We start from the raw sequence: 72089 nt of genomic DNA on the forward strand, positions 1-72089 counted from the left end.
CCCAAGCGTGTCAAGATCCTACGGGGTAAAATGACCGCACCAGCCAGGAAGACACTGGCTGCAAAAAGCGCCTAGAGGCGATTCAGTTCCCATGTGTAGCGCTTTACAAGTCATTCATTTAACCGGCCCTTATAGCACAAAGCAAAAAATATTTATTTTTCCAAAAGTTTTCTTTTTTTTGTTTCTAGCACACAAAAAAACAAACAAAAAACGCAGAGGTGATCAAATTCCACCAAAAGAAAGCTCTATCTGTGGGGGGGGGGGGGGGTCATACGTTTTGTTTGGGTACAGAGTCTTGGGTACAATTGTTAGTTAAAATAACGCAGTGCCCTATCACAAAAAAATGGCCTGGTCATGAAGGGGGGGGGGGGATAAATCTTCCGGAGCTTATGGTGTTTAATGTCCGAAATAAAAAAAATGTGATTTACACCACATACAGTCCAGTGCGTTTTTTCCCCAAACGCATCGGAAAGTAGGTTATATGGTTTCCAATGACATCAGTCACACCAGTGCAGAGCACCGGGGCTTTCCAGTTCCAGAAAAAACAAATGCTGCATTTTTGCTGCACTTGAAGGCGATAAAACGCATAAAAAAAAAGCACTGAAATGCATCAAAAATGCATCGAACCCCAATACAGAGAAAAACTGAAAAGAATGCGTCAAACACACACCGGAACGTGCCAAAAACGCATTAAACTCATGCATGCAAAATGCATCCAGAGCGTGTTTTTGCGATGTGAAGTCGCCCTAAGTGTTCCTGACATCTCCTTACATGTCGCCGTTATTTCCACTTCCATTGTCTTCTCCATTGGAATAGAACATGAAATGTACCTGAAGAGTAAATAAAGGAACACACAAACATTTTGGCCCCTCCCACACGATCTGCCCGCTCTGATCTGATTTGTCCGTTTTTCAGGCGGATCTGAGCGGGCCTCCCATTGACTCCTATGAGGAGACGGATGTCAGCAGAGATGTGTCCCCCCGACACCGGCCTGCCATCCGATCCGCTAAAAACGGACGTGTGGCGACACGTTCAGCCAGCCGTCTGATTGGATGTCATCTATTGTAATCATTAGATGTGGTGGCTGTATTCCTTTTCTTTTGTAAGGCTTTTCCCCTTGGTAACCCGACCAGTATCAGACATCCTGTACTAGAGGGCCCACACTCTGGATGAAGGAGCACAGGGGGTACACCTTAGGACAGCAGCATTGGTGGTCTGGGGGGGGGGGGGGGGTATTAGATGTACTAGCAGATTTAGATACACTACCAAATTGAAGCCAATCTCCAGGTCACACTTTAGACTCACAAGCAGTTAGAGAAAGATATTTTGGGATAAAGGTTTTACATGAATGGATAAATAAAGGAGCCGATCGTTGCAATCACCTATCAGTGGCAAAAAATGGTTTGTCTCAACCCTCGAACTGCTACATCTGCATGACAGCTTGTTCTGCTGATAAAAAAAACAGACTCCTCCCAGGAGGATCACATGGAGGGGATAGAAATGTCAGCTGAACCCACAAAATTTCACACAGACAATTCAAATGTCACCAAAAGTAATACAGGAAATACTTATTGGGAATTGGTGGCGATCAGATTCAGGGGGGTAATAGACACGGGGGGGGGATGAGTAAATGGGGGGGGTGATGGGGGGGCAGATGAGTGAATAAGGGAGGTGATGGGGGGCAGATAAGTGAACGGGACAGTGAATTTGAGGGCAGATGAGTGAACGGGGGGGTGATGGGGGGACAGACGAGTGAACGGGGGGTAGATAAGTGAATGGGGGGTGATGGGGGCAGATGAGTGAACGGGGGGGTAGATAAGTGAATGGGGGGTGATGGGGGCAGATGAGTGAACGGGGGGGTAGATAAGTGAATGGGGGGGGGTGATGGGGGGCGGATAAGTGAACGGCACAGTGAATTTGAGGGCAGATGAGTGAATGGGGGGTGATGGGGGGACAGATGAGTGAACGGGGGGTAGATAAGTGAATGGGGGGGGCAGATGAGTGAAATGGGGGGGACAGATGAGTGAAACAGGGGGGATGATTGGGGGCAGATGAGTCAACAAAGGGGTGATGGGGGGAAAGATGAATGCACAGGGGGTGATGGGGGGACAGATGAGTGAACGGGGGTGATAATGGGGGGCAGATGAGTGAACAGGGGGGGTGATGGGGGGACAGATGAGTGAACAGGGGGTGGTAATGGGGGGCAGATGAGTGAATGCTGGGATGATGGGGGTAGATGAATGAACACAGAGGGGGGTGATTAGTGAACATGGAGGGGGTGATGGGAGGCAGATAAGTGAACACTGGGGGGGTGATGGGGGGCAGATGAGTGAATGTGGGGAGGGTGATGGGGGGTAGATGAATGAACACGGAGGGGGAGGGGGGGCAGATAAGTGAATACTGGGGGGTCGATTGGGGGTCTCCAGCTCTGTCCCCCCGAACGTTCCTTCTCACCACTCCCGCGGTCTCTCCTCCTCACCTGCACAGCTCTGCTCCCCCTGGCCGCCATTTCTGCCCCCCAGGACCATTCCTCTCAGCTCTCCCCCTCAGTAACAGTCTCTCCTTAGTAAGGATGAGCTCTGGCGTGTTCGCATAGAACATGTGCAGAGCCCGCCAGGAAGTGAGCACGGCGCTGCGCCAATCACAGCCAGGGAGACATTGTCCCGATGCTCGGCTGCAGGGATCGTGAAATGTCTCCCTGGCTGTTATAAGCGCAGCGCCGTGCACACTTCCTGGCGGGCTCTTCTATGTGAACACGCCAGATCTCATCCTTACTCTTTAGCATTCATAGAGATATCCAGTAATAAAAATGGCCGACGGCTGATGATGAAACCATAGAATCACAGCATTCGGGATAGGTGACATCGATGGCGGGGATCGGTATTACAGCCAGAGAAGACAGAGATTGCCATCTTGTGGCCAAATTCAATAATAATCATTAAAATCACCCAATACTCTTTAATTATAAGTAAAATCAATAAAATGATATAAAATTGATAAGGGTTTGTGTTATATGACTGTTGGTGTGAGGGGTATCAGGTTGTTTACTTCAGTGCGAGGCGCTATGATTGGTCACAGGTTGTTGATCACTTCAGTCTGAGGACCTCTCAGCTCACTTCTCCTTACTAAGTTGCCGGAGTGACATTCAGAGAGATAACTCCTGTATTTCACTGCGATTTTCAGCGACTTACGGCGAATAACCGCAATTTGTATCATTTTTATAGATATTTATCACTATTACTAACTCTTATAGTAATATTCTTATTAAAATTATATTTTTTTTGCCTTTTTCAGGTCTTCAACACCAACAAGATGCCTCGTCTGACATCCCGGCGACGACGCCCACGTCAGGACGGCGACGAATCACCAATCGCCCACCGGACGAGATCCAGAACCCTACGTCGGCAGAGACAACAGGAGGACCCACCCAGGAGACGTTCGCCAAGACAACGCGTCAGGCCCGCTGCACATCTCCCAGCACCGCCGCCGGCCATGGAGCCGCGTGGCGAGGTTCAGGTAAACTGTGTCATTTGTTTTGCAGGGATAGAGTTTGGAGAAGAAACGACCATTCTCACCTGCGCTCACAGATTTCACGCAGGATGCATTCAACAGTGGATAGAGGAAACGTCAACCTGTCCACTGTGCCGAGCTCCCATCCCCCAACAGGACCAGAGACTCCAGTTTAACATGGACGCCTTAACCGACAACAGGATTGAAAATCAGGATGACCAAGATGGTAATGTGTGGTTTGTTAGAGAGTTGATGATGTACAGGTTTGAGCTTCAGGGTGATGGACATGGTTATATGTGGTTCCTTAACCCTATAGAGATGCTCATGTACAGGTCTGCCATTCAGCGTGTTGGAAACGGCCCTCTGTGGTTCACTAACATCGCAGAGAGGAGAAGGTACAGGTTTAATGTGGATGAGGATGAAAATGGAATTTTTCGCTTCATTGACCTTGTAGAGTTGGTATAACTTTCAGGGTAACTATAGCTATATATCTTTATATATAGAGGTTTTGTTATTAGTTAAAAAAAAAAAAAAATTGTATAAAAAAAAAAAAAAAATCCCCTAAAAAAAAAAAAAAATGTTTATAACTTTATAAGTATAAGATAGGTATAGGTATAAGATAGTTTATTTTTAGATAGCATGCTTGTAAAGATAATTGTTTATGCTTTGCAAAAAAAAAAAATACATTTATTTATAAAAATTAAATGTAAAATATATAAAAGGACAGGGTCTTTCTACAGATCCTGCACCTTCTACCGAAAAGGGGTCGCTTGATCCTGATGGAGCTTCTAGTTCTCAGGTGAGAGCGCCCCAGACAATGCCTACCAAAAGGGGTCGCTTGATCCTGATGGAGCTTCTAGTTCTCAGGTGAGAGCGCCCCAGACAATGCCTACCAAAAGGGGTCGCTTGATCCTGATGGAGCTTCTAGTTCTCAGGTGAGAGCGCCCCAGACAATGCCTACCAAAAGGGGTCGCTTGATCCTAATGTGTGTGTATACATATATATATATATATATATTCTCCAGACAATTACCGTCAAAGGGGAGTCCCTTCACCCTGATGCAGCCTCTGGCACTCGGGTGAAGGCCCCCAGACCATCTAGCAAAAAAGGTGTGTGACTGGCCGGCTATTGGGGCTTTTGGTGGAGGCCGGATTTTTTTTTTTTTTCATGACATAAATATATATATATATATATGAAGGGCCAGATTCACAAAGAGTTACGCCGGCGTATCAGTAGATGCGCCGACGTAACTCCGAATCTAAGCCCGTCGTATGTCTAAATGTATTCTCAAACTGAGATACACTTAAACATGCCTAAGATACGACGGCCTGCGCCGTCGTATCCTAGGGTGCAATATTTACGTTGGCCGCTAGGTGGCGCGTCCATTGAGGTCGGCGTAGAATATGCTAATGAGTAGTTACGCCGATTCACAAACGAACGCTTGCTCATCGCAGTAAAGATACGCCGTTTCCGTAAGCGATACGCGGCGTAAAGATAAAAATGCCCCCTAGGTGGTGTATCCTATGTTAACCACTTGAGACCCGCGCTATTGACAAAAGATGTCAACAGCGCGGCTCTCAGGTGCCAACTGGACGTCTTTGGACGTCATTTCAAGTGCATTACCCGCGCGCGCCTCTGGGGGGCGCGCAGCGGGTAAACACTGTCCCGGCGGGTACACGCGATGTCCGCCGGGTACACGCGATCGTCGGTGACACAGCAGGGACGTGGAGCTCTGTGTGTAAACACAGAGCTCCACGTGCTGTCAGAGGAGAGGAGACCGATCTGTGTCCCTTGTACATAGAGACACAGCATCGGTCACCTCCCCCAGTCACCCCCCCTCCCCCCACACAGTTAGAACACACCCAGGCTACACAATTAACCCCTTCCTCACCCCCTATTGTTAACCCCTTCACTGCCAGTCACATTTATACAGTAATTCGTGCATTTTTATAGCACTGATCGCTGTATAAATGTGAATGGTCCCAAATTTGTGTCAAAAGTGTCCGATACGTCCGCCGCAATATCGCAGTCCCAATAAAAATCGCAGATCGCCGCCATTACTAGTAAAAAAAAAAATAATAAAAAAAATCATAATTCTGTCCCCAATTTTGTAGGCGGTATAACTTTTGCGCAAACCAGTCGCTTATTGCGACTTTTTTTTTTTTTTACAAAAATACGTCAAAAAATACGTATCGGCCTTAACTGAGAAAAAAAAATTAAAAAAAAAAAAAAAAAAAAAAATTAAAAAAAAAATTGGGATATTTATTATAGCAACAAGTAAAAAATATATATAAATTGTTTTAATTGTCGCTCTTTTTTTGTTTATAGCGCAAAAAATAAAAACCGCAGAGGTGATCAAATACCATCAAAATAAAGCTCTATTTGTGGGGAAAAAAGGACGTCAATTTTGTTTGGGAGCCACGTCGCACGACCGCGCAAATGTCAGTTAAAGCGACGCAGTGCCGGAAGCTGAAATTTCGCCTGGGCACGAAGTGGGTTTATGTGCCCAGTAAGCAAGTGGTTAAGTATGGCCGTCGTTCCCGCGTCGAAATTTTGAAATTTAACGACATTTGCGTAACTCGTCCGTGAATAGGGCTGGACGTCAATTACGTTCAGGTCGAAACCAATGACGTCCTTGCGACATCATTTAGCGCAATGCACGTCAGGAAATTTTAGGGACGGCGCATGCGCATTAGGTTCGGCGCGGGAACGCGCCTAATTTAAATGCTCTACGCCCCCTACCCGGCTGATTTGAATTACGCGGGCTTGCGCCGGGGGATTTACGCTACGCCGCCACAACTTTACAGGCAAGTGCTTTGTGAATCAAGCACTTGCCCGTAAAACGTATCTCATTTACGTTACGCAGCCGCAGATCTACGTGAATCTGGCCCATAATATTTTACATAATCCATACAGATCTACTACTCCATGTATCTGTAATTTATTTTTAATGAAATCATTTCCTTGTCCCGTCCTCTGTTAACTCCTGATCCTCTCCCTTTCTTCTCACTTCTGTTTGTTAAAAAAAATTAAATATGAAAATTATATTTTTTGGTTCATTAACCTTGAAGAGTTGTTATAACTTTCAGGGTAATGAAGATGGTAATAAATATGTGGTGATGATCACTATAGCGTAACATCTTTTTTCTTTATATATAGAGGTTTCTGTATTAGTTAGCGATTTGAAAAAGAAAATTGTATAAAAAAAACAAAAAAATACCCCATAAATTTTTTTTTTATTAGTTTATAGGTATAAATATATTAGATATTTTCTTTTTATATAGCATGCTTGTAATGATAATTGTTTATGCTTTGCAAAAAAAAAACAATATACGCTACGCAGCCTCTGGAGGTCTGGTGAAGGCTCCCAAATCATTACCACCGAAGGAGAGACCCTTCACCCTGATGCAGCTTCTATCGCTCGGGTGAAGGCTCCTAGACCAATGCTACCGAAGGGGAGTCTCTTCACCCTGATGTAGCCTCTGGCGCTCGGGTGAAGGCTCCCAGACCAATACCGCCAAATGGGAGTGCCTTTACCCTGATGCAGCCTTTGGAGGTCGGGTGAAGGCTCCCAGACCAATGCCGCCGAAGGGGAGTGCCTTCACCCTGATGCAGCATCTATCGCTCGGGTGAAACCTCCTAGACCAATGTCACCGAAGGGTAGTCCCTTCAACCTGATGCAGCCTCTGGAGGTCGGGTGAAGGCTCCCAGACCAATACTGCCAAATGGGACTCCCTTCACCCTGATGCAGCATCTATCGCTCAGGTGAAGCCTCCTAGACCAATGTCACCGAAGGGGAGTCCCTTCACCCTGATGCAGCCTCTATCTCTCGGGTGCAGGCTCCCAGACCATTACCATCGAAGGGGAGTCCCTTCACCCTGATGTAGCCTCTGGCGCTCGGGTGAAGGCTCCCAGATCATTGCCACAGAAGGGGAGTTCCTTCACCCTGATGCAGCCTCTATCGCTCGGGTGAAGGCTCCCAGACCAATACCGCCAAATGGGACTCCCTTCACCCTGATGCAGCCTCTATCGCTCGGGTGAAGGCTCCTAGACCAATGCCACCGAAGGGGAGTCCCTTCACCCTGATGTAGCCTCTGGCGCTCGGGTGAAGGCTCTCAGATCATTGCCACCGAAGGGGAGTTCCTTCACCCTGATGCAGCCTCTATCGCTCGGGTGAAGGCTCCCAGACCAATACCGCCAAATGGGAGTCCCTTCACCCTGATGCAGCCTCTATCGCTCGGGTGAAGGCTCCTAGACCAATGCCACCGAAGGGGAGTCCCTTCACCCTGATGCAGTATCTGGCGGTCGGGTGAAGGCTCCCAGACCAATCCTGCCAAAGGGGAGTCCCTTCACCCTGATGCAGCCTCTATCGCTCAGATGAAGGCTCCTAGACCAATGCCATCGAAAGGGGAGTCCCTTCACCCTGATGTAGCCTCTGGTGATGTGGATTCGGACAGGAATTGGATAGGATGGGTGTGAACACCAATTGTGATCCGATTCCAGTACGGGAAAAAAAAGTCCCTGCACCTTTTCTGTGCGAATCCAATGTGAGTTAAGCCATACAAACTGTATGGCTGAAATCGCAGTGCACAGAAGTGGGCGATTGTGGAGGGACCTCAATGCACAGGAGTCCCTTCATCCTGACACAGCCTCTAGCGCTGGGGGGGGGGAAGGCTCCCAGACCAATGATGCCGAAGGGAAGTCCCTTCACCCTGATGCAGCCTCTGGCGGTCGGGTGAAGGCTCCCAGACCAATGCCACCAAGGGGAGTCCCTTCACCCTGATGTAGCCTCTGGCGGTCGGGTGAAGGCTCCCAGACCAATGCCGCAAAACAGGAGTCCCTTCACCCTGATGCAGCCTCTATCGCTCGGGTGAAGGCTCCTAGACCAATGCCACCGAAGGGGAGTCCCTTCACCCTGATGCAGCCTCTGGCAGTCGGGTGAAGGCTCCCAGACCAATACCACCGAAGGGGAATCTCTTCACCCTGATGTAGCCTCTATCGCTCAGGTGTACGTGGACAATTATTACACGAGCGTGCCACTTTTTAGTCACCTTTTTGATTGTGGAATTGGCACATGTGGCACCGTGCGACCTAATCACCGGGGCTTCCCCTAACGGCTTGTAGAATCCTGTCTTAGTCGGGGGGGAGAGAGCCTGCTTGCAGTGTAATATTTTGTTAGCAGTGAAGTGGTGGGATTCATGGAATGTTTTCGTTCTGTCCTCGCTTCACGCCAGGGCCATCTTAATGCAAGGGCACTCCTGGGCTTTTCCCAGGGGCCCCAGGTACATGGGGGCCCCACAATAATCTTGCATTACATCATACTTGCCAACTGTCCCGGATTTGCTGGGACAGTCATGCTTTTTACTAAACTGTCCCGATATGGTCGTATCCCAGAACCTATACTGTGCCATCCTGATCCCAGTGTTGTGCCCTCCTGACCCCCCCCCCCCCCCTGTACTGTGCCCTTCTGCATTCCCCCCTGTACTGTGCCCTTTGTGTTGACTAGTCTTTGGATTATGGAATGTTTTCCTTTTGTAAAATGTATTTTATTTAAAGTACGGTACTAATGAATATATGTTTAATTCTATCAACTATTTATACTTTATTTCTTGAAAGTAGGTGTGTAGATTGGGGAAAGCTGGTGGGGCCCCAGTGCATTACTTTGCCCAGGGGCCCATGATGCTATTAAGACGGCCCTGCTTCACGCAGACACAGCAGTCCAAATTCCATACGGCGACTGGTTTTGTGGAGAAACCCCTCTGTATCCACGAATACAACCTTAACATTGGAGGGGTGAACCTCAATGACCAGTTGTTGGCGCCGTACCTAATTGCCCGTAAGGCCAGACGCTGGTACAAAAAAGTGTCTGTATATTTATTTCAATTGGCTTTGCTGAACGCTCATGTGCTATACAGAGCTTCAGTACGGACTGGATCCTTCCCTAAATTCTAGGAAGAGATTGTCAGAGCCCTTCTGTTTCCAGACTGTGCTCTTGCCCAACTTCCCAACGCAAATGCAGTGAGTCGGCTGCATGAGAGGCATTTTCCTTTTGTCCTCCCTGGTACCCCTACCCAAAGACACCCCCAAAAAGATGTCGTGTCGTGTCTGCAGCAAACGTGGATTTAGGCATGACACCCGCTTTTATTGCCCCTCCTGTCCTGACCAACCTGGTCTCTGCATTGGTGAATGTTTCAAACGCTATCACACACAGTCCTAGGCACACTAACACAGGGTCTCGGATGATGTGATGGCCATCACATTTTGAGAGACCCTATTCTGCAACGTTCAGTTTACAGTTTTTTTTTACAGTTTTTATAGAAGTGAAAAAAAAAAAACTCACACAAAAACACAAAAAATATATAAAATAAAAAATCCAAAAATAGTTGTGGTTTTATTTTTCTCCTCTCTCTCTATTGTTCTCTCTTATGTTCACTCTCTACTGTCCACTCACTATTGTTCTATATCTATTGTTCTCTCTATTTTTACTATGTTTTATTGTATTTGCTTTGCAGGTATGGTATGTTATACTGTAATGTTTGTTTTATTGTTAACCATCATTTGCTTAGCATGTACACCATTCAAATGTAGCACGGATTTATGTATCTTGACAGCAACAGCGTTTGCTCCCACGATACATAAAGCCGTGACTCCAGTGCTGTAAGAGGTGATTTTACCACCACAGTTAAAAAAAAAAGAGCATATATGCCGAAGCATGGGGGCAGCAGGGGCGGAGGAGCGATTTTGCTCCTAATGCCGCGTACATATGGTCGAAATTCCGACAGAGGCTTGCCTGTGGAAACGTTTGACCATGTGTACTCGGCATAACTTTTTTTGTGGGAGGATGTCCCCATGCTTCGGCATATATATATTTTAGGCACAAGTTGCGTTACATTTTTTTTTATTTTTGACTATGTTTTTTTTTGGTATTTGCTTTGCAGGTATGGTATGGTAGGGTCTTACTGTTAAAATGTAATGTTACTTTGTTTTAATGTTAACCTAATGTTTTACATAAGAGATCCTTCAGGAATGTATATCGATCCCTACGCCTGTTTGACTCATGAAATATATGTTTCTTTGAGTCCATGATTTCTGGTAAGCCTACATCTTCATTGGTGGTGGGTTGTTTTGCTGCACTTGAGAAGTCACTTCTAACAGATTTATGTTTCATCACTTCAACGTTTGAGTTTTAATCACAGTTGTGACACGTGGTGGATGTTTTGTCACATATAGTTTTTTATGGACATTTAACTATCTGGTTTGATTACCGCACACCAACTGCATCTTTTGTGCAATATTTACTGGACTATTTATATATAATTTTATTTGTTATATTATTATTTTCATTGTATCTGAATATAATTGTTTTATTATACATTATATTTCTTCAACACTAGTTGAGTTTTAGCATAGGGTACAGCACCACACAGTCCTAGGCACACTAACACAGGGTCTCGGATGATGTGATGGCCATCACATTTTGAGAGACCCTATTCTGCAACGTTCAGTTTACATTTTTTTTTTACAGTTTTTATAGAAGTGAAATTTTTTTTTAAAAACTCACACAAAAAATATATAAAATAAAGAATCCTAAAATAGTTGTGGTTTTATTTTTCTCCTCTCTCTCTATTGTTCTCTCTTATGTTCTCTCTTATGTTTACTCTCTACTGTCCACTCACTATTGTTCTATATCTATTTTTCTCTCTATTTTTACTATGTTTTATTGTATTTGCTTTGCAGGTATGGTATGTTATACTGTAATGTTTGTTTTATTGTTAACCATCATTTGCTTAGCATGTACACCATTTAACTGTAGCACGGATTTATGTATCTTGACTGCAACACCATACATAAAGCCATGACTCCAGTGCTGTAGGAGGTGATTTTACCACCACAGTTAAAAAAAAAAAAAGAGCATATATGCCAAAGCATGGGGGCAGCAGGGGCGGAGGAGCGATTTTTCTCCTAATGCCTTGTACATACGGTCAAAATTCCGACGGAGGCTTGCCCGTAGAAAAGTCTGACTGTGTGTACGCGGCATAACTTTTTTGCGGGAGGATGCCCCCATGCTTCGGCATATATATATTTTAGGCCCAGGTTGCGTTAAAAAAAAAAAAATTTTCTATGAGGTGGAATAACAATGTTAAAGTATGGCCGCCGTTCCCGCCGCGAGGTTCGAATTTTTTACGTCGTTTGCGTAAGTCGTCGGCGAATTCGGGAGTTACGTCGTTTACGTCCGCGTCAAAATCAATTGGCCCGTACGGCCTACTTAGCCGCAATGCGCACTGGGAAATGTAGTCGCCCGGCGCATGCGCAGTGTCAAAAAACTTAAAAAAACGTGAGGTCAAGCCTCATTTCCATACAACACGCCCCCCTCCAAGTCATTTGAATTAGGCGCCCTTACGCCCGCTCGTTTTAGGCTACGCCACCGTAGATTAGCAGGTAAGTAGATTGTGAATCACTGCTAGCCTAACTAATTTACGGCGGTGTAGCCTAAAAAGGCTAGGCTAGGCCGTCCTAAATTTAGGCCAATGTGTGTGAATCTACCTAATAGTGTCAGGAGTATACAGCTCAGCATCACAGCACAGAGTATATAGCCCCAGCATCACAAATCATGGTATATAGCGCAGCCTTACAGATCAGGGCAAACAAACTAAAAAATTACACTGTTAGTAATAAAGGACTCTAAATGGGCATGAGATTATCAGAGACTGTGGACATACTGCACAAGATTACCAGAGACTGCGGACATACTGCACAAGATTACCAGAGACTGCGGACATACTGCACAAGATTACCAGAGACTGCGGACATACTGCACGAAATGACCAGAGACTGCGGACATACTGCACAAGATTACCAGAGACTGCGGACATACTGCACGAGATTACCAGAGACTGTGGATATACTGCACAAGATTATCAGAGACTGGACATACTGCACGAGATTACCAGAGACTGCGGACACATACTGCACGAGATTACCATACTACACAAGATTACCAGAGACTGCGGACATACTGCACCAGATTACCAGAGACTGCAGACATACTGCACGAGATTACCAGAGACTGCGGATATACTGCACAAGATTACCAGAGACTGCGGACATACTGCACGAGATTACCAGAGACTGCAGACATACTGCACGAGACTACCAGATACTGCGGACATATTGCACGAGATTACCAGATACTGAGACACATACTGCACAAGATTACCAGAGACTGCAGACATACTGCATTGGGGGGGGATGCCTGCAGCTATTTTCGCCGAACATAAAATAAAAAAAACTGTTAATGAGCGGGGGGAGGGGTGGGGGTTGCCAAACAATTAAAAAAAATAAACAGTTAATATGAGTGGCGGGGGGGGGGGGGGTATTATGGTTGCCGGCCTCTATTTTCGCCGAACATAAAAATTTCCATGGGATTAATGGAGCCATTTACAATTGGATGGGTACGGACCTTAAAGAGGCCATTTCCCAGAATGAGACCCAGTGGCTATATATCGACTGTGCAGTATGCAGCCACATGGACTCAATATTGATTTGGATCTAAATAGTTTTTTAACCAATGAATAAATGTATCCAGTTGCTAATTAAGTAAAGGGCTACTTAGGGGTTGGTGGAATTGGTATCATATATATATATATAAACAATTAACTTTTCCCTTTACATATTAAATTTCCTTTGGAATGAGACACTGAGGGCTAGATTCTCAGAGGAGATACGACGACGTATCTCCAGATACGCCGTTGTATCTCTGAGTCCGGCCGGTCGTATCTATGCGCCTGATTCTTAGAATCAGTTACGCATAGATATCTATTAGATCCGACAGGCGTAAGTCTCTTATGCCGTCGGATCGTAACTGCATATTTACGCTGGCCGCTAGGGGCGTGTACGCTGATTTACGCGTCAAAATATGTAAATCAGCTAGATACGCGAAATCACGAACGTACACCCGGCCAACGCAGTACAGTTACGCCGTTTACGTTAGGCTTTTTCCGGCATATAGTTACCCCTGCTATATGGTGGCGTAAGTGCGGCGTACCAATGTTAAGTATGGCCGTCGTTCCCGTGTCGAAATTTGAAAAAGTTACGTTGTTTGCGTAAGTCGTCCGTGAATGGGGCTGGACGTCATTTACGTTCACGTCGAAACCAATGACGTCCTTGCGGCGTACTTTGGAGCAATGCACACTGGGAAATTCCACAGACGGCTCATGCCCTGTTCGGGAAAAACGTCAATCACGTCGGGTCAAGCCTGATTTACATAACACACGCCCACCTCTTCACAATTTGAATTAGGCGGGCTTACGCCGGCCTATTTACGCTACGCCACCGCAACTTTTTTTGGAGAATACGGCACTTGCCTGTAAAAGTTGCGGAGGCGTAATAGGATACGTTACGCCCGCACAAAGTTACGCCACTCTACGTGAATCTAGCCCTAAATCTGTAGTGTAGAGTGTAGAGCGCTGTAGTGTAGAGAGTAGTGCAGTGCACTGTAGTGTAGAGAGTAGAGCAGTGCACTGTAGGGTAGAAAGTAGAGCACTATAGTGTAGAGAGTAGAGCAGTGCACTGTAGTGTAGAAAGTAGAGCACTGTAGTTTAGAGAGTAGTGCAGTGTGCTAGTCTAGAGAGTAAAGCACTGTAATATAGAGAATAGAGCTCTGTAGTGTAGAGAATAGAGAGCTGGGGCCAGATTCTCAAAGGACTTACGACGGCGTATCTACTGATACGCCGTCGTATGTGCGAATGAGCGCCGTCGTATCTATGCGCCTGATTCTTAGAATTAGTTACGCTAGAATTCGGCCAAGATACGAGCGACGTAAGTCTCCTACGCCGTTGTATCTTGGGGTGCATATTTCCGCTGGCCGCGCTTTACGCGTCGAATATGCAAATGAGCTAGATACGCAGATTCACGAACGTACTTGCGCCTGCTACGCCGTTTACGTAAGGCTTACGTCTGGCGTAAAGTTACCCCCTCTATATGAGGCGCAGGTAATGCAAAGTATGGACGTCGGAACAAGTGTATCTTTTTACGTCGTTAACGTAAGTCGTACGTGAATGGGGCAGTGCGTAGGTTACGTTCACGTCACAGGCATTGAGCCGGCGTATCTTAGGGAGTAAATTCGACATGATACTGAGCATGCGCCGTTCGTTAGGTGCGTCATTTACGTGGAGTCACGATTCATTTCCATACAACACGCCCCCTACCAGCCTACTTTAACCACTTGAGATCCGCGCTATAGACGAAATACGTCCGCAGCGCGGCTCTCAAGTGCCAAGTGGCCGTTTAAACACGGCCTCTTATGTGCATTACCCGCGCGCGCCACTGGGTGGCGCGCGGCGGGTAAAAACTGTCCCGACGCATCGCCGAAGACCCGATGCGTGTACCGGGCGGCCGCGATGTCCGCCGGGTACACGCGATCGTCGGTGACACGGCGGTGACAGCAGGGACGTGGAGCTCTGTGTGTAAACACAGAGCTCCACGTCCTGTCAGGGAGAGAGGAGACCGATCTGTGTCTCTTGTACATAGAGACACAGCATCGGTCCCCTCCCCCAGTCACCCCCCTCCCCCCACAAAGTTATAACACACCCAGGCTACACAGTTAACCCCTTCCTCACCCCCTAGTGTTAACCCCTTCACTGCCAGTCACATTTATACAGTAATTCGTGCATTTTTATAGCACTGATCGCTGTATAAATGTGAATGGCGCCAAATTTGTGTCAAAAGTGTCCGATACGTCCGCCGCAATATCCCAGTCCCAATAAAAATCGCAGATCGCCGCCATTACTAGTAAAAAAAAAAATAATAAAAAAAATCATAATTCTGTTCCCCATTTTGTAGGCGCTATAACTTTTGCGCAAACCAGTCGTTTATTGCGATTTTTTTTTTTTTTTTACAAAAATACGTCGAAAAATACGTATCGGCCTTAACTGAGAAAAAAAATAGTTTTTTTAAAAAAAAATTGGGATATTTATTATAGCAACAAGTAAAAAAAATATATATTTTTTTTAAATTGTTGCTCTTTTTTTGTTTATAGCGCAAAAAATAAAAACCGCAGAGGTGATCAAATACCACCAAAAGAAAGCTCTATTTGTGGGGAAAAAAGGACGCCAATTTTGTTTGGGAGCCACGTCGCACGACCGCGCAATTGTCAGTTAAAGCGACGCAGTGCCGGACGCTGAGATTTCGCCTGGGAACGAAGGGGGTTTATGTGCCCAGTAAGCAAGTGGTTAAATTACGCAGGCTTACGGTGGCCCATTTATGCTACGCCGCCGCAATTTACGGAGCAAGTACTTTGTGAATACTGCACTTGCCTGTCTAAGTTGCAGCGGCGTAGTGTAAATAGGATACGCTACGCCCGCACAAAGATACACCCAGATACATTAATCTGGGCCCTGTAGTGTAGAGAGTAGTGTAGAGTTCTGTAGTGTAGAGAATAGAGCACTGTAGTGTAGAGAATAGAGCGCTGTAGTGTAGAGAGTAGAGCACTGTAAGATAGAGAATAGAGCGCTGTAGTGTAGAGAATAGAGCGCTGTAGTGTAGAGAATAGAGCGCTGTAGTGTAGAGAGTAAAGCGCTGTAGTGTAGGGCCTGGCCAGAAAGGGATTACTTTGACGCAGTTGGCCAGCTTAAACATATATTGCAATGCATGTTAACTAAAAATCCACGTTTTTATTCTGCGGTTATTAGAAAGCGTGTATATTGGTGTGTATTTATGGTGTAGGTCAGTGACAAGATCTGAACCTGTAGGTCTCCTACAACTTGTGTCTATTTGCCCCATATTGGCACTAAATTAACTGAATTACACTATAAGCAAATCAGTATTCTGCATTTTGTAGAGCAGATTACGGACTGGCCAGACAGGGATTACTGTGATACAATTGGCCAGCTTAAACATGCATTGCAATGTATGTAAACTAAAAATCCCTGTTTGTTATGCAAAGTTTGCTAGAAAGGGTGGGTGCAGGAGCGGCAGCCGACAACAGAAGCCCCATAGTAAATCTATGGGTGACGTCACTTCCCATTCATTTCACAGCCGTTGCTGGCTGTCTCCTCTGCAGAGCTTCCACCGCTGGAGACCGGAGCGGCTTCAGAAAAGGTATGTATATTGATTTCTTCTATACAGGACTAGTTAGGTTAGTCTTAGATCGTGAATACCTCGATGTAGAGTAAGAGTGGACTTACACTTTACTAATCATGAAAGTACACAAATGCAAAATATGGGAAAAGGGAATATTCAGTTAAAGATGTGAACGTCTGGATCTGTCAGGATATTGTTTGTAATGGTCAATAAATAAAAAAATGATATGGGCATCTGTAATTTCAATAGAAACATTAAAAAAGGAAAGTCACCAAATAACTGGTGTCAATAGAATAGTGGACCCATGAAAATGACAGCACCTCAAATCATTAATGTCAGTGGAAGAGAGGACCCCCAGGGAGAAAAGCCCCCAAACTGATGCTTTCATTGTAGTAGTGGCCCTCATGGAAGATTACCATTGATGTCAGTGGGATAGTGGCCCCAGAAAATAATATTTAGATCATTGCTGCAATTGGAATAATGTCCCCCAGGGAAAAATAGCCCCTTTACCCATTGGTGTCAGTAGGTAAGTGGCCCCAGGGGGAGAACAGCCCCCAAATTATTTGCATCACTGAACAGTGAGACCCAAGAGAAAATAGTCGCAAAAATCATTGAGGTTATTGTGATAGCGGCCCTGAGCATAGCCATAGCCACCAAATCACTGCTGTCAGTGGAATAGTTAACCCAAGAGGAGAATAGCACTCCATATTTTTGGGGACAATTGAATAATGGTTTCCAGGGGAGAATGTGAACCCCCAATCTTTGGTGACAGTAAGTTAGCACCCAAATCATTGAGATCAATGGGATAGTGGCCCCCAGGGGATAACAGCCCCCCAGATTGATGCTGTCAGTGGAATAGCGGCGCCTCAGGTCTAGTTCACACTATTGTGGGTGGGGGAATCGCACCTGTTACCGAACATAAAATTCACTGCTGCATAAAACTGCACTGGGCTGCCATTCTTTCTTAATGGCACCCCCACACATCTAAAAACGCAGTGCATTTGCAGGGACTGTGGGGAAAATCGCATGGTGCAAAATCATCATGTAATTTCCCGGTTGCTGCATTCTGAAAATGGCGCAGGAGCCTTTTACCTTCATGTAACGCAGGCACAGCAAACCCATTCAAACAGAAGACCTGCCATGCCCTCACAAACCCAGCCTGCAGACCCGTGATAACGTGAGCCAGGCCTTGCAGGATTAGCCCCTAAATCTTCAATGTCAGTGGAAATGAGGGCTCCAGAGCCTCCAAAAATCATTACTGTAAGTTGAATAGTGACCCCCAAAATCATTGGTGATAATGGCTCCTGGGAATAATAGTTCCTTGGGTCACTAGTGTCAGTAGAATAATGGCACCCAAGGGAGAATGATCCCTAAACTATTGGTGTCGGTGACCTCCATGTGAGAAGAGCACCCCCAAATTATTGAGGTCAGTGAAATAGTGGGCCCCAAGGGAGAATAGCCACCAAATCATTGAGGTCAGTCAGTGTAACGACACCCAAGGGATTCTGGGTTCCACGGGCCCTCCCGTCACAGTCAGTGGGACAGTGGCCCCGTGAGCATAGTCCGCTAAATCATTGTTGACAGTGGAATAGTGGCCCCAAGAGGTGAACAGGCTCCCAAATCTTCTGTCAGAAGAATAGTGGCCAGGCATGTGCCAAAGGAAAAAATTTGTTTCGTTTTAATTAGTTATTTAATTCATTTTGTTAGACTCGTTACGTGTTATGTGTTAAATTCGTTTTCGGAATTTGTTCGTTTTCGACCGAATTCGAAAAACCCGGTCGAATTCGACCGGATTCGATAATATTTCGACCGGATTCGATAATATTTCGATCGGATTCGAAAACAAATTCTATTCGAATCGAATTCGAAAACAATTCGATTCGAAAACAAATTCAAATGAAAATTTAAAGCAAATTTGAATCAAAATCTTAAAAAATATAAATCGATTTCTAAAAAAGAATACAATAAAATAGAATATAAAATAATAAAACAGAATGAAAATCAAAGAATAGTAAAGAACATAATGGAATTTAATAGAATGTAATCAAATACAATAGAATATGACCTGGCTGCTTCTATCTATCTTCTATCTATCTTCCATTTTCTGAAATTCGAAATTCATATAGAATGAATTCAAATTCGAATAGAAAAATATTAGAAGAGTAGAATAATAAAATGTATATATATATATATATATATATATATATATATATATATATATATATATATATATATATATATATAAAATTTCAGAAGATGGTTATATATATAAATTCACCATTGGACACCACACCAGTACCAATAATGTATCATTGTACCTTTTCCCTTCAGACACCTCCAACATGTTTCCGAGTTATCTCCATTTATTTTATGTAAAGTGACAGGGCTCCAATACATCTCATCATAATTTTATAATTTCTTTTTCAGATGTTTAGTCGCCATTGATAATTTGTGTATTAACTGAAATGCCTCCCAGAAGGGAGTAGAAGCTTACTGTATTTATCGGCGTATACCACGCACTTTTTTGCCCTGAAAATCAGGGCAAAAATGTGGGTGCGCGGTATACGCCGATACCCGCTTTCCCGTGCCGAGTTTGAATACTGCGCCGACATATACAGAGCGCAGTACACTCGGGTATAGTCGGGCAGTCTCGGCTCCTTCCGCGCTACAGGACGTCAGGACGTCAGCGCGAGAGTTGCCGAGCCTGCCCGACAATACACGAGTGTACTGCGCTCTGTATATGTCGGCGCAGTATTCAAACTCAGAGCGGGGAGGACGCCGCAGAAGGACGCTGGACCCGACGAAGAGGACACCTGAAGCCGCAGACGGATGCCGGACCCGACGAAGAGGACACCCGAAGCCGCAAAAGGACGCCGGACACGACGAGGCCGCCGATGGACGCCGCGCAAAACACCAAAACTGTAAATCGTCCGGCGTAAGCCCTCCTAATTCAAATTTGGATCCGGGGGGTGTGTTTTATGCAAAACTACTGTGACCCGACGTGATTGACGTTTTTGCGGAACGGCGTATGCAATTTCACATGGAATTTCCCAGTGTGCATTGCTCCAAAGTACGCCACAAGGACGTCATTGGTTTCGACGTGAACGTAAATGACGTCCAGCCCCATTCACGAACGACTTACGCAAACAACGTAACTTTTTCAAATTTCGACGCGGGAACGACAGCCATACTTAAAGAGGGAGTTCACCCCTTTAACATTGGCTGCGCCTCATATAGCAGGGGCAACTTTACGCCGGGAAAAGCCTAACGTAAACGTTGTAACTTTACTGCGTCGGGCGTGCGTACGTTTGCGTATCTAGCTAATTTGCATACTCGGCGCGGAATTCGACGGAAGCGCCACCTAGCGGTAAAAAAAAATGCAGTTAAGATCCGACGGCGTTAGAGACTTACGCCTGTCGGATCTAATGGATATCTATGCGTAACTGATTCTAAGAATCAGACTCATAGATACGACGGGTCAGATTAGGACTTATGACGGCGTACATGGCGCTGCGCCGTCGTAAGTCCTTTGAGAATCTGGGCCATAGTGTCCCACATCTTTAATGTTGATGTAACAAAAAGTGTTAGTTCTTTTTTCCCGGGTCGAAACTGGGCTTTAATCCATGGGAGTGACTTAAATTGCAGAGAAATAATATCTTCTTCTAAGGTTACCCATTGTTTATACTTTGCATTGTGAAATCAATTTATAATCCTAATTATATATCAGACAGGAGGCTTCATATCTTGCATTAATCTTTCTTTTTAATGCCCATAGCAGAAAACATAACATTTGTTTCTTTAAATTTAGAAAAAACTTCATAGAACTACAATACCCAGCTGCCCCATGGACCCCTCCCCCATGTCCTAGTCTCTATATAAGGGGCTGTCTGGGTCTCCTCCTCCTCTTTCTTTCTGCTCATGGCAAGAGATAAGTATATGCTGTTATAGAGATTTTATGATTTTGACTTATATTTAATAATTGTAATAATACTGTACTGTAATTGTCATATACTGTACTGTATGGTTATTTTTGTTATGTGAATCGGTTTGCAGGTACTGGAAGGGTGCGGTAATACCGCTATTCCGATCGGTGTACTAACCTGACTGTCCCTCAGGCTTGGTCAGGATCCATTAGTACACAGCTCCCTTCCCCCTCGCTTCTCCCTCACTCCCACCGCGCTTCGCGGGCTTTCTCCTGTACGGGGGCGTGGCCAAGCGACGCGCGTCGTAGCGGCACGCCTCTGCACCGTCAGGCGTCCTATCAGAATACTCCCGGCCGTAATCTCGCGAGATTACGGCCGAGGAGCTGCTATCAGCGCGCCGTCAGTCCTGACTCTCACTGTACGGTCGGAGAGCACAGGAGCGCGCTGGTGGACAGGACAGCCGGCAGTTTTCTCCCCAGTAATCCCTCGGTCAGGTACCTTAGTGATAACTTAGGGGGAATAGAACTCGCTCACTACCATCTGGCTATACCTAACCAGGACTAGAGTGAGCTCACCCCTCCCTGCCTATTACCAATTAGCCTAGAGAAGGGTCAGTGATTTATCCCTGACAATTCCAAAATAAGATATATACATATAATACACAGGCTGATTCAGAATGGCACATACTGAGGGATTGCTTAATGAGGTAGTGGATGTGGATGCTTCGCATCTGCTATCCACAGCCCAAATACAGGAATTGATTTCAAAATCGATTCAAGCAGCGCTGACTGCAAATGCAAATCTCCAAATTCCTGTGCCATCTACCTCGGGCTGCCCCCCTATAAAGGGTAAGGCGTCCCAAAAACAAAAGCACCTGTCAGTGCACCTCGACTCCCCGGCAGGGGAAGCTTATAATGTGCCCCAAGCAGGATCAGACCAGACCTGCCAGGCCTCACACAGGCCAGACCACATACGACCCTTGGGCCCCAAGGAGTTTTTAAAAGAGCAAAGATCCGCCAGACGCATCAAACCTAATTCATTTGACACGTCTGAGGACGAATCTGACATGTCTGGCAACGCCGAATCCTCTGATTCTGACATGAGTAATGATGATGAGGAGGCGGGGTTTACAGCAGAAACCAACACTGAGGTGACGCAAAATGCCGTCTTAGATGCCCAGGGTCAATCCCTGTTTAACCCGGACGAGATATCACATCCTCGTTCGGGGGACTGGACCCCACTACCTCATGTGGCCCAGTATCTAGAATTATGGACCAGACAGTCTCTGGATAGGGTAAACCGCAATAAATTGCGGGCAGAATGCCCCAGGCCTCATGTGGCAAGCAAGGTGGCTATCACCCCAGAGATTGACCCGGTATTGCTCAAGTATCTCACGAGATCCGGGAAATACGCTAAAAAAGGCATCGAGCGGTCATTTAAAGTTATCCAAGACCGCATATTGGACCTCCTTGGTCCACTCACAAAAATTCTAAACTTATCAGAACAGGCAGTGGCAACTGCCCAACCTGTTGACCTGACACAGCTTAGAGGCTGGGCTCAGCGTGCTATATGCTTACTGGGCACCGCCAACACAACATGCTCAGTGGAGCGCCGCCGCTCCATACTGATGAAGTTGGACCCCCAACTCAGCCATCTCGCTGAGAACGAACCGGGACCATCCGCCGATGGCCTTCTGTTCGGAGATGACCTAATAAAGAACATAAATAAATTTGTCAGCTTATTCTCAAGCCTAGACAAGGCACAGACCTCGCTACGGAAATCACAACCTGGCAAGGTTTTTGGCAAGGCCGGTAGAGGCAGAGGGCGATCTACCGGCCGCACCGCTCCGTACAGGCCCTACTCAAGACCAAACCAGCAGTATGCTCCTGCTCCACAACCGTACGCCATGCCTATGGCTCAACCACCACCCTTCTTCCCTCCCCGCGGACGCCCCTGGAGGGGACGCGGAGGCCGTGGATTCCCCAGGTCAAGACCACCGACCGGTGAGTTTATTTCTACATACGATTCCACACACTCAGGTGGGGGGAAGGCTAATGTATTTTTCCCACGTCTGGTCCACGATCTCGGCGGACGCATGGATACTCTCGACGGTAACGGGTCATCGCCCCGTCATAAACCTGAGAGAACTCAACCAACATGTGACCTACCGCCATTTCAAGATGGAAGGTATTCACCTGTTACGAGACCTCCTGTGGCCGGGAGACTGGCTAATAAAAATAGATCTAAAAGACGCATACCTTACGGTCCCTATGCACAAGGAATCTCAGTCTTTCCTAAGATTTCTGTGGCGGGACCGAATGTGGCAGTTCACCTGCCTTCCATTCGGATTGTCATCAGCCCCCTGGTGCTTCACCAAACTACTCAAACCAGTAGTAGCCGCTCTGAGGAGCAGGGGGGTACGCCTAATCATCTACCTGGACGACATGCTGATCATGGCACGTTCCAGAACACAAGCGGCCCTACACAGCCGATGGGCGGTGTCCTTGCTGAGGGAACTCGGGTTCCTTATCAACTACAAGAAATCCGTCCTAGTACCATCTCAGGAGATGGAATTCTTGGGGTTTCTGGTAGACACCAAACAGGCTTTACTCCTGTTACCGAAGGCGAAACTGGCTCTGATCCGCAAGGAAATCAGAGCCACGTTGCGCAAAGGGCAGGTATCCCTGCGGTTGATTGCTCGTATAGTAGGCCTTCTATCGGCCTCTATTCAGGCAATCTTCCCAGCACCCTTACACTATCGCGCTCTACAGCGACTAAAAGCACTCCATCTGCGCCAGGGGTTGCGATACGCAGACGAAGTCTCGTTAGACTCGGACGCAGTGGAGGAATTGCTGTGGTGGCTCCGCCACGCAGTGGAATGGAACGGCAGAACAATTTTCAATTCCTACCCAGATGTGATCATAGAATCCGATGCGAGTCGCCAAGGTTGGGCCGCTCGATGCGGACAAATTACCACCGGGGGGAAATGGTCAGTGGAGGAAACTCGTCTCCACATAAATGCCTTGGAACTTTTGGCAGCATTTTTTGCGATCAAAAGTTTTCTTCCACATACTTCCAACAGATGCGTACTCTTACGCATGGACAACATAGCAGCGGTTCAATATGTCAACCGCTTGGGGGGAACAAGATCCAAGATATTAGCGGACATCGCGTCAGAATTCTGGCAATTCTGTCTTTCAATAAATACCACCCCGGTAGCGGAATACCTCCCCGGGATTTCCAACACAGTCGCAGATTGGAACTCTCGTTATCTGACGGATTCCAGCGACTGGACACTGGATCGGTCAGTCTTCCTGACATTACAGACAATGTGGGGTCCCTTTCATACGGACCTTTTCGCTTCCCGCCTCAACAGACAACTATTCCGCTTTTACAGCTGGAGGCCGGATCCGGAAGCATTGGCAGTCGATGCATTCCGGCAAATATGGACGCGAGGGACGCAGTATGCATTCCCTCCGTTCAATATGATCACCAGAACCCTTCTACAGGTAGTGACTCAAGGGGCGACGGTGGTGTTGGTCACCCCCTGGTGGCCGACGCAACCGTGGTTTCCCCTTCTGCTGGGGATGTCAATCGATTACCCCCGATTGCTCCCCTTCTCACCTCATCTCCTATCGAACGCGTCCATGGGTTGCCATCCATTACTGCTGGAGGGCAACCTCCCACTGTTAGCATGGTTGGTATCGGGTTCGGAACCACTGACATCAACTTTTCACAATCGGCTAGAGATCTCCTCGCCCTGGCCTGGGCCCCCGGGACTAGGTCGGCGTACAGATCTGCCTGGACCCTGTGGGTTCGTTGGTGTGATCAACGGCAAATTGATGCCGTTCATGCACCTGTATCAGCGGTCGTGAACTACTTAGCAGACGCGTATGAGACAGGTAGATCCTACAGCTCTCTGAATGTCTACAGGTCTGCCATATCGGCCTATCACTGTCATGTTGACGCGGCACCGGTGGGTAAACACCCTCTGGTCTGTAGACTTCTACGGGGGGTGAGATTCAAACGACCTCCCCGACCTAGATATCAATCCACTTGGGATGTCTCTCGGGTTCTACAGCTCTTCACTTCGTGGGGGGACAATGAGGTCCTCTCTCTGAAGAAACTCTCGGTCAAACTTTCTACCCTTTTATGCCTTATTTCCATTAAGAGGGTCTCAGATGTTAGAGCTCTGGACATATCCCGGCGCCAATTCTCACCAGAAGGTGTTAGATTCTCTGTGGTTCGTCGGACGAAAACAGGAATACAGACAGTGTTCTACCCCTTTTTCACTGACCATCCACACATCTGCGTGGTTCGCTGTTTACAGCAATATGAACATCGGACCGCAACCCTGAGGTCACCCACTCTTACCCAATTACTGGTTTCTTATGTGAAACCCCACCTTCCAGTGTCTTCAGCATCATTGGCCAGATGGGTGAGAACGGCCATGGAAATGGCCGGGATCGACATCTCGCTCTTCGGAGCTCATTCCACCAGAGGGGCCATGGCTACTAAGGTGGTCACATCGGGCGGTTCTCTCTCAGACCTCCTACTAGCTGCGGACTGGTCTTCAGAAACGACTTTTCGACGTTATTATTTCCGACCTCAAAGTCATGTCTCCTCTTCAGTACTTTAACATTGTTGCATGTATCATACTACGTTTGTTAGCTTTAAACATGCAAGATATGAAGCCTCCTGTCTGATATATAATTCGGGATTTTCCTAGCTATCATGACGGAAAATCTGAGTTATATGATGACAGGAGGCGAATATCTTCCCGCCCTACCCACCCTATCACGATATCTTTTCTCGTTTCAGGTTATTGATGGGTGGAGTCTACGCCTATGCGGAAGATAAGAAAATGTTCTGGAGTTCCAGTATGACGGTTATTCTGTTTTTGTTCCAGTTGAGCACAATTCTGACCGTCGGAGCATCCTCCAGGTGTTACTGTCGACAGGGCCCGGTTGGCCTACTTCCAGCGTCGGAGAAAAATTCCCCGATCACAGTGGAACGTGTTGTCTACTACGGCAAGGTTACGTGAAGTTTTGGATTTGCCAGCATCGCACGAAGAAAGAGGAGGAGGAGACCCAGACAGCCCCTTATATAGAGACTAGGACATGGGGGAGGGGTCCATGGGGCAGCTGGGTATTGTAGTTCTATGAAGTTTTTTCTAAATTTAAAGAAACAAATGTTATGTTTTCTGCTATGGGCATTAAAAAGAAAGATTAATGCAAGATATTCGCCTCCTGTCATCATATAACTCAGATTTTCCGTCATGATAGCTAGGAAAATCCCGAATTATAATAACACTTCTCATCCTTGCTGCTAATCCAAATTGTGGTAGGAGGTCTGTCTCCCCCTCCTCCCTTTTCCCCTTAGCTTCATCCCTTTGTAGCTCTACCCATAAGGATTCCACCTCCTCCCTTATTGATGTCATCTCTCACATTCACTTGTACATTATTCTTGATATATAGGCAAAACCCTCCCCCCTTTTACCCTCTCTATCCCTGTGATAAGGGAAATACCCTTGAATGGTTGCCAGACATTCATGAGAGCTGTTGATGGAAGAAAATTATTTGAAATGAACAGCCATCTTTATTAATAGGGGCCCCTGTTGTAGAGGATTGTAGGAATCATAAAGAGCGGTAGTATTTATTATAGAGTAACTGAAGTTTTTATTGATGATAAAGAATGTCAACATGTTTCAAAGGATCACACCTGCTTCCTCAGGGCCTGTAGGCACTGACCAGATGTCCTACCTTCGTAAAAAATGAACTTACCTTTGATCAGCTGTTGGCAATACCACATGCATCTTTGCTTATTGTAGCAAATATACTGGCTTACCAGATAAAATATGCAGCGAGCGTCTTTTGACTGGACCAGTTGTCTTCGGCAGGCGGGGAAGGTTTTTGTTTTTTTTCTTCATGCAAGTTGGTGTTCATCGTGATTGCCACTAGATTGGGACTTGTCAAAAGTTGTGTTTGTTTTTATTTACTTTCAAACTTGTTTTGGTGAATGAGTAGAGGTACTATGTACACCATACTCATCCATGTGGAGTTGGCTGGGATCATGTTAGAGGGGGCTTCTAGATCCCAATAAGTCACCCCCCCTGCACCCCAACAACCACCAGGCCAGGGTTGTGGGAAAGCGCCCCTTGTACTCATCAACATGGGGGCAAGGTTCTTTGGAGGGGGTTCCCTCAAAGCACCTCTTTATGCTGAGAACGTGTAGTCTGGTATGGTTCAGAAGGTGAAGGGGCACTCGTCCACCCTAATCTGACCTGCAGGTCTGCATGCTCGGATAAGAGTCTGGTACAGATTTTGCGGTGACCCCACACCATTTTTTTTTACTTTGGCATGGGGTTCCCCTTAAAATCCATACCAAACCTAAGGGTCTTATAACTAATCATAACCAAAAAAAAAAACACACATGTCTACAATGGACAACTTCTATCTTCAATAAAGGCACCTTTGGCATGCAACTATAGTTTAAATCTGGCTATTCTTCCATTTCATGTCTGTGATGTTATATAGATCAGCTTTTCTCAACTGGGGTGCCATCTCTAGCCTTGTCAGGCATGCCAATATGCGTCCCATATTTTTGCATATTGCCATGCATTTCTATGTTGCTGATAGGTATTCAGGGCCTCCCCAGAATTCAGAACGGTACAGAAGTCTGCCTCCACCTACACCTGCTCTGCCCCCACTCACTGGCATGCCACCGCAGCTACACTATGATGAAGGTTGTGTGGTAGGACCCTGATGTGAAGGTGGGGGTTGAGGATGCTGATGTGTAAGTGGGAGGGTAGGCTGATGACTCTGATATGAAATTGAAAGGTGGAGATTTAAATGTGAAATGGGGTGGGATGCAGAGGACTCTGATGTGAAAGAGGGGAAAGCTTAAAATGAAAGGTGGGGGGCTAAAGTCTCTAATGTGATATGGACATTCTGATGTGAAGGAGGTACTCTGACGTTAAAGGGAGGGCTTTTGATGTGTCTGGGAAGCCCATTTTAGACTGAGGCGCCTTGAGATTCTGCTTACTTTAAGTAAGTGGCATGACCAAAAAACTTTTAGAAACACTGATCTAGATGCCCAGTATCCAATATTAATCCCATTGGTTACAAAAACCTACCCAGGAATAGTAAGTCATGCAGGCAGCATCTACAATCATCACTTTTATCTTCCTATCTCCATGCTAAGGTACCAGTACAACCCTCTCATCCCAAAATGTTCCTGTTTTTCTTGTATTGCCTCATTTGTTTTGTACATCTGTGCTGTGTCTGCATGAATAATTGACTTACACGAAAGTGCATTAGGGCTGGAGCTGAGCTATTATGTAATGAACTGCCTTATTCCATTTCAACTGCCATGTGATTTATTGGAATTCTTAACTAAGTATTTAATGTTCCGTGCAGTAGCATTTGGTGTTCTCTTTTTAGTTTATTTTGTAATACTGGATGAGACTGAAAGAAAGAGTATATCATTGGGGAAAGAGGAGACTGGGATTCCAAACCCAGATGGGTATGCATATTGAAAAGGTAGTGGACTTTAACTATATGATGTGGGCATTACACATACTGTATATGTGTACAGCTAATATCACTGTTTTGTGACCACACTGTCACCAATAACTCCTGGTCACTGTTAAAATCTGGAATTGGTACGATGGGCACTCGATCACATGATCACTGTGAAAGCCAATCACAGTGATCACATATTTGGGAAGCCCATGTTAGACCTCTGGTGTTGCAATCTCTTAAAGGGCTGGCTTCTGCCAGCTCTAATGCCAAGTACACACGGTCGGAAATTCCAACAAGAAATGTTCGATGTGAGCTCTTGGTTGGAAAATACCGACCGTGTGTATGCTTCATCGGACATTTTCTGTCAGAATTTCCGACAACAAAAATTTGAGAGCAGGTTCTCAAATTTTCCGACAAAAAAAGTTCTTGTCGGAAATTCCGATCATCTGTATGCAATTCCGACGCACAAAAATCCTACGCATGCTCGGAATCAATTTGAACTTCCTTTTTCTCGGCTCGTTGTAGTGTTGTACGTGACCGCATACTTGGCGATCGTAATTTCAGACAACATTTGTGTTACCGTGTGTATGCAAGACAAGTTTGAGCCAACATTCCGTCGGAAAAAAGAGCTGTGGTTGAGATTTCCAGAAAGGAGTACCCTTATATTTTTGAGAATCTGTGTCCTCTGAGACCTCGTACACACGATAGGTTAACCAGAGGATAGGTTAACCTATGAAGCTGATGGTCCGTTGTGCCTACACACCATCAGTTAAAAAAAAACGATCGTGTCAGAACGCGGTGACGTAAAACACAATGACATGCTGAAAAAAACTATGTTCAATGCTTCCAAGCATGCGTCGACTTGATTCTGAGCATGCGTGGATTTTTAACCGATGGACGTGCCTACTAACGATCGTTTTTTTCCCATCGGTTAGGAAACCATAGGTTAATTTAAAAGCAAGTTGGCTTTTTTTTATACCAACTATTGTATTATGTATGTTCTGTACTTGTGTACAAGCTATTTGTTTCTACCAAATATTCTATTTTCTCAATACATGAACATTTCATCTATGGTTTGTTTCATTACTTTGTCCCCATTTAGCCCACTGTTTCATTCAAAGTCCCAAACTCCCTTCGTTGCAATTTTCCTCATATGGTATGGAGATATAGTATGGATGTAATCTCCTATAAAGTCCAGACACAAGGATGGAGATACATCACAGAGGTATTCTCATTTAAAGTCCCAAACACCTTCGGGTGGTCCCCCCCTTTTTTTCTTTTTTAACCTAAGATTAAATAACCTATGGGCCCTACACACGATCGGTTTGGACTGATGAAAATGGTCCATCAGACCGTTGTCCTCTGGTTAACCTATCGTGTGTACGAGGCCTTAGGGTAACCCAAAGATGAGATCTATGGATTTGGAACCATTTTAGAAGGTAAGGTAAACCCATCAGTATAATTGAATTAAAAGCCTAACTCTAGGTTGGACACTCCTTAGACCTCTGACCCTTTCCTCTTGTAGAGCTCTCCTCCCCTCCTCACCACATCTTTGCTTATAAACTGACTGTCTTCTATCTGGTCACATGACATTTTGTGTCCTCCATTGGTGGATGATCCCAAATTCTGCAGTGGAAGTTGATCAGGTTAGAGTGGTCTGCAGCATTCTTCTTTGAGCCAAGGCCGAATTGATGATACACCACCAAGTGGTGTGACCTTGATGCTCTGGGTTAAAAGGAAATGGATTGAATGACACTTTGGGTCTTACAATACAGAAGAGAACCAGCAGGACTGGACAGAACAAATAAAAACAAAATATTTTTTTTAAGCTAAGTTTGGTCTTCAAACATTACGATTGCGTTAATTGAGAACTGAGCTTTGCAAATAATTTACACACATTCTAAGTGGTATACATACATATTTTATTTCAAAAGCCAACTGCAATTATATATATTGTATATATCATTATATGTTTTCGGAAAGCGTAAAAAAATAACTTCTGTGTACAAGTTCTACAAGACATAAACTTTACATTTCAAAATGTATAATATACTAAACCTAGTTAGTAGAAAAGGGTAAGGGAATTTTTAATTTTTTTACATATACTACAGTGTTCTCATTTTTATTACAGGTTGGGATCTGAATTGTGACGACTGTGTTGGGCATTTTTCAGATAGCATTCATTTATAGTCAACACAAACAGACATGGCTTCCAACATACATACAAATTACATTACCAAGACATAATAACTTAACAAACTACTCCTAAATGTATCTTTACTGTCCATCACTTTAGTTCAGTTACATACAGCAATGTAATTGTGAAGACAATGGCCAAGACTCCGGCTTTGCTTCTCAAAGAGGAAGCACCATTGTAAGTTATATCAGTATCTTTTCCAGAAAGAGATGTGTTTACGTTAGAGGTGCCATTATTCCCAAAATTACCAGAATTGCTGTTGTTGCCAAAACCTGAGCCTGGAGGCACCATGTTGTGATTAAACCCATCAGTATTGGTATTATTTAGATTGGTATCCATGCCAAAAATTTCTTTTCTGAATTCAGGGGGTAACCTATAACGATCAAAGTCAGGTAAACTAAGTAACAGAGCAGTGAGATTGTGCTGGTTGCCTTTATTTACCTCATTCAATTTTTGGGAGAGGACAGCTATGCTAACATTAGTCATATTGGACAGAACATTAAGAAAATAGCTGTTGTTGGCTAAATTTGAGATATTCCAGTTTGAAGGATGCATGTTGTTGTTATACCCAGTGGTATTATAAAATGTATGGCTCACATTGTTATTGTAGCTGAAAATTGCTGTTTTCAGTGCAGGGGACAATCGGTTAGGGTCAAAACCAGGGATACTAGATAATACAGCAGCCAAATTGCCAGGTTTATTCAGATCTACTCCTTTCAATCTTTGAGAGAGTACTGTTGAGTTTAAACCAGTGGCATTGGACAACATATTAATTAGATTGTTGTAGTTGTCAGTAGTGGACCCATTTAGTCCTGGTAGCAGATGATAAGGGATGTTGCTTCCCACATTGCTATAGTGACCTGGTATTGCTGGTGGTGGCATGTTAGGGTAACTGTTCCAGTATGAACTATTTTTATCGTTTTGATTACCATTTGACTCTCCGTGACCAATTCCTCCCGGCGGCATGAAAATATTGCCATTGCTAGTTCCCTCTGCGCCATAAATGCTGTAATTACTGTCATAACTGTTTCCAGGAAAATATCCCTCTGGTGGCCCATTCATTACTGGTGGCAACATATTAGGGTCATAGTTCCAGTATGAACTACTATTTCCATCTGTGCCATGAATGCCAAAATTATTTCCCTCTGGGGGCATCATGTTTGAATTATGAAAATAGCCACCTCCGGTGGTAATGTTAGGATTACTGGCATTGAGAGTGCTGTTATTGTAATATCCTCCAGGGGGCATGTTATGTGGGTTATGACTACTTGAATTACTACTATTGCTATGAACATTACCTGTAGACGTTGGATCTGAGCCATTGTGGGTCGATGAATTACTACGAGTGGTGCCATTACCGAGGTAAAGCCCATTTTCTGAGTTTGGTTTTGGGTTAGAATGATTGAAATTCCCACCTCCACTAGTACTGTTAGGATTACTGGAACCAACATAGCTATGCCCACTATTATTGAAATTGCTGTTGTTACCATAGGATCCATTATAGCCTCCAGGGGACAGCATATGTGGGTTATGAACACTGGAATTGCTCCAGGTACTGCCATTGCTGTAGCTATGAACATTATCTGTAGACACTGGTTTTGAGCCACTGCTGGTTCCAACAAATGAGCCATTCTGATTTGCACCAAGAGTGCTGTGGTTGCTACTGGAAGACCCATTATAGCTTCCTCCTGCAGAAGTCATACTTAGATTACTACTGCTTGAATTGGTCCCATTACTAGATCCATTATTATGTACTGCAGATGGCATTGAATTTGAAATGAGTCCATTGCTGTGGGTCGTAGAGTTACTACGATTGGTGCCATTACCATAGTAAAGTCCATTTTCCATGCTGGAATTGCCAGACCCGCTTCCATTCCCATAGCCATACCCATTATCTTTTGGCATAGAATGGGAGTTGTTGGTATTTCCATGCCATCCTGGTGGGGAGGACCCTACCAAGACATTGCTTGAATTGGCTCTGTTTTCTCCAGCATGGTCTCCTGTTGAAGAGGTAGAATTTCCATGACCATTCACGTTACCTGGTAAAGCAGAACTCATGTTATGAACATTAGTGGTATATCCTGAGCTTTGGAATACGGCATGAGAATTTTGTTGGATCTGTGATGTTACAGGGGACTTATGAACATTATTACTATTACCAACATAAGCACTGCTAGTGGTCATGGTGATGTTGCCAGACCCGGGTCTTGGAACTGATGAAGCTAAATTTGAGTTAGAAGCATTGTTACCCACTCCTGAATGGCTGCTGACTCCTTGGCCATGAGAAACAAAGTTATTTGTTGTCACAGCAGAAATAGACCCATTAGAATGACCCTGACTCTGGGTTTTATTAACACTCGGACAAATCCCTCCTGTAAAACTAGAACAATTATATTGACTTGGTGTAGTTTTGTTAGGGATGTTTCCATGTGCCCCGCTGGCTCCGTATTCGCCAGATGAGAAGTTGGGTATGTGTTGAACGCTACTAATGTTACTGTTAGTGGTATTGCTTGACAACAAAGTTGTATTGCCACCTGGTTTTTGCCCTTGTGGTGTTGTACTGAGATTGCTGTTGACTCCTGCAGGGTAGTTACCAGCACTGTGCATGGTGTAATTATCAGTGCTAGAATTATTTGTAAATGTCTCACCACCTGAATAAAGATTACTATCATAAATTGAAGTTTGGTCCTGTTGAGAAAAATAATCATAGTCTTGCCCTGTGGCTGAATTTGAATTGGATGAGTTACTGTTAAGCCCATACGAAGATTCGGATGCATAATCACTGTCCCAAGAGCCTTCAAGACTTGTTGGCTCTTGGGAGGTTGTATTGACATTGTCATCATCTTCTAAAGAGAAAATTTCAATATTATAGAATGTTTCACTTTCAATAGCATCGACGGAAACATTCCCATCTGTAGTTTCCTGATCAGCTGAATCTAGATCATTGTAATCAGCTGAATTTTCATTCTGTTGACTTAAGCTATTATTAACAGTGCTTGGAGTTTTTGCATTGGATAAATTCTGGTTGCTTAAAGAGCCTGAAGGTGCACTGTTTAGGCCATCAGAAAGAGGAGAACTGGCATTAGTCCCACTGACGTAGCTATTATTGTCCAAAGAACCAAGAAGTTTGGTTGGCCCTTGGGAGGTTGTAGTGAGATTGCTATCATCGTCTAATGTCATAATATCAATAATAGAGAATATATCAGTTTCACTAACAGCTACAAAATCATTCCCATCTGTAGTTTCTGAATATAGATCATTGTCATCAGTTTCATTTTGGTAATCTGAAGGTGCGCTGTTTAGGCCATCAGAAAGAGGAGAACTGGCATTAGTCCCACTGACGTAGCTATTATTGTACAAAGAACCAAGAAGTTTGGTTGACCCTTGGGAGGTTGTAGTGAGATTGCTATCATCGTCTAATGGCATAATATCAATAATAGAGAATATATCAGTTTCACTAACAACTACAAAATCATTCCCATCTGTAGTTTCTGAAAATAGATCATTGTCATCAGTTACATTTTGGTCCTCCTGATCTAAGTTATCATAAAGACTGTCTGGAATTTTTACAGTGGAGGGATTTGCGTTGCCTACAGAACCAGGATTTGAGCCATTAAGAGCATCATAGAGTGAAAAAGTAGGATTAGCACCGCTACCCTTGATATCATTGTTCCAAGAGCCACCCTTGACATTTTGTTTACCACCAGGAGCCTTGGGAGAAACAGGGGGCACATCAACCACAGAAAATGTGTTAAGCCTCTCATCGTCCATATTATAGTTATTGTTTTCATTATTATAATTTGGGGTTGATACATAGGTGCCACCAGAACCATGGTTGTTAAAAGCATGTCCTGTTTTGAGGGGCTTTTTGACACCACTGTCTTTTCCGATATAGGTAGCTTGAATTTTACGGTCATTTTGGTTACCTGTTTCAGGAAAGTAACCGCTGGCTTGGAGAGTGTCCTTTGTGAAGTTATTGTTGCAACTACTTCCATTGCAGCATCGGATTCTTGAGCCTCTCAGGTTTGCTAACAATGGCAGGAGTAAGCTGTCACACATGCTGGGGGTAGCACAGCCTTTGAGCAGAACGGGTTTTGACTTACCACCTGGGGAACAAAAACAGTAAGTTGGAAGAGAGAACCTGTGCATTTTTTTTTATCAACTTAATTTTAGCAACAAACATGTTACTGAATTGGCTTTAGTCAAAACCGGGGGTCTGCAAACTTTCTATGTAAATGGCCAATTTACTGTCCTTTGAAGCTTTGCATGGGGTGGGGCAAACTATGGCTAGTGGGTGTAGAAAATGCCCAAGCATCAGTGCCCCATTATTGCTTTTAATGGGAGAAATGGTGCTCCATTAGTGTTTCAGTAGGTGGAATGGTGCCAGATAAGGGCAAGCAAAGGGCCACGTCCGACCCCCAGGCCACAGTTTGGTGACCACTGGTCAAGACTAAGTCAAAAGCTTGGCCATCTACAACTGAAGACGATGTGTTGCTAATATCACTAGTATTTAATACATATTTAAAATATATGTATAGCCAAATCTTTTTTTTTGGTTTTAGACAGAGAAGGGAATGGTTAAAACCCCTGTAATTTATTTTTTAATTGTCTGTGTCCCATTGCGAAGATTTCCCTTCACTTCCTGTCCAAGACAAAAGGAAATAAGAGGAAATCTCTACAAACTGAAGGGAAATTCACTGTTCTGTTGGTGGCAACTGTAAAATTCTAGATTGCCCATTGCATTCTCAGAAGTTTTAAGACAAACTGCCCTGGGGTCAGTGATTTTTAAAGAATTTTGGATGCCAACCTCAAACCCCTATTGAAATTAATGGGAGCCAAATTTGTCAAATTAAAAATACCCAATTTCTGCCCTAATAAGCAAAGGGTTACTAAAGAAAATATCATGGCAGAAATGGCATGTCCCTAAGTGTAAATCCGTCATCCAGTAAGATGCTTGAACCTTTGCCTTCTTGCGACCGATTCCAACGATACTCATAGTCAAATGACAGCTCTCTGAGCTATATAAGGAAAGGGATGGGGATGGGTAGTGACATCACTTGGTAATGACCGTTTTTGGGCAGTGATGTCACTCTTATGCCCACCCCTTTGCTTACCTGACCAATAAATCCCATGGACTTCAGCGGCTGATTACTTAGGAACCACTGACAACAGGAAGCTATCATATATAGAAGCAGTGGGCCGGATTCAGATAGGAGATACGACGGCGTATCTCCTGATACGCCGTCGTATCTCTGAGTGTCGGCCGTCGTATCTATGCGCCTGATTCAGAGAATTAGTTACGCATAGATATCCCTAAGATCCGACTGGTGTAAGTGTCTTACACCGTCGTATCTTAGGCTGCATTATCACGCTGCCCGCTAGGTGGCGCGTCCGTATAGTTACGCGTGGAATATGCTAAATAGGTATTTACGCCGATTCAGAAATGTACGTCCCGCCGGCACTTTTTTTACATCGTTTGCGTTAGGCTTTTTCCGGCGTAAAGTTACCCCTGCTATATGAGGCGTAGCTAATGTTAAGTATGGCGCCGAGTTTTGAAATTTTTACGTCGTTTGCGTAAGTCGTTAGCGAATAGGGCTTTGCGTAAGTTACGTTCATGTCGAAACCAATGAGGCTTTGCGACGTAATTTCAAACATGCACACTGGGATTTTTTCACGAACGGCGCATGCGCCGTTCACAAAAAACGTCAAGTATCCGGGGTCAAGGGAAATTTAAATAAAACACGCCCCAAACATCCCCATTTGAATTAGGCGGGCTTACGCCGCCACACATATGTTACGCCGCCATAACTAAGGGCGCAAGTTGGTTCTGAATACGAAACTTGCGCCCAAAGTTACAGCGGCGTAACGTATCGGAGATACGTTACGCCCGCAGAAAGATGCGATCATCTTTCTGAATCCGGCCCAGTATTTCTACTACTTCTATATATGATTCTCTGCTCATACCGAAAAAGGGGTCGAATGGGCAAAGGTTTAGGCATTCATCAGAACACCCAAACAGGCAAAGTTTGGGTCGTACCTAGGTTTGGACCAAAACGCCAACCTATCCCTAATTCTCATTGACATCAGCCACATGAAAAATAGGGTAACAGCAATAAACCCTTCTCTACTCTACCCAAAACTGAAAAAAAGTTGGCTATACTGTACACTTTAAAGAGGATTTCCAGTTACTTTTTTTTTTTTTACCAGAATGGGGAAGATATAAAACCTCTGTTTAGTCTTTCCATTGCTGTTTATGATGCCAATGGAGAGATTTTCCCTCACTTCCTGTCAAAGGATTTCACAAGGACAGGAAGTGAGGTGAAAATTCTCCAACAGGGTCATGTACAGTAATAAAAATAAGAATTTACCCATCCAAAGTCAATGGGGTCACATGTTCTGGTAATAACTGTTTAAAGTAGAGTTTGCTTCCACTATAAATGAATAATTTAGTAATAGTTGCCTATTTACATATATGTTAATGTGATTAAAACTGCATGAAATTTGGTACAAAGGCATAATATCAATGCATTAAAAAGGAAACATTTTCTAGCTACTCCATTCATACCTTCCATGTTGATTCCTGCAAGTTCATAACAAGATGTTAGGGATCCGTAGCACTTGGTCGTTGTGATGTTAGGTGGTGAACAGCTTTCACCGTCAATCGTGTTGCAGCTTATGCATTCTAAACCATTGGGCGTTTGGTCCGGCTGTTTAAACCCTGGAAAAAAATATAAAAAAAATATGAAAAAGTGAATTTTTGGGAAATTAGGCTTCAATGTGAGCTTTTTTTAACCATTTAGGGATGAGGTTTGGATTTGCCATATCTTGCTTTGCAGCACATCTACAGGTTTCGAAATGTGTCAGTCCTTTTTCTCTGATTTTGGTTGGGAAAACCTTTGAACCCATAATTCTTGTCATGGCCAGCAGGTTTGAAATGGCCAGTAACCATACAGAAGTTTACTGAATACACTATTCCAGACGACCCGGCATTCTTCTTATGACACGTAAACACAATATCACCTAAGAGGTACAAAAAATCTATTGTGTGCCAACTATTGAACACCGCAAAATCTTGTATCCCACTCCAATGGAAAAGTCCAACCCATCCAACAGTAGCTAGCTGGATCTGGAGAGTAGAGGACATTAGTAAAATGGAAGACTTAGTGCTCACCGTGCGGCAACAACAAGACAAATATAAAGAGACATGGGCGCCATGGCACCAGTTAATCTTCTCGTCAGAAGGTACGGCGCTTAGAACTTCTTGAGGAAGCCACATTTACAGACGAACACGGGGGCCATCCTGACTCAACCAGGGCTTCCAGATACTCTTCCAGTGTCTGTCCCTCCCCCCTCTCCCAGTCCCCTCCTTGGTTTCCCCCCCCCCCTTTTCCCTATTTGGGCCCCCCTTTCTTCCTGATTTCTACCTCTTGAAATGGAGCTCCGCCTGGATTGGGTGAGGGTGGCTGGGGGGAGGGGGGTACTGAGACAAGGAGTGACCAAATCCTTCGGCCTGTGTCGTCTCTGACTGGAGGATTTACTGATGGAGAGGGCCCTTGGCCTCACAGTGTCACTCACAGGGGTATTTGTCGATAGATATGCAACAAATTGTATGAGAATGTACATGAACCCTGTCTTATTCCTCCCTCCTCGTGATGATGTTGATAATGTCTCCCCCCCCCTCCTTCTTTCTTCTCTCTTTTATTGGGTTTTTGAATGCCCCTTTATGTATGTTTGTACCGATTTGTCTTAGTCCATGTTGGGCATTATAAAACAATTATATTTGAAATGGCCAGTAATGGGGGCTTATGGAAACGCCAGCCCCCTCCCAATAAAAGGGGAGGAGAGGGGTCAGTGGAGATATCAGGTTAGTGTTTTGGAAGATGTTGTAGGGAGAGCATATAGAAAGACTTCAAACTGCATAGAAGGGATTGGATGAGTTTGGGTCCAAACTAGGTCAACCCAATTAGCATGAACCCATGAGAAGCTCTCACACGATCATATTCCTACCGAACCAATGGGCTACGGGAGAGAGATTCCCCACCCTACAGCTGCACCCAACACAGAACAAAGTGGTGGGGATGCTCATGACATCACTGACCTAATATGGCAACATGGCTATTCCTGGGCCAAAAAGCTGTGGGAGGGAGATACCCCACCCCACAACTGCACCTAAAAAAGTGGATGTTTGTGACATTATTGACCTAATATGGCTCCATATTAGGACAATATAATTGGCCATATTAGGTCACTGATGTCACAAGCATCACTACCCCTTTGTGTATGCCCAGTTTGAACCCAACTCCAAGGTCTCTTAGGATAAAAATCTGTGCTAAAGTTTTGTGCTAAAGCGGAGACGTCTTCCCAGAACGAGAGCCTCATCGTCCCGTTGTCATTTGACGGCAGGCGGTAGGCATGTGGTAAAACTAAATCAAATGAAAAACAGCTTAACAATAAAACCTGGAAGCACAATGTCACTCCAACCTCTACGATTAAGCCCATGGGAGGTTGAAACACGTTAAAGGGGAATAGCCTGGGAGGAAACAGGCTTAAGCCATTTCTCTTTTTCAGGACTGGGCTGCCTTCGGTGTGCGGCGTTCTGTCTTAGACATTGGGCGTTGTAGGTAGCTTGGTCATTTATCAATTTAAACCCCAAGGAAGAAGGATTGTTAACTTCGGAACACGTTGGATACATTTTATCCCCCTGTGTTTCATTTTTACCACCAATAGGATATGGACTCTTAAGACCATTGTTTGGCGCTCTTCTTGTAAATTTTACTTAGATTTCTCAGTTGTGGACGCCAATACCCCTTGGAGAGCATACGCATTGGGGTAGAGCTGTCAAGGTTAAGTCATCAAACCCAACCAACCCTTGATTGGGCACCTTTTACTTGGGTAACATTCACTTTGACCATTTTCTAAGAATGAGGTGCTGGTGTCTCATATTACCTAGTTCGCTGTTACAGAAATTCTCATTGCAGCACTTTACAAACACGGAGGACTGCCGACTGGTGTACATCATACTGTCAGAACAATTCATCTCTCCACATCCTTTCAAGTTGGCGTTTGTAATGTCACCTTGTGAGAGAAAGACAGAAAAAAAAAGTATTTGCATTATAGTTTTTAATGTTGAGCAAACCCTAATAAGGCCCTTGGTACTCAAACCACTACTCCAGGCAAAACTTTATTTGGACAGAGAGGGAAGAGTTAGGACCTTGGTCAGGTTTCTATTGTGGTTTCTGTGGCCATTATGTACGGTTTGGTTAACAAAACAGGAATTTAGGGAAATTTGTGGTACAACATGTGAAGCGATGTCAAGTTTCCATTCCCATCTTCTCACTTTCTACATGGTCACCAACACAGGAAGTAAGGAGAAGACTTCTCAACAGACAGAACTAAAAACCCAGAATTGAAGCACCACACCATAATAATAATAAGTCAAGGTGCAACCTTACTTCAAAGACAATTTTCCGGGTTATACTCCCTGTCATCAAGGCTTGAGGAAAATTAAACAATGTACTCACGACTCAAAGTTCAATATATAATTGGTGTTATGGCAGTGGATGATTTTTCACAGCATCCATCAGCAGCTGGTTTAAGTAGGCTGCTTAAACCAAATGCTTACAGACTCCATCCATCCATCCACTGCATGACACTGATAGGTGGCACTAATGGGGGGCACTGATAGGTGGCACTGATATGTAAAATGTATGGGCACACTGATAGGCAGCACTGATAGGTGGCATTGATGATGAGGCTGGGCTACCTCCAGTCACCTGCCCCTTATCTATCCATCAGCAGTCATGTGCTCCTACTAAGGAGACTTAAAATGCAATGTTATAGTTAGGACTGCAGTACACAGAGAGCCTTGACGGGGCCTGCAGCTTACACATGCATTTGCAAATGTGTGCAACTAAACCTCTGTTTTTAACGCACACTGTTAGACAGGTGAATTTGGTTGGTTGCTGATTGGTCGGTAAGTTTGAGCCTGGATATTCCATGTTTTTGTATGTATATGCGCCTGTAACAGGAGTGACTTTTGGGCACAGATTGAGCCAGGAGATGGGGTGGCAAGTGAATCATAATTCATGTATTACATGAGATGGGACATTAATAATAATTCATGTTTGCAGGATGTCTTGAGATATCACAAGTTGTTGGCTTATTCAATGTGGGGACACATTCTGTTGAAAGGTGTTAATTGCATCTACTCCAAGATATTCCATTGTGCATTGTGTAAAGGTGTGACTACCTGTCTGTCGGAGACAGAACGTCTGTCTAACGATGTGGATTGAAGGGAACTGATGATATTTTGTGTGAATTCTATTGATAAAAGTATGTGATTGAAGCCCCATGGTGTGAGGGGGGGTGGAGATTTCAGTGTCCCTTCGATTACGGTCACCTGCTTGTAACTGCATAAAAAGCTGAGAAGAAACCATTAAAGCATTCTTGCATTGGAAACCAGAAAGCACAGAGCTGTATCTTGTCTTATTCTGGGAATGGGATGGATCGGGTCCTGTTGGTTGGAGTGTCGATAAGCTGTCTTGGATGGGATGGAAGGTCGTAAACGGTGGTGACCGTTACAATTGGTGGCTAGCAGCGGGATCATTCCATCGCTTAAAGGACAGATACAAGGACTACTGGAGAACCGTGGCAGACCAGCCAGCAACCATAAGAAGATGGACGTGATCACAGAACTTGTCCAAATGGATCTTGTGATCACAGAACTTGTCATACAGCGCCCTTTCCAGCACTCCTTATTGTATAGACCAGTCATAGGTAGGGGTGACTTTTGTTTGTTGTATTTATGTCATTGTGGTCAGGCAGCGCACTGGCACCTTTGCTTCCATGGGCTGAGTGTGCAGTGTGCTCCTGCCCCTTTAATGAGGGCTGGGCTACCTCCAGTCACCTGCCCCTTATCTATCCATCAGCAGTCATGTGCTCCTACTAAGGAGACTTAAAATGCAATGTTATAGTTAGGACTGCAGTATGCAGAGCGCCTTGACGGGGCCTGCAGCTTACACATGCATTTGCAAATGCATGCAACTAAACCTCTGTTTTTAACGCACACTGTTAGACAGGTGAATTTGGCTGGTTGCTAATTGGTCGGCAAGTTTGAGCCCGGATATTCCATGTTTTTGTATGATGATGAGGCACTGATGGGCATTGGTTGGTAACATTGATGGACACTGATAGGTGGCACTGGTGGGCTTTGATAGGTAGCACTGGTGGGCACTGGTAGGTGGCACTGATATGCACCTGTAGGTGGCACTGGTGATCACTGGCAGGTTGCACTGGAGGGCACTGCATAGCAGCAGTGCCTCTCCCTGTTCGGGAACGATGTCCCTCTGTCAAAAGTCGGAGATCGATCTTCTGTTTACATCACATGATCAGCTGTCACTGGCTCCGATCTTCGATCATTGTTTCCACTACTTTGATCTGTGATCAGCCGAGTCTCATTGACTCAGTGATCACAGAGTGTGTGCCCCACACAGGGGGTGCGCAGGCAGCTCATGCACAGGAGGACGTCTATGGACGCCATCCTGGCAATTAAAGCCTGCGCTGTAGCCATCATTCGGCTATAGCACGGCAGGGAGGTGGTTAAAATACTAAATTTTTCTGTGATTTTATCTGCTTTCTTACGTTTTCATTTTAGACTTGGATATGGTAGGGAATGGTTCAGACCACGGGCAATTTTTTTCGTTGCTTTCTGTATCCTATCGGGGAGCTTTCCCTTTGCTTCCTGTCCAAGAGACACAAGAGGAGATCCTGCCAAAGTGAAGGGATATCCCATCTTAGACATTTGTCACCGGAACTGGTTTCCCCCCTGTAAGATTTGCCTTTTTCTCTTTTTCCAGTACCGGCTCTAAAATTGTGGATCTCCCATCACTTACAGCAGTCAATGGACACCAGGACCAACAGTGAGGTTTAACCCTTCTATGCAAAAATGTTTTGAACCTTTTGGCTTTACATACACTTTAAGATCATGAAACATTGAAACATGCATTCAACCATAGCACACAGATTATTGATCAGGCCCTGAATTAACGAAGAGAGAAAAAAGGAGTCTAGCACAGCAGCTAGGCTTGCCATTTCCCAATAATCGTATGATGCTTACCAGTGGCGGAACTCCTAGGGTCGCAAAGATCACACTTTCGACTGAGCCCTGCCATTCTGCCACCATAGGGGGGGGGGGGAACTACAGGAATGGGACCCGCTGCAGAACTGCTGTGACCCCAAAGTCATGTGACTTGCTTAAGACCCATTAAAGTGAATGGGTTTTGACTTGTCATGTGACTTTATGTGTTGCAAGTCGCATAAGTCGCAGTAGTGTGAACAGGGGCTTATAAAGGGCCCACTGACAGGAGTAAAATGCCCTGGGATCAGTGGGAAGGGCCAAGACTCGGACGGAAGGGACCCTGAACCAGAGGAAAGGACCAGGGACTGATGGGAAGGGCCCCAGGACTGATGGAAGGAGCCCCAGTAGTTATGGTTTTATGCACCAGGGCCCTAAAGTTTCTAGTTAAGTCTCTGATGCTTACTGAGATTTCCAAGCACCCAAATATCCAGACACTTGTCCTGTTTTCCACGGCATTTCAAGTTATTCATACTGTCACTGTTACAGTCTTTTCCTGATGATATACATGAGTAGCAGTTCAAGTCATTTTCTTTGGCCTCAGACACTGAAAGAAAAAAATTATAATGAATAAATACATAAATAGCCAAAACAGTTGATAAGGGGGACTTATCTTACACATATCTAAAATCAAAGGCCCAGATTCTCGTAGAATCACCTATCTTTAGGCGGGCGTAGCGCATCTGAGATACACTACACCGCCGTAACTTAGAGCGGCATGTCCCGTATTCTCAAAGAACTTGCGCTTTAACCACTTAAGCCCCGGACCTTTAGGCAGCTAAATGCCCAGGCCAGGTTTTGCGATTCGGCACTGCGTCGTTTTAACAGACAATTGCGTGGTCGTGCGACGTGGCTCCCAAACAAAATTGGCGTCCTTTTTTCCCCACAAATAGAGCTTTCTTTTGGTGGTATTTGATCACCTCTGCGGTTTTTATTTTTTGCGCTATAAACAAAAATAGAGCGACAATTTTGAAAAAAATTCAATATTTTTTACTTTTTGCTATAATAAATATCCCCCAAAAACATATATAAAAATATTTTTTTCCTCAGTTTAGGCCGATACGCAATAAGTGTTTATCGATTGGTTTGCGCAAAATTTATAGCGTTTACAAAATAGGGGATAGTTTTATTGCATTTTTATTCATTTTTTTTTTTACTACTATTGGCGGCGATCAGCGATTTTTTTCGTGACTGCGACATTATGGCGGACACTTCGGACAATTTTGACACATTTTTGGGACCATTGTCATTTTCACAGCAAAAAATGCATTTAAATTGCATTGTTTATTGTGAAAATGACAGTTGCAGTTTGGGAGTTAACCACAGGAGTTAGTGTTCACCTAGTGTGTGTTTACAACTGTAGGGGGGTGTGGCTGTAGGTCTGACGTCATCGATCGAGTCTCCCTATAAAAGGGATCACTCGATCGATACGCCGCCACAGTGAAGCACGGGGAAGCCATGTTTACATACGGCTCTCCCCGTTCTTCAGCTCCGCGGAGCGATCGCGACGGAGCGGCTATAAACGAATAGCCGCGCCGTTGTCCCGGATCGCTCCCCGAGGTAAGCCGCTCGCCGCACGCAGCGTAGGGGGTCCCGATCGGACCCTCCACCCGCTAGAAGGCAGGGACGTATATATACGCCCATTCTGTGGACGTAAATAGGCGTGCGGCGGGCGATAAGTATTTAAGTTACGCCGGCGTAGTGTAACTTAGCCGGCATAAGCCCGCCTAATTCAAATGTGGAAGTGGTGGGCATGTTTTATGGAAATTAATCGTGACCCCACGTAATTAACGCTTTTTTCGAACGGCGCATGCGCGCGCATGCTCAGTATCACGTCGAATTTTCAAATTAAATTGCGCCCGCTCAATGCCTAGTCGACGTGAACGTAACTTACGTCCAGCCCCATTCACGGACGACTTACGCAAACGACGTAAAATGTGAAAAATTTGACGCTGTTCCGACGTCCATACCTAACATTGGTACGCCTCATCTACGCCTCATAGAGCAGGGGTAACTTTACGCCCAAAAAAGCCTAACGTAAACAACGTAAAAAAAAGCACCGGCCGCACGTACGTTTGAGAATCGGCGTATTTAGCTCATTACCATATTCAACGCGTAAATCGACGTAAGCGCTAACCTAGCGCCCAGCGTAAATATGCAACTTAGATCTACTTTCTCGCCCTCCTCGAGCTATCTTCTGGGAAATGGGGTGCGATGTCTTTTGGGACCTGTGTGTTTTTTTTCCTGAACACAGCCACCTATTCACAAAGCGCTGTGCGACTTGCATATGCGCAGTAGGAAATGGGCAGTGAAGCCACAAAGCTCCACTGCCTGTTTCTCTTTGTTAGGATGGCGTCGCCGGCACCCGATCCAATGGACGAATCGGCCTTGGGGTGCCGACATTGCGGGCTCCCTGGACAGGTAAGTGCCCTTATTACAAGTTAGCAGCTACAGTGTTTGTAGCGGCTGACTTAAAAAAAAAAAATTGCGTCTGGAACACCGCTATAATAGTCAGATTACAAACGCCATGATATTGCTTTGTACAAGCTTGCTAGCCCACAATTTTGCACATAATTCTTGCACCCTGGTCAATTTGGCCGTATGAATGAGAACCAACTGAGAATGAAACATGCTATTACCTTGGATGGTTTCTTCGTTACAAAGATCCGTGTCACATGTCTTCTCTTCAAGGGACATTTTGACTATTGCGCTAGGTGATAGAGATATGCTTCTGCGGGGTGTCTTGGAACTGACACAGCCCTTCATCACCGTATCTTCTTTAATAGGAACTTCAAAGGAAACAAAAATAAGAATCACACAATTGCACACTATAGCTTAAAGTAATGTTAAAAAGCAAGCAATAGTGTAATATATTGTGGCCTACCTGTTCTTTTTTTACGCTTTCTTTTCTTTATATTCATATCATATCATATTCTTTGTCTGAATTTCTCACTTCCTGTTTCTCCTCAGTAAGCTTGCCCCCATTATCCGAGCTGTTCTGGCTAGGGGTTAGTCAGCGTGCCCGCCCCCTCCCTTGGGACTACATCCCTGCGGGGAGACACTGTAGCGTCTCCCCGCAGGGATGTAGTCCCAAAGGAGGGGGTGAGCAAGCTGACTAACCCCCAGCCAGAGCGGTTCGGATGATGGGGGGAAGCTTACCGAGGAGAAGCATGAAGTGAGAAATTCAGACAAAGAAAAAAAAACATTTAGAAGGGAAATCTAAGGAAAAGGTAAGTGAACCAACAATGCACTAGCTTAACCACTTGCCACCCACCTTATGCAAAAAGACGTCGGCAAAGTGGTTTCAATATCCTGAGTGGACGTCATATGACGTCCTCAGGATATTGAGCCGCTGCGCGCCCCCGGGGGCGCGCATCGCGGTGATCGTTGTTGCAGGGTGTCAGTCTGACACCCCGCAACACCGATCTAGGTAAAGAGTCTCCGACGGCTGATCACGATGTAAACAGGAAATGCCGGTAATCGGCTTTTCCTCACTCGCGTCTGTCTGACGCGAGTAGAGGAGAGTCGATCGGCTGCTCCTCTGACAGGGGGGTTTGTGCTGATCGATTATCAGCACAGCCTCCCCGAGGATGCCCACAGGGGATGCCACTAGACCACCGGGGATGACAATTACAAATAATGGATGCCAATCAGTGCCCACAATGGATGCCAATCAGAGTCCCTAATGGGCATCACTGATTGGCAGGCATTGTTTGGCACTGATTGGCATCCATTAGTACAACACATACGTTAGTGCCACCTATCAGTGCCCATCTATGCCCATCTGTGCCATCTATCAGTGCCCATCCATGCCGCCTATCAGTGCCCATCCATGCCGCCTATCCGTGCCGCCTATCCTATCTTCTCCACATCCATTCAAAGTGCAGACATTTTACAGCTTCTCCAAGCTCTCAGAAAGCAGGGGATGTGGGAGCTGAAATGACACACTGTAGAGTTTAGCCAGAGGAGCTTTGAGAGCTGATTGGAGGGAGGAGACACACACCCTCTTCACACAAGAACAAAGCTGAGGCTGTCAATCACAGGCTGTGTGATGGAGCTCCCTCCTTCACCTTTTTTCTCTTGGTGTCAGGAAAACAGAAGTCAGAAGTGATTTCAGAAACAGAAGTCAGAAGTGATTTCAGAAACAGAAGTCAGAAGTTCCATTTCTGTCTGCTGCCTCATTCCTCTGCAGATAGCAGAGGAATGAGGCAGCAGACAGAAATGGCACTTAGTGCTCTGGATTGGGACAAGTACACACAATAAAGAGGGATATGCTTTGTTCATGTTTCATGTCTGAGGTTTACAACCACTTTAATATCGGTGTAGCTCATTGGTCTTATTTTTACCTGTCTAGATTATACTTGAGGTTTTTAAATATATTATAAACAACACTGGACACTCACAAGACTTCACCATCATAAGGGCGCTTCCACATGTGTCATTGCTCCCAGGACATGTGACTTCTTTTAATTTGCATTCCTTTAGAGATCCCCAGCAGGAGTGGCACTTCAGGGCCTTGGCTAAATAAGAGAGAAAAAGCACAGGATGTTTTATTGGTCTAAGAAAAGAAATCTGTAAAATAAATATACATATTAAATACTGGCTATAGGTGTACAATTATATCATGGGGACACGGAGATCTAATTATTACCCTACAAATGCCCTTCAGCATATGGAGGTGAAACTGACATTTATAAGACTTTCCCCAGTTCTTTGCACCAGTTGTGTCATTGCAATAAAAAGTCATTGGAAAACATCACTACCACAATCCATCTCTGAGGTATTTAGAGAATACTATGGGACCCTGTACAACCTACCCCCGAAGCGCCGGGACACTGACATAACCGCGATGCGAGACTATTTATCCTCGTCAGACATGCCGACACTACCCACAGACACCAGAGACCTGCTAGAAGAACCCATTACCCTCCCTGAACTACAGTCGGCTCTGAGCGCTACCAAACCGGGCAAGGCTCCAGGACCAGACGGACTAACCGTGACTTACTACAAGACATTCCTCCAAACCCTGGGGCCCAAGATGGTATCACTGTTCAACATGCTGGGGGCTGGCGGGAAGCTTCATGTCTCCACACTGGAAGCACAGATAGCGGTCATACCTAAAGAGGGGAAAGACCCAGGACAGTGTGGTAGTTACCGACCTATTTCGTTGCTTAACACAGACCTTAAGCTCCTCACCAAAATCCTGGCATGTAGGATCCAAAATCACCTCCCGAACCTGATCCATTTGGACCAGGTGGGTTTTGTTCCCTCTAGAGAGGCGAGGGATAACACTGCCAAAGTCCTGAACCTTGTCCACAGAGTAAGCACCACCAAAACACCGTGCGTCTTTGTTAGCACCGACGCCGAAAAGGCGTTCGATCGCGTAAATTGGCAATTTATGTTTCAGACGTTGTCGCATATCGGACTGGGCAGTAAGATGCTCAGTTGGATAGAGGCGACATATACTGACCCATCAGCTAGGGTTAGAGCCAATGGGGTCCTATCCGGACCGTTCCAAATAAGCAACGGAACACGGCAGGGCTGTCCCCTGTCGCCGCTGCTGTTTGCCCTTACGCTGGAGCCCTTCCTACGTCGTGTCAGACAGAACCCGACCATCTCAGGAGTTAAGCTGGGAAGAGGAGAGTACAAGGTCTCCGCTTACGCGGATGACCTGCTCTTCTCATTAGTTGACCCGATGGTGTCCCTTCCCAGTCTCATGCGAGAGTTTGAGACATATGGACAAATATCTAACCTTAAAATTAACATGGGCAAGTCGGTGGCGATGGGAGTGGGAGTCCCGAACTCCTGTTTGGAACATCTCCGCGGCAGCACTAAACTACAGTGGACGGACACAGCCCTCCACTACCTCGGCACACACATCCCCCCGATCCTCGCCCAAACATTCCGTCTAAACTTTCCGCCGCTACTAAAAGCTGTCCAAAAACTACTAGACCAATGGACCACCGGCCTCCACTCCTGGTTCGGGAGGTGCAACATACTTAAAATGTCTATACTGCCAAAATTCACATACCTCCTCCAAGCCCTCCCTGTACATATACCAGCAGATTATTTCAAACAAATCCAAAACGTATTTAGGACCTTTCTGTGGGCCGGAAAACATCCCCGGATACACAAATCGGTGCTAACCATGCCCAAGACATACGGAGGAATGGCCATGCCTGACATTCGGGCGTACTACCATGCTGCCCATCTCAATCGCCTCATTGACTGGGGTCGACACAGGGACATAAAATTATGGCCTCACATAGAACAGGCCCAGAGCGAGACTCCACTACAGACAGCCCCGTGGTGCCTCGCGGCACTCCCCAGACTGGTACGCGACCATCCGCTGATAGGCACCACGATTAAGGTGTGTGCTAAATTGCTAACTAGGACGGGACCGTCACAGGGTGTTTCACCCTTATACCCAGTGCTGGGAAACCCAAATTTTCAACCAGGGATACGGGATGGGAGCTTCCAAAACCTGAGGGACCAGGGACTGCTTAGGGCTTCCCACTTTAGTGTTGCCGGCCGCTGGAGGAATCTGTCAGAACTGACAGACCTGACTGGACACTACAGTTTAAACTTCCTGGCAGCAACTCAGCTTCACCACTTCCTTCGCTCCTTGCCACTTCCCGACACAAGGAAGCAAACACTGACACCCTTGGAGGAGCTGTGCTCGGGCACTGAGACCCTACCGCATGCCCTGTCCATCTTGTATACCACGATCTTGACGCCTCCGGACGGCTACCTACTCCCATGCATAGTCAAGTGGGAACATGACTTACGCTGCTCATTCTCGACAAAACGGAAACAAAACATATTAACCTTTACCCACAAATCTTCCATCTGCACGAAAGTGCAGGAAACGAACTATAAAATCTTGACACGCTGGTACCGCACACCGGCTCTCCTCAGTAAGCTATACCAGACAACGTCCGAACTGTGCTGGCGCTGCCAGAGCGAAACGGGTACGTTACTACATATCTTTTGGTCCTGCCCAAAACTGAAACCCTTCTGGTCAGAGGTCAGAAAGATCTCCCAGACGTTTACGGAACGACAGCTCCCTGACGACCCAGCCTTATACCTACTACACGCTACTGACATCCCGACCCGGGTGTATAAGAAGTCGATCCTCAGACACCTCTTTGACGCCGCCAAAGCCTGCATTCCACTTTGTTGGAAGTCCCCCGACCCACCGACCGTGGCAATGTGGCTACGAAAGGTGGACGACATTGGAAGATTGGAAGACCTGACCCTATCAAACCAGGACAGACAGGAGTCCTACAAAAATACATGGCAACTATGGAACGTACACAAATACTCAGACGAGGGACAGTCCCTCAGAAGCCCACCGCCCTAGAGCTGAAAGCAGCTAACAGCAATCCCAACCTGAATGGTGCGAAGGACGAGGACCTAAACCCAATATAGATAAATCTGCAGGACAAGTGGGCCCGGAGATGCGGGTGTCCATGCCCGCAGGCCCCCCCCCCCCCCCCCCCCCTCTCTTTTCTCTTCTCTCTTTTTCTACTCCTATTCCTGTGCTTCTTTTGGGCACTGGTGCTGTCCACCAACACCCTTTCTACCTCTAACTACTATTTCTTAGAAAAAAGGAAAATATGGGCGTATCGGCGGGTCATGTTTATAGGACTTAGAGGAATATGACTGTATAACTGATATGCACTTAACTTGCAAGTTTATGTTCACCTCTGTATGCTGCACTTTTGATGTGATCTGTGCGAGATCGCCCGTTGTATTGTATAAATAAAGAATTTTGAAAAAAAAAAGTCATTGGAAAGATGGTTGAAGTTAGGCCCCATGCACACGAGACGCTATTACAAACGCCTCTAATCTCAGCTTTTCAAAGGCAAAAACCGGCATTTAAAACGCCCTTTTTTGCCGCGAATTGCGCAGCGTTTTGCCGCGATTTGCAGCGTTTTACCACGATTTGCGGCTGTCAGCGTTTATCCCCAAAACACTGTAGACCCTCCCCAAGCTCAGAATCAAACTATCTGTGCCGCGTTTAGCAGCGTTTTGCCGCGTTTAGCGGCGTTTTGCCGTGATTTGCGTCTAAAACGCAAAAGCTGAAAGCTTCTGAACCCAAAATTTTGGGTTTGGAAAAACGGCCCTAAACCCAACTGCTTTGAAACGCCAAAAAACGTGATCGTGTGCATGGACACATAGGATAACATTAAATGTGTTCAGGGGCAGTTGAAAAAAATGCCCAAATGCCTCTGAACTCGAGTTTAGCAGCGTCTCGTGTGCATGGGGCCTTAAACTCTGGGAAACAACTGGTTTTGGACATTTGCTACGTAATAATAAGTGACCTCTAAGGATGGGTTCCCTATGTGATGATGGTGATGGTTTAGGTAAAACCCGGACTCTTCTGTAAGCACCGAAAATTCCAGTGCTGAGACTGAAGCCTCGTACACACGGGCCAGAATCTCGTCAGGAAACGTTGTTTTGCCTGACAAGATTCTTGGCAAGAGTCTATTGCCACCCAAGTGTACACACAGACCTTTCAAAAGAACCGCGGTTCTTTTGAAAAGCAAGAACGCGGTGACGTCATCGCGTACGACGAGCATGCGCTTCACCCTACCTATGCCGTGGAAGCTACCGTGCATGCATCGAAGTCATTTTGAGCATGCGCGGGTTTCCACGGCGACAGGTAAGTATACACACTCTGGCCCGGATTCACGTAGGAGAGCGCATCTTTGTGCGGGCGTAACGTATCCTATTTACGTTACGCCTCCGCAACTTTGACAGGCAAGTGCAGTATTCTCAAAGCAAAGTTGCGGCGGCGTAGCGTAAATAGGCCTAATTCAAATGTGGAAGATGTGGCCGTGTATTATGTAAATGTATTGTGACCCCACGTAAATGACGCTTTCTCCGAACGGCGCATGCGCCGTCCGTGAAAGTATCCCAGTGCGCATGCTCCAAATTAACCTGCAAAAAGTCAATGCTTTCGACGTGAACGTAAATTACGCACAGCCCTATTCGCGAACGACTTGCGCAAACGATGTAATCTACGGAAAATTTGGCGCTGGCCCGACGTCCATACTTAACATTGGTACGCCTCATATACGCCTCATATAGCAGGGGTAAATTTACGCCGGAAAAAGCCTAACGTAAACGGCGTATCTGTAATGCGACGGCCGGGTGTACGTTCGTGAATTGGCGTATCTAGCTGATTTACATATTTCTAGGCGTAAATCAGCGTACACTCCCCTAGCGGCCAGCGTAAATATGCAGTTAAGATATGACGGCGTAGGAGACTTACGCTGGTCGTATCTTATACTAATTCTGGCGTATCTGATTTTTTGAATCAGGCGCCAAGATACGACACGTCAGACTCAGAGATACGACGGCGTATCTGGAGATACGCCGTCGTATCTCCTACGTGAATCCGGGCCTCTCTGGTTTCTCACTGGGAAACAGGCTGACAAGAATCTCGACGAGAAAACAGAGAGCAGGATCTCTATTTTTCTCATCAAGTTTCTGGCCAGATTTCTCGACGAGAAACCTCAAAGCCTCGTACACACGCTCGGTTTACTCGGCAAGAAAGCTCTGCCAGCGGTTTTCTTGCTGGTTCTTGCCGAGAAAACCAAGCGTGTGTACGAGGCTTGACAGTTCCGACTCTCATACCGTGAATGACCATGGGTCACTTCTCCACCTTCTTCTCCCTTTATCTCTTCACTTAGGGGTTGATTTACTAAAACCAGAGAGTGCAAAATATGGTGGAAAAATCTGGTGCAACTCTGCATAGAAGAATGTGGCAGGCTCTGCTACTACAGCAACCTCTGCTATCCTCCAGGTCCCATGCCGTGTGGCTGCCCTGCTGCATTTGAGCATGGGGGAAGGGGAGGGGTTTGGTATGGGCGCCTCTTAAATGCTTGCCGCAAGGCAGCGGCTCCTACAGGTTAGAATCATGTACAGGTACGTGATTCTGCACTTTTGGGTCTGCGGCGCGCACGTGACACCGCCGGCGACCAGCTCCCGCTGTGATTGGAAAAAGCGGGAGCCAATCAGCGGGTCCGGGAGAGCCCATTTCCACCGAGACCCACCGATCATTCCTGACAGAGACAATAACAGTCTGACTATGTAAACAAGGCAGATTGGTGTTCTGTGACAAGGGAAGACAGAGATCTTGTGTTTCTTTTGCTAAGCAGGAACACGGATCTCTGTCTCCCCACAGTACAAGCACCTGCCCCACACAGTTAGTAAGAACACCCTAGGGACACATTTATCCCTTTGATCGCCCCTAACATTAACCCCTTCCTAGCCAGTGTCATTAGTACAGTGGCAGTGCATATTTTTTAGCACTGATCACTGTATCGGTGTCACTGGTCAGATTTGTCCGCCGCAATATTGCAGTCCCGCTATAAGCCACTGATCGACGCCATTACTAGTAAAATAAATAATAATTCCAAATATATATTGCATAGTTTGTAGACGCTATAACTTTTGAGAAAACCAATCAATACACGCTTATTGGGATTTTTTGCCAAAAATATGTAGCAGAATACATATTGGCCTTAACTAATTAAGAAATTCGATTTTTTTTTATTATTGGATATGTTTTATAGGAGAAAGTAAAAAATATGTTTTTTTTTTTTAAATTGTTGGTCTTATTTTTGTTTATCGGGATTTTATGTGATAGACCAACACAAAGTGGCACATAATTGTGAAGTAGAAGAAAAATTATAAATGGCTTTCACAATTTTCTACTAAAAAATATCCGAAAAGTGTGGCATGCATTTGTACTCAGCCCTCTTTACTCTGATACCTCTAACTAAAATCTAGTGGAACCAATGGCCTGTGTGTAATTTAATCTCAGTATAAATACAGCTGTTCTGTGAAGACCTCAGAGGTTTGTTAGAGAACCTTAGTGAACAGCATCATGAAGGACAAGGAACACACCAGTCAGGTCAGGAATAAAGTTGTGGAGAAGTTTAAAGCAGGGTTAGGTTTTAAAAAAATATCTCAAGCTTTGAATGTCTCACGGAGCTCTATTCAATCCATCATCCGAAAATTGTAAGAGTATGGCACAACTGCAAACCTACCAGGCAAGAAGAGCATTAATCAGAGAAGCAGCCAAGAGGCCCATGGTAACTCTAGAGGAGCTACAGATATCCACGGCTCAGGTGGGAGAATCTGTCCACAGGACAACTATAAGGCCTCATACACACCTATGTAAGTTAATAAAACGCTTAGGCCTTGTACACACGACCATTTTCCTCGACAGAATCCATCAAGAAACTTGGTGGCAGAGCTTTTTTGTCGAGGAAAACGGTCGTGTGTATGTTTTTAGTCGAGAAAACTGTCGTGGATCTCGAAGAGAAAAAAAGAGAACATGTTCTCTTTTTTCTCGTCGGGAGTCTCAATTTCCTCATTGTGTTTCTCGTTGGGCTGGTTTTCAACGAGAAACACGTTTGTGTGAATGCTTAGAAACCCGCGCATGCTCCGAAAAAAAGTATGAGACGGGAGCGCACCTCCGGTAAAAGTAGCGTTCGTAATGGAGATAGCACATTCGTCACGCTGTAACAGACTGAAAAGCGCGAATCGTCTCTCACCAAACTTTTACTTAACACGCAGTAACAGGAGATTAGTAAAAGCAGCCCCAAGGGTGGCGCCAGTGGAATCGAACTTCCCCTTTATAGTGCCGCCGTACGTGTTGTACGTCACCGCGTTTGAGAACGACGAGATTTTGTCTTGACAGTGTGTATGCAAAGAAAGCTTGACAAGATTCTCGACAAGCCTGTCAAAAAACTCGTCGAGGAAAACAGTGTTTCTTTAACGACGAGATTCTCGGTTGTGTGTACGAGGCCAACGTTGTGCACTCCACAAATCTGATCTTTATGGAAGAGTGACAAGAAATAAGCCATTGTTGAAAGAAATCCATAAGAAGTCCCATTTGCAGTTTGTTAGAAGCCATGTGGGGGACACAGCAAACATGTAGAAGAAGGTGCTCTGGTCGGATGAGACCAAAATTAAAATTTTTGGTCTAAAAGCAAAACAATATGTATGGCGAAAAACTAACACTGCACATCACCCTGAACACACCATCCCCACCGTGAAACATGGTGGTGGCAGCATCATGTTGTGGGGATGCTTTTCTTAAGCAGGGACATTGAAGTTGGTCAGAGTTGATGGGAAGATGGATGGAGCCAGATGTAGGGCAATCTTAGAAAAGAAAAAACTATAGTGTCTGCAAAAGACTTGAGACTGGGGCGGAGGTTCACCTTCCAGCAGGACAACAACCCTAAACATACAGCCAGAGCTACAATGGAATGAATTAGATCAAAGCATATTCATGTGTTAGAATGGCCCAGTCAAAGTCCAGACCTAAATCCAATTAAGAATCTGTGACAAGACTTGAAAATTGCTGTTCACAGATGCTCTCCATCCAATCTGACAGAGCTTGAGATATTTTCCAAAGAAGAATGGAAAAAATGTCCCTCTCTAGATGTGCAAAGCTGGTAGAGACATCCCCAAAAAGACTTGCAGCTGTAATTGCAGCAAAAGGGGGTTCTACAAATTATTGACTCAGGGGGGCTGAATACAAATGCACCCCCCACACTTTTCACATACTTATTTGTAAAAAAAAAAAAATGTAAAACCATTTATCATTTTCCTTCCAACTTCACAATTATGCGCCACTTTGTGTTGGTCTATCATATACAATCCCAATAAAATACATTCATGTTTTTGGTTGTAACATGACAAAGTGTGGGACATTTCAAGGGGTATGAACAGTGGCGACTGGTGCTCCAAATTTTTTGGGGGGCGCAAACAAAAAAAAAAAAAACAATTGCAGCCTCATTGTGCTCATCATACACAGATACTGTGCCCATCAATTGCAGCCACTGTGCCCATCAAAGGCAGCCACTATGCCCATCATTCACAGCTACTGTGCCCATCAATTGCAGCCACTGTGCCATGCCATCAATTGTTGCCACTGTGCCATCAATTGTCGCCACTGTGCCATGCCATCAAACGCAGCCACTGTGCCAATTAACTGTCACCATTGTGCCATGCCATTACACACAGCCACTGTGCTATCAATTGTCACCACTGTGCCCATCAATTGTCACCACTGTGCCCATCAATTGTTGTCACCACTGTGCCATGCCAAACGCAGCCACTGTGCCATGCCATCAAACGTTACCACTGTGCCCATCAATTGTTGTCACAATTGTGCCCATCAATTGTTGTCACCACTGTGCCCATCAATTGTTGTCACCACTGTGCCCATCAATTGTTGTCATCACTGTGCCCATCAATTGTTGTCACCATTGTGCTCATCAATTGTTGTCACCACTGTGCCCATCAATTGTACTCGCCACTGTGCCCATCAATTGTACTCGCCACTGTGCCCATCAATTGTACTCGCCACTGTGCCCTGTTAAATTCTGCCACTGTGCCCTGTAAAATGCCCCCTCCCCATTTCAGCCCGGCACTTACCTTTTTGGGGTCAGCCATCCTGCTTCCACCGTCCCTCGATGTCTTCTCCCAACCTCGATGACGCTTCAGCCAATCAGGTTACCAGGTTACCAGAACTGGTGAACCTGATTGGCTGAAACGCCTGTCAGTATTATACAAGGAGCACATCCCTAGTGTGTTCCTTGTATAAGCTTCCGGGACCCGAGGGCTCTGATAGGCACTTCCGTACAGCCAACCAGCTGCCGTTATTCAGATGGCCGGACATGAGCGCCGACCATCTGAATAGAACAGCGGCAGCGGCGATAATAACATAGATTCGTGCAATGCATGAATCTATGTTATTAGACTTAGTGGCGGTGAGAGCCAGAGGGGGCAGCGCTCCAGCGCCCTCTATGGACGAACCGCCACTGGGTATGAATACTTTTTCAAGGCACTGTGGGGTTGATTTATTAAAACTGGAGAGTGCAAAATCTGGTGCAGATGTACATGGTAGCCAATCAGCTTCTACCTTCAACTTGTTCAATTAAGCTTTGACAAAAAAAAATGGAAGCTGATTGGTTTCTATGCAGAGCTGCACCAGATTTTGCATTCTCCTGTCTTAGTAAATCAACCCCATGTATGTGCCATTTTAGTGATTGGGTTTAGTTGCATTTTAAATCTGATTTAGATTGGGATACCCCAACAAATCAAAGAGCTCATTTAAGCACTTTAAAATGGGTAAGATTTTTTTTATTTTTTAGGTATAATATCAGAAGACGAGTCATTTTTTTTGTTGCTATAAAACAGCGCCCAGCCCTGATAGTACTAATAATAACAATAATTATAGTCTGCGATAACAATTACTTTCTCCCGTCTCATCCTTCTTCCATGTTCGTGAGCGGTCCTTCCTATTTTACCGCGCACCCGCCCTGTCTTCACCACCTGCGCCCACATATTAGTCACCTACCCCCTTCCTGTATTTATCTGCATGCATTTATATATTCGTATAAAATATTCATTCCAGGCTTTTCCCATCCTGCCCATCAAATGTTAGCTATTAATTACAATTTAAATAATGAGTAGTCCACCTACTCGCCCATTATATTCCTGCTACTCCCAGCTCAATTTTCCAGGGCTGAGATTATGCAGTTTACATAATCATAAAACATAAAGCTGAACTCCAGCTTTGAATAAACTTTACATAGTTGAATTCATGAATTTATTTGATTTGCAATAAGCACTTATTTGGGACTTTCCTGGACTGGTTTATTTATGTTTTTTATCAACTTTGATACACATATGAATTTATTGGATTTTTTTTGATTTGATTTAGTTAGCACTTTTTATTGTGACTTTTGTGGATTTTATCACACTTGTTAATTTATGATTTATAGTATTTTTGTATGAGCACGGCTTGTCTTCTTATATAACTCTTGACAATTTTTTTTTACTTTTTTAAGCATGAAGGCACGCAGCTTGTGATATTTAATTTCATGCAGGGGTTTATTATTATTTATAGCTTATAACTTCAGCTTGTTAAATTAAGCTTTGATAATAAAACATAGAAGCTGGTTGGTTTCTATGCAGAGCTGCACAAGATTTTGAACGCTCCAGTTTTAGTAAATGTCCCCAAAAAGTTTTCAAAAACATCCTTCCTTATATTTTCATTTTTTATCGTAGTCCGCACTTTCAGATCTCTACTAAGATCATATCTAGCATGAAAGTCAGCTGCCCTTAATTTCCTCTCCCAGAGACAGAAAAGGAAGTGAGATGACGTCTCTTCAAAGTAAAGGGAATATTCCTCATTTAAATAGGTATCCTCCAACTCTAGGTCACAACAGGGATGTAAACCGCCCATGATACGGAGCGTAGACCGCGGACATTGCTTAAAATAACCGTTTTTTTCTTTCAACGCGATAGCCTGGCGACTGGTGGCCCGGTGCAGACGGGGTGGATCCCTCATGCATCTTTGGTGAGATTCCGATCTTTCTCTTTCTCTCTCTCTCTCTCTCTCTCTCTCTCCTTTATTTTTATTATTATTTTTATTATCATTATTATTATTTTCTATATGGTTAAGCACTTTTACAGTTGTTGCTGTTGACATGGTTAATGCCCCCGAAATGCTGAGATGGCTACGCACGGCAGGGCTCACAACCCACGTGTGTGCGCCCTGAGCGATAGCGCCAGCGCTGTGATTCTCATTGTGAAATGCGGGGACCGGGGGGGCCTGGGCCTGGAAGGTGCCTTGGGGGCGGTTGTTGGAGGCCTTGAATGGCACCCCTCCTCCGGCGTGGACCCTGGGTAGGGTCGCTCCTGGAACCGCCTAGGGTGGTTCTCCACTCGTGGCAATACCAGAGCCCGAAACGCGCTGTGCTTAGATAACTGAGGAGGATAGGCGAGCCATCCACCCTACTCTCAAGAATAACTTTCTTATGCTTTACTTGTTTTGGCTACCTTCGGATATTTCTTTGTGTTTTCTTTGTTGTTTTGTTGGAATGGAAAAATGTACGTCACTGTTACTAACGAGTATTGCTAAACTGTAAGATGTGACTAAACTCAATAAAATAAGTTTTACAAAAAAAAAAAATAGGTATCCTTATTGGTGGCTTTCCTCTTTTGGTGGCTTTCCTTTTACCTTCTGTTTCGGTGATCAATGTAACATTTTGGATCACTTCCTCAGGATTGGAACAATGGTCTACAGGACAAATAGGGAGGGTGGATTTCCCCAGTAGGGACATAACAATAACAACCCAATATATTGACACCTACCCACATCTAGAATGTTTTTTTTAAGCAGACCATTGTCAATGGCAAATGGAAGGTCCAATTTTTGCCAGCCCTCTGCACCCCCACCACTATCACCAAAAAAAAGGCTTAACAAAAAGCTATTTGTTTGCAAACTGTATCCCCTCCCAAAAAAACCAAAAAAAAAAAAACAAATACTTACCTTAGAGCTGACCTCTATCTTTTTCCTGACCTCTATCTTTTTTTTAGAGCTGCTTCTGGGTCCGGGAGCATCACCATACCTTCATGAGCTAAGAATCCGACAAAATGCACTCTTACAATAGACTAAAGAGCATTCTCATGGGATTTTGATATGATGCTTCTAGTACACTGCAGTAAAGGTCCTAGACCCATTGAAGTGAAAATGCTAGACCCATTATGGAAAGGCATTAGACCCATTGGATTAACATGCTAGATCCATTGCAGTAAAGGCTCTAGACCCATTACGGTAAAGACACTAGACCCACTGCAGTGAAAACATTTCACCAGATATGGAAAAGGCACTAGACCCATTGCATTCACACACTAGACCCATTGCAGTGAAAATGCTAGACTCATTGCAGTGAACATGCTAGACCCATTACAGAAAAAGCACTAGACCAATAACAGTGAACATGTTAGACCCATTACAGGAGAGAGCTTGACCCATTACATTAGCATGCTAAACCTATTCCTGTAAAGGCACTAGACCCATTGCAGTGAATACGCTAGACCCACTACAGAAAAGGAACTAGACATGCTAGACCTATTACAGAAAAAGTGCTAGACCCATTGCATTAACATGCTCGATCCATTGCAGTAAAGGTTCTAGACCCATTGCAGTGAATACGCTAGACCTATTACAGAAAAAGTGCTAGACCCATTGCATTAACATGCTAGATCCATTGCAGTAAAGGTTGTAGATCCATTGCAATGAATACGCTAGACCAGTGATGGCGAACCTTGGCACCCCAGATGTTTTTGAATTACATTTCCCATGATGCTCAACTATACTGCAGAGTTTATGAGCTAGACCCATTATAGAAATAGCACTAGGCCCATTGCAGTGAATATGTTAGACCTATTACAGAAAAAGTGCTAGACCCATTGCATTAACATGCTAGATCCATTGCAGTAAAGGTTCTAGACCAATTGCAGTATATACGCTAGACCTATTATAGAAAAGGCACTAGACCCATTGCAGTGAATACCCTAGCCCAGTGATGGTGAACCTTGGCACCCCAGATGTTTTAGAACTACATTTCCCACGATGCTCAACTACACTGAAGAGTGCATGAGCATTATGGGAAATGTTTCAAAACATCTTGGGACCCACAATTTGCCATCACTGCGCTAGACCCATTACAGAAAAGGCACTAGACCCATTGCAGTGAACAAGTTAGGCCCATTACAGAAAAAGCCCTTGCCCTATTGCATTAGCATGATAGACCCATTGCAGTAGAGGTGCTGGGCCCATTGCATTGACATGCTACACCCATTACAGAAAAGGTGATAGACCCATTACAGTAAAAAAAAAATCTATATTTTGTACTGATTTGAGCATGCTAGGACGTCTGCAATACATGTTAGTAATTCTGCAGTACAGCAGAGATCCATTGGTTCTTACCTGGGACAATGAAAACCAGAAGACAGAGCAATAAGAGGCCCCTCGCCGCTACGTATTTAGCCATCTTCTGCGTGCCCATGATAACAAAAACCAAGGCACAAAATGATGCTTACATATATATGGCATCAGTTGTCATCATATATGAGAAACGCCTATGAGCTCCTCCCCTGCATCTCTTAGGATGAGTAACACACAAAAACCAGCACAAGGAGTAATTAATATTTTGGGAGACAGAGAATGATTATGTACATGGAAACTACTACAAACAGTCCCAGGGCAATGAACTTGTGTAAGTTTTATCTGTACCTTTACAGAACAACGCTGAGGTCAATGAAAAGAAGAATAGTGCTTCAAAATAGGAAGTGAACGAAATCAATAAATTCAATGGTTTTAGGTTATGCCCATATTAATGATGGATGCAGAAGAACTTGTCGTCTCAGCCCCCTTAGCTACTGTTGTTACCCCAGAAAGGGGCCAGCTGAAGCAAACTATTGCAGAGAGTATTGCTGGCAGTGTCCAGTTTGGCATGACCTGATGCCATGGTTGGTGAACTTGGCAGTGCATGCTACTGAGATGTTTGACTCAGTGGTTAGAAGGTACTTGGCATACAGTATGTTCAAAACACCTACCCTCTAGCCCTCTTTTAAACCTTTGCAACACTTGCAAAAAGAGAGTCCCATTTTTCCCTATAGAGTAGAGCAGTCTTTCTTAGCCATTTTAACACAGAGGAACCCTTGAAATAATTTTTTGGTCTCCCCTGGTAAAAATTATTATATGTATTATGCCCCGTAGACACGATCGGTTTTCCCATCGGAAAAAATCTGATGAGAGCTTTTGGTCGGTAATCCTGACGGTGTGTATTCTCCATCTGACTTTTTCCAACGGAAAAACTGCCGGAAAAAGATAGAGAACAGGTTCTCTATTTTCCCGTTGGGAAAAAATCTGTTCAGAATTTCCAATCGTGTGTACAAATTCTGCCGCGCTAAATTCCGACACATTCTCGGAAACAAATTGAAGCATGCTCAGTAGCAAAAAAATTAATTTTCACGGCTTGTCGTAGTCTAATACCTCGTACACACAACTGATTTTCCCGACGAGAAAACTTCAATTTTTTTAGAAGGGCGTGTGTATGCTCCATAGCAGTTTTCCCAACGAGAAAACTGCCCAAATTTTTTTTTAACCTGCTCTATTTTTTCCCGTCAGCCTTTTTCTCATCGTGAAAACCGGTCGTGTTTATATGCTTTTCCGAGGGGAAAAAAAGTGCATGCTCAGAATCAAGTATGAGACGGGAGCACTCATTCTGGTAAATAAATTCATGGTCGTTTGTATGCTGGACATACAGCATACAAACGACCATGAATTTATTTTTATATTCAGATTCCGTTCCTATATGCTATAACCCAATGATTGAATAGTGAGTGGGTTGATGGTGCATGGTTCCTAAGGCAAGCTATGGCGACATGTGATTTACGTAGATATTCTATCAAATAGTCCCTCCTGCTTTTTAAATACATATATGTGGATTAAAGTTGGCCCAAAGTGGTGAGTGTTGCCCAATATAAATATTATTAAAATATTTTTTAATATTTTTATCTGCATCTAATTTCAGTATCAAAGCTTATCTACCTATTGATTTCACAATTATTGATTTTACAATTGCATACTTTGGTTGTGATTGTTTATTTAATTACTCTAGTGTGTTTACAAACATTTGTTGATTTATATATATGTTGTTCCATCCCTTATTCATTGTCTTTATTACTTTCAGCATTACCTGTACAGCTCCTGATGAAGCTCGAATAGAGCGAAACATGTAGAGCAATTCCGGCACACGTTTTTTTTGCCCTTTGTTGAGCATATTATGTCCTTTGGGATGGCTATTTGTGTTTAAATTTTAATGTTCGATTTTGTAAAATAAAAATAAAAACTATTTTTTTTACTATGTTTATATGACTTATTTCATTTGACACCTCTAATAGTCCCAGGGTTGGTTACCCTTTCCCCATTTTTCCTCTATATAGTGTATATGGGATGTGGTGTCGTGATTTGAGCAGCTGTGTCCCACAAATAGTTTTATCAGGATGCATATACATAAAATCAAAAACAATGAGCACTTTATTTGGGACTGTCATAGACTGCATTACAATGGTTTATTTACACATGAACTGATGGCATTTATTTGATTTGATTTAGTTAACACTTTTTATTGGGAGTTTCATGGATTATATCGCACTTGTTAATTTTTGATTTATAGTATTTTTGCATGAGCATGGCTTGTCTTCTTATACAACATATGAAATTATTTAGCTTTTTAAGCTTGAAGGCACGCAGCTTGTGATATTTAATTGGCGGTGCATGCTGGTTAGAAGGTACTTGGCATACAGTATGTTCAAAACACCTACCCTCTAGCCCATTTTTAAACTTTTGCAAAAAGAGAGTCACGTTTTTTTCCCTATAGAGTAGAGCAGTCTTTCTCAGCCATTTACAGAGGAACCCTTGAAATAATTTTTCGGTCTCAGGGAACCCCTGGTAAAAATGATTTTATGTATAAATCATGATACATTAGTGGGATGGTCAGTGGGAAGAATGTTCCTCACACTTGTGGTCAGCTAAAAATATCAATAGTTGTCAGTGGGAACTTATCTGACAAATACACCCTACAGGGATAGGGCTAGTGGCCTTATGTTCTGGTAAAACAAACACAAGTTATAGCATAATGACTCTGGACGGGAAGCGCCTTGAGGCGATTTAGTTCGCATTTGTTGCGCTATACAAGTTACTCACTCACTCACTCACTCACTCATAATACTGAAAGGAAACTCTAAATCCCACCAACAAATAAATTAAATAAATAATAATAATAATAAAATATGTGTTATAACCAATCACAACCTCTGAAGACATCAGCATTTGACGAAATACGTAGGGGTGTGAGCTGAGCACGTTGATGTAATCATGTATGGAGGTCTTTGCCGAACTATGCTGGGAATGAGTGGTCATGGTATGCATGTGCATATAAACTAACTATCTCAGTGCCCATAGTGTCAACCAACTTCACTTCAGGAAGTTATCAGGATGCATATACATAAAAACAAATATGGCAGCAATAGTATAAAATATTTTTTTTAAAACTTTATTGAAAAGTTAAAAACACTCAGATCAATGTCTATTTCTGGCATTGAACATTGATCGACAAAGTCCGCTGTACATGATGACAGCACTGTGCTCCGGCCACAACCCTACGTGTTTCATCAAAGGCCAACGTCTTGAGGGCTCAGTATTTTATTTATATTTGGGATACAGTGAAACACTTCGTAGTGGAAGAGTTTGTGTTGTAATAAGTGGTGTACAGTGAAACATTATATCACTACCATATTGAACCCTTATTGGGACTTTTTCTGAGCACTAATTGGAATATTGCTGCAATTAAAGACACATGCTTTTTTATTCATGCACAGTTTGATCATTGTATTCTCTACACTTGTTTCAATTACTGTGTGGTCACTATTGTGACTGGTAATAACACTTTTTTTTGTTTTGATTATTCCCTGGTGGGACTCAGCGCTGCCTTTTAGTTTAATGCTGCCTAACATAAGTCTTCGACCCAGCTGCACTTCTCGTTCTCAGTTATTGTTGACAGCAAAATGTGAAGCCAGAGTTGGAGGCTTCAACCTTCCCAAGTCTCTACAACACCTCTGGGCTCCAGAACCCAAACCAGGACTTACCAATCCCAGAGAAAACTGCAAAGCCAATTTTCTCTACCTAGAAAGACATATTGTAGCCCCTTCAGTCTGCATGTGTGAGAACTCTAGGTTAAGTTGACCAGATTTTTTAAATTAAATATGGGACATATTTTTTTTTTTACTAGTAATGGCGGCAATCAGCGACTCTTTGCCCATCGCCACCCGCCTCACAGCCTGTCAAGTCTTACTCTCCAGGCCCCGGCTACTACTGGGTGGGGAGCGGAGGAAGATCACTCTGCCAGGGAAGGCAAGGAGATAAGCAGGCAGGCGGCTGGGCGGGACTAGATCCAAGGCAGAAGAACATGCGAGCGGAGCTGAATGGGCATGCACCAGAAACTGAAGAAATATTCCCTCCGCTCCGACCAGCACATGATCATCAGAAAGGAGCACATATAATGGAAAGAAATACACCCCCCTAAGCTAGTAGGTGTGGTGGCGCAGGGGGGGGGGGGGGTTGGTACAATTCAAATATATTTTTTTTTTAATTCTGCACTGACTGACTTTGAAATTGCCCCATCCCCTGTTCAAATCCAATCCGGGGACAAAACCATGGACAGACTTGGTCCGGGGACAGTGTTCCCAATCCGGGGACTGTCCCCGGAAACCGGAGATGTATAGTCACCCTACTCCAGATGAAACTAGACTCTTCTGACACTGTGACAAGGCCCAGTACTGTCACATTTACTGCTATAATTTCTTTTTTGTAAATGTCTTTTCATGCATGGGCTGGAATCGACACAAAAACTTTTTTCATCAACTTCCAGGAGATCTTTATTTTAATACCATACAAAGATGATATGGTCTGATATCATGTAATATTATGTTATATACCAAAACAGAAACCAGAGTCTTATAATTTATTGTCTAAAGACCTGTGAATCATTCTGCTGATGCTGAACTGGGTGTGGCCGGTCAACATCTCCAAGTTCTCTTCTTTCACGATCGACTATAATATTGTTTGAATTGCAAAAGATTTATGACTGTCCATAGTATCACAGCAATGACCTTCTCTATGAAGCCTAGGGATCGTAGATAGTTGCAGTTGGTGCCATGACTTGAGTATATGCGGCTTCCAGAAATTGTGCATTTATTTTCAGATTTACAGAGACCTGGTCAAAGTAAAGGCTTGATGAGAACAAATCATCATTGTTCTTTGGCAATAATCTAAACTGAAGGGGGTGTTTAGGACTTTCAATGAAGCACCTAAATAGGTGATTATTGCAATTAAAAAGAAGGGTTATGGGACTTTGAATGAGGCACTTAAAAAAAACTGGATGCCTGGGCAAAATATTGTATTTATTTAACATATGCACATACTGTATCATAGCACATCAATTTGTACATACATAAGTAACAATTATTTCATCTATATACACACCCATGACACATTAAAATTCATCTATATACAATACATGAATATCATCATCGCACTTATACAGTTTATATTATGAGCCAATATTGCTCCATATGGTAGGATCAATAAAAGACGGAATTACATGGTACAGGCAGTCCCCGAGTTACGAACACAATAAGGACTGTAGGCAGGCCCGGACTGGGACAAAAAATAGGCCCAAGCATTTAAGACTGAGCAGCCCAGGGGCGGGGCACGGCGGCGGCGGTTAATGATGGGATGTGGGGTTCCAGCACCTTATACCTCTGGACCCTTTTACATTACACAGCACTCTGGACCCCTTTACGTTACACAGCACCTTGCACCTCTGGACCCCTTTACATTACACGGCACCCTGGACCCCTTTACATTACACAGCACCCTGCACCTCTAGACCCTTTTACAATACACAGCACCCTGCACCTCTAGACCCTTTTACAATACACAGCACCCTGCACCTCTGGACCCCTTTGCATTACACAGCACCTTGCACATCTGGACCCTTTTACATTACACTGCACCCTGCACCTCTGGACTCTTTTATATTACACAGCACCCTGCATCTCTGGGCCCCTTTACATTACACAGCACCCTGCACCTCTGGACCCCTTTGCATTACACAGCACCTTGCCCATCTGGACCCTTTTACATTACACAGCACCCTGCACCTCGAGACCCCTTTACATTACATAGCACTGCACCTCTGGACCCCTTTACATTACAAGTCCCCCATAGTTTGTTACACAGACACCCCCCTAACAGTTCTGGACCCCCTGCATGTTACACTGGTGGGAGACGTGACATGCGGCCGAGGGCCGCCAAGAGCCGCTGCGGGCCCCGCAGCCCACCTGGCATATGCCCGGTATGCCCTATGGCCAGTCCGGGCCTGACTGTAGGTTTGTTCTTAAAGCGGGGGTTCACCCTTAGAGGGCACTTTTCCCCCTTAGATTCCTGCTCGTTATTACTAGGGGAATCGGCTATTTATTTTAAAATATGTGCAGTACTTACCCGTTTACGAGATGCATCCTCTCCGTCGCTTCCGGGTATGGGCTTCGGGAATGGGCGTTCCTTCTTGATTGACAGTCTTCCGAGAGGCTTCCGACGGTCGCATCCATCGCGTCACGATTTTCCGAAAGAAGCCGAACGTCGGTGCGCAGGCGCAGTATAGAGCCGCACCGACGTTCGGCTTCTTTCGGCTACGAGTGACGCGATGGATGCGACCGTCGGAAGCCTCTCGGAAGGTTGTCAATCAAGAAGGAACGCCCGCTCCCGAAGACCCATACCCGGAAGCGACGGAAGAAGATGCAGCTCGAAAACGGGTAAGTACTGCTCATATTTTAAAATAAATAGCCGATTCCCCTAGTAAAAACGAGCAGGAAGCTAAGGGGAGAATTTTTTTTTTTTTACAAATGGGTGAACTCCCGCTTTAAGTGGAATTTGTAAGTCGGAACACTGCTTGTAAGTGTAACTTCCACCTGTGCATGGATGTGGGATGTTCCGGCTCCCACCTGTGCATGGATGTGGGATGTTCCGGCTCCCACCTGTGCATGGATGTGGGATGTTCCGGGCGCTTCTGAGGCTCTTCTGGCCATGCAGTACATGTAGTACTGCAGTGTGGGATGAGGCAAGATAGCTGCTTGGAGGTATCCTGGACCAGCGTGGAGCACAAGCAGATAGCATTGAGGCCGTTTGTAAGTAAAAGTCGTTCGTAACTCAGGTGTTCGTAACTCAAGGACTGCCTGTATACATTACACCGTATATTGAAAACATAGATGCATCTAAAAAAGCTTGATGCATTTAGTGGATTGATTCCACTTCCTCAGGAGCGAATGCATAAAATGTATCTGTGGAAGACATATAAAACCAGTATAGTCTAATTATTGGACACAAATGATGGGGGGGAAAAAAGGAAGTTGGGAGGAAAGAAAATATCCAACTCTGTAGTACTTACAAAAATATGCTTAACATCCAAAAACATGGTCCTGCAGACTGGGGGTCGTCTAGAATGTCTATCCAGGGAGATGTGGTGGTGAGAACCCACGGAAAAGCCGGGCGCACACATACATATCCTACTCCTTTTCTACACAGTGGTCATGGTCTAACTTTTATGTCCTTTTATCTACACTTCTTTCCAAGTGTCTAGAGTTACTAATGACTACAGATTTATTCATATATAGCAGGGATAAGCAAATAGCAGACCTCCAGCTGTTGCAGAACTACCCATGAGGCATAGAAAGACTGACAGCCACAAGCATGACACCCAGACACAGAGGCATGATAGGACTTGTAGTTTTGCAACAGCTGGAGGTCCGCTAATTGCATATCCCTGATATATGGTATCAGCACCAATCATTACACAATAGTTACGCACAATGGCCCAGAATCTCAAAGGACTTACAACGGCGTAGCGCCATGTACGCCGTCGTAAGTCCGAATGAGAGCCGTCGTATCTATGCGGCTGATTCTTAGAATCAGTTACGCAAAAATTCGGCTAAGATACGAGCGGCATAAGTCTCTTACACCGTCGTATCTTAGGGTGCATATTTACGCTGGCCGCTAGGTGGCGCTTCCGTAGATTTCTGCGTCGAATATGCTAATGAGCTAGATACGCCGATTCACGAACATACGTGCGCCCGGCGTAGCAAGATACGTCGTTTACGTAAGACATAAGCCGGCGTAAAGTTACCCCTCATAAAGCAGGGGTAAGTCACGTTAGGTATGGACGTCGAAAACGTCGGAACAGCGTCGTGTTTTATGTCGTTTGCGTAAGTCGTCCGTGAATGGGGCTGGACGTAAGTTACGTTCACTTTGACTAGGCATTGAGCAGGCGTAATTTAATTTGAAAATTTGATGTGATACTGAGCATGCGCACGCATGCGCCGTTCGAAAAAAGCGCCATTTACATGGGGTCATGATTAGTTTATATAAAACACGCCCCCCTGTTCCTTATTTGATTTAGGCGCGCTTACGCCCGCACATTTACGCTACGCCGCCGTAACTTTAGACGCAAGTGCTTTGTGAATACAGCACTTGCCTCTCTAAGTTGCGGTGGCGTAGCTTAACTACAATACGCTACGCCCGCCTACATTTACGCCGCTGACTGTGAATCTGGCCCACTGTATTCATTTCATAGACACTTCTGGAGTCACTGCTATGTACCACTAGCGACCTTTACATGGACACTCTCATCCTTACGGGGATATGTATATGTGCGCCCCGGCTTTTACGTGGGTTCTCACTACCACAACTCCCGGGAATAGACAGTCTGCCCTCAGCCCTCAGTCTGCAGGAATGTGTTTTTTGGACGTTGAGCCAGTATGTAAGTACTATGGAGTTGGATATTTTCTTTCCTCCAACCTTTCTTTTTTCATCATTGGGTCCAATAATTAGACCATACTGGTTTTATATGTCTTCCACAGATACATTTCATGCATTTGTTCCTGAGGAAATGTAATCAATCCACGAAACGTGCAAAAAATTTTTTTAGATGCATATATGTTTTCAATAAACGGTGTAATTTATACCTTGTAATTCCGTCTTTTAATGATCCTACCATATGGAGAAATATTGGCACATAATACCATATACTGTATAAGTGTCATGATAATATCCATGTATATAGATGAATTTTATTGTGTCGTGGGTGTGTATATAGATGACATAATTTATACTTATGTTTGTACAAATTGGATGCTATGATATATGTATATGTTAAATAAATACAATATTTTGACCAGGTATCCATTTTTATTTCTAGTGCCTCATAACCCTTCTTTTTTTAATGGCAAAAATCTAAGTATCATTAAACTGACAGTGGTTCGAGAGTGCCACCAAGGCTCAAATGAGGGTCAGTGGGGCACCTCAGGGGTGGGTCAATGCTAGGAAACTGCATTTCATTGGCCACTGTTTCGCTAGGGTCACTGGCTGGGAACATCATACCTGTAGCTGACTTTTCACCCTGCAGGAAACATGATCTTCTCTACTGTGCACACCTGTTGATTACCGAACAGCCTTGGCAAGAAAACAATTGCAGACAGATCCTCTTTCTAGTTGGCTGTGGCTTCATGTATTGCTATGGATCAGTGATGGCAAACCTTGACACCCCAGATGTTTTGCAAGTACAATTCCCATGATGCTCATGCACTCTGCAGTGTAGTTGAGAAAGCATCATGGGAAATTTAGTTCCAAAACATCTGGGGTGCCAAGGTTGGCCATCACTGCTATAGATGGTTCAAAGTCTGCTGGGTGGCTAAAGGCACCATAAGTAAGGACCGTCCATTGGTATATTCAGGGCCGCCATCATGAATTATGGGGCCCCTTACACAGCTTCAGGCATGGGCCCCCTGGAGCAGAGAACCAGGGGGGGTGCTGCCGTCTCAAATTGAGAAGCGGGGGCTGCCGGGAATTGAGAAGCGGGGGGTGCCGCCGCTAATTGAGAAAATTGAGAGGGGGGGGGGTTTGCCCTGGGGACCTCTGGGCCCCTTACAAATATATATATATATATATATATATATATATATATATAAAAATGCGCCCTTTTAATAAAAAGAAATAAAAATATATATATATAAAAAATGTAAAATATTTTTTTTTATAAAAAAAAAGAGGGGGGGTCCCATCCGGCCCTTTAATAAAAAATAAAAACAAAAAATTAAAATATATAAAAATAGGGGGACCCTTACAAAAAAAAGGGGGTTGCCATCCGGGCCCCTGGGGACCTCTGGGCCCCTTACAGGTGTACTGCCTGTACCCCCCTGATGGCGGCCCTGGGTATATGTAAGAGCGGCACCTTTTTCATATGCTCTACAGAGGTTGACACCAGGTCAGATTTAGCTACTTAAAAAAACAAAACATTTAATGATGTATTAATGATTACATAGCTTTAATAATTTGTGTCTTTTATATACGTTTAAAAGTGTTGTTATCATTTACTTCATTTACTAATCCCATACTTCCTCAGCTTGTTTTTACAGATTACATTTTTCTGAATTACTATGCGATGAATGAAATATGTAGTATATATATATAAATGGATGGCAGTGATGGATCCAAATAAAAAGGTAGAGGCTGACTCATAGCAACATATGTAATATTTCAGACAGAACATGCATACACGCGATGTTACACCCAGATTATAAACAACTAAACTAAACTAGAACAAAAATATATAGTGTCACGCTAGTTCAGTAAAACTTACCAGCATATGTTGAAAGATAAATATACAGTCTGTGTTATATAAGGACACCTACAAAAGAGAACTGCAATTTATTCAACATCACCACCATGTTAAAATTAATAAATAAGCGTTTTCTGGTAGGTCTGGTGACATCACAGATCCTTGCACTTGCCCTCCTGCGGTAGCAGCAGGTGGTCCTTATTTGCCCACCTAATGGTGATCATGTAATGAGGTGCGGACGCCGTTCAGTCCAGGAGTCCTTTGAGCCAAAGCTGCGTAATGACAAACCCCCAAGGGGTGGGTCCATGACAGTCTGGGCGCTCAAGAAGTGTTTTGCATCACTGTGGCTGTCATTCAACCCCAAAGACTATTGACATCTAGTGATGTGGACGAGTATCTGCGGAGGGCAGCTCCAGACTAAGGCCCAGATTCTCGTAGACTGGCGTTAAACTGCGGCGGCGTAACGTTTCTCATTTACGTTACGCGGCCGCAAGTTTTACGGGCAAGTGCTTGATTCACAAAGCACTTGCCTGTAAAGTTGCGGCGGCGTAGCGTAAATTCTTTGGCGCAAGCCCGCCTAATTCAAATGATCCAGGTAGGGGGCGTGGATCATTTAAATTTGGCGCGTTCCCGCGCCGATCGTACTGCGCATGCGCCGTCCCTAAAATTTCCCGACGTCCTTTGCGCTAAATGACGTCGCATGGACGTCATTGGTTTCGACGTTAACGTAAATTGCGTCCAGCGCCATTCACGGACGACTTACGCAAACGACGTAATTTTTTTAAATTTCGACGCGGGAACGACGGCCATACTTAACGTTGGTTGCCCCTCATAATAGCAGGGGCAACTTTACGCGTCGCTTAAGCTACGGAAACGTCGTAAATTCTCTGCGTCGACCGCGCGTATGTTCGGGAATCTCGCGTAAATACCTAATTTGCATAGACAACGGGGAAAACGACGATGCGACACCTAGCGGCGGGAAAAAAAATTGCATTTAAGATCTGACAGCTTAAGAGCCTTACGCTTGTCAGATCTAATGGGTATCTATGCGTAACTGATTCTAAGAATCAGTCGCATAGATACCCGGGGCCAGATGAGGACTTACGACGGCGCAAATGGTGTTGCGCCGTCGTAACGCCATTGAGAATCTGGGCCTAAATGTGGTTTTTGCAGAAAAATCTGTTTAGACTTCTTAATACTGCTGGATTGTGATTTCATTAATACAAACTTGGGGTCTATTTTAACACCTTTCATGTGTAGAGCTAATTAAAACTTCATGACCTGCCTACATTTTTTTAAAGTTTTGATTCTGGTAAAATTTCCTACCACAATTATTAAAACATTCAGAATATATTTATATAATAAGAAGATGAATAGGCAAACATTTAGTTTTGTTTACGTCACCACATCATTTTTAATTACTTACTATACTATACAGAAACCTCAAGTATGCATAGGTTTTGATACACAGTCAATAAATAAGCGTGTATATTGTATACTGATACTGTAATTAAATAAATATATATATATATATATATATATATATATATATATATATATATAAAAGTATATATACTTGTTATATACTATATATATATATAT

General features: G+C 44.5%; 1 protein-coding gene across 1 annotated transcript; it reads right to left on the reverse strand.

Moving 5' to 3' along the window:
* Positions 1-29937: 29937 nt before the first annotated feature.
* LOC120916434 (probable cyclin-dependent serine/threonine-protein kinase DDB_G0292550) lies at positions 29938-60288 on the reverse strand. The gene is made up of 7 exons (XM_040327401.1): positions 60179-60288; positions 46770-46886; positions 45006-45155; positions 42773-42913; positions 39180-39308; positions 36799-36951; positions 29938-34339 (listed from the first exon to the last, which is right to left on the reverse strand). Exons 1-7 carry the CDS (start codon positions 60255-60257, stop codon positions 30324-30326), a joined length of 4785 nt encoding a protein of 1594 aa, XP_040183335.1. The 5' UTR covers positions 60258-60288; the 3' UTR covers positions 29938-30323.
* Between the last annotated feature and the right edge of the window lie 11801 nt (positions 60289-72089).

This window comes from Rana temporaria, chromosome 10, assembly GCF_905171775.1.
Source record: "Rana temporaria chromosome 10, aRanTem1.1, whole genome shotgun sequence".
Classification (NCBI taxonomy): Eukaryota; Metazoa; Chordata; class Amphibia; order Anura; family Ranidae; genus Rana; species Rana temporaria.

What these genes read in the sequence shown, in the direction of transcription:
- LOC120916434 (XM_040327401.1), bottom strand. Translation starts at nt 60,257, where the DNA reads ATGGGCACGCAGAAGATGGCTAAATACGTAGCGGCGAGGGGCCTCTTA. An exon ending in CCTTATGATGGTGAAGTCTT is followed by an intron (nt 45,156 to 46,769) that starts GTGAGTGTCCAG and finishes TTTCCTTTGAAG; the next exon opens with TTCCTATTAAAGAAGATACG. An exon ending in TTGGGTGCTTGGAAATCTCA is followed by an intron (nt 39,309 to 42,772) that starts GTAAGCATCAGA and finishes TTCTCTCACAAG; the next exon opens with GTGACATTACAAACGCCAAC.